A 60,948-nucleotide genomic window follows, 5' to 3' on the forward strand; every position below is an offset into this window, starting at 1 on the left:
AAGTCTGTTAACCAAAATATTAAGTAAATAAATCAATTTTTTGTCTGGATATCAGTGACACTATAGCAGGATTTCGGGACGTCTTCATGATCCATTGCTAACTTTGAGCACTCAGTAGCTGACCTTCCAGTGCTCTGCCACACATCATTCATCTATCTCCTCACTGGTCATCCCCTACTAAGGTAACTTTCTAATGTTCCTTCCACAAGTTTTTCATGATTATTTCCATCTCTATGCCTAAAGTCACCAAAGTACATAAGTTTCCAATAATATTTTCTCCAATAATATTTTGAACATAGGGATTCATCTTTTTTTCCCATCCAGAAGATATGCAAGAGTCTTTGTCAGCACCACATTTCAAAAGCTTCAATTTTCCTCTCGTGAGCAACATTAACTTCCACTGATTCATATCTATGAATCACTATGGAAAAATTAGGCTTTTTACTAGTTGCACCTTTATACATTTTGAGATACCATGCTTTTTTCCACCTTTTTTAAATGTAGGCTTTAGCTGAACGAGCCATCCCTAGTCTTCCTCCAGTTTCTTTGGAACAGTCTTGTTAGTTGGATATATATGATCTCAGATAATTAAATTAATCTGCTGCTTGTTTAATCTATAGCTTGTCCATTAATTGTGCTGGCCACTTGCATCCTCTTTTTGTTAGTCATGTCAATGTGTTTTTTCATTTTTGTCACATTCAGGATTAGTCCATACTCCTCACTAACTGTTTTACAGATTCCAACATATTAGCTACAAGGAAAAAGAAAATTGCTGTCACAAAGACATTATCTGCTGACTTTTAATGACTCAAGAGGACTATGAACCCACATCGGTTGGTGTATTGAGACACCCTTAGGTAAACTCCCACAGGTTGACTGTTGGTAAAAATATGTTTTTTGAATAACTTTTTGAACTCAAAGTTCTTTTAGTGCTCTTTCTTTGACTATGAGTTACTTGAGCCTTTCCTCTATATATCTCCAATAAAATGAAAAGTTTATCTATATCTATATCTATATTTATATATTTATAGAGATATAGATAGATATAAATATATAATATATAAAATAAATAAATAAATGAAAAGTGTATGTGTGTGTGTGTGTATATATATATATATAAAAATAAATTTCTGGGTATGTTTTAAATTTATGCTTAAGGACAGAATCAGTCAAATTCTTCTCTTTAATGGATTCTAGTGATATATTTTTGGATTTCTTCTTGCAGAATAATTGTAGACTCTAAAGGAAATGGATTAAAATGAATATATGTTTATGTTTCGGATCATATCATATTTTGATCAAGAAAGTACTAAATTTCTGGAAGATATTTAACAAAGACTTGGAGGGCAATGGTAAGAAGGCAAATATATCTAATAATTTGTAATATTATATATATTCAGATGGAGCAACTGCAAAAACTAATTTGTGGTACAGTATGTGACTGAATTGTATTTATATTTGGTTGGCTTTTGTTTGTTTTTAGCATTCGACTGCAGTGTGACTCACTTAACCAAGAATGCAATATAGAGAGAACCTTGTTAAAAACAACAAAAACACCTCTGCCTCATGCCCTTCAAGAGTAATCTGAAGGCTGTTTATTTGGTGAGAAGTTAATCTGTTGTTCCTGTTTTTCTTTTTGTTTCAGTATATTGCCCTTTATCTGTACCTACTGTTATCTTCATATTTTAGTGCAATTTCTTTGTTATCTACTTGAATTATGAAAATTCATTTACAGGCAGAATCTCATATTCCAACCTTTTATCAAGTAAATATATTTAATGTATTGACATCAGATTATTTTAAAGTAAATTATTTGTTGATGAAGGGCTAAAGATGAACCACTGCTAGGATCAAAAGCATTTAAGTATGAACAAGCAAGTTTTTTTCAGTTTTGGATGAAGAGTTCTGAAGGCAGTGTTTATGGGAACAACACAGCAGCAGTGTTGATTAACTGATTGGCTGATGCTGTGAAAACTATTTTTGGAAAACACATCACAGCATGGCAAATAGGCCCGCACTAGGGGTAGACAATAGGCTTCATCCCTTGTGTAACTTAATTTAGGTGACTGGGATGGATTTGATCTAGCATATATATCTGTACTTTATGTGACTCATAACAGTCATGGTCTTGACATAACGATAGCAAGATAAAGAAAATAATGCTTCATCTAGCTAAAGTGTCCAACTCCAACCAAGGGCTTCTTCACTGCCTTGAAATGCTGGTATAGTATTTCTGAGAATGACATCATTTTATGAAGGACATATGAATGCTACAGGGCCATCTCTGGGGTTAAAATTACCTCATATTATAAATGTTTTCTCTTTTATTTGCAAAACCTTCCATCCACCAGTATTTTCTGGTTAGCTGGTATAATTAATCTTATGCATCAAATCATCCACAGATTTGTTATACAGACTACCTTCAAATAATTAAATGCTGTACCATGAATCTTTCTCCATTACACAAGGAGAAAATAAAGATTCCTTTCAAGCAAGTAATATAAAGAAGAATAAACTCTAAGAAACCTTCATTTTTTCTTTTATTATGGGAAATTACACCAGAGTCAGAGACACTTTACATACTGAGTCTGGCTCACTTTTCTGAAGCAACATCCTAATTTTCAGATGTTTATATCTGACACAAAGCTTATGTATTAAAATTGGGACCTTGTGGTACATCACCATTTTCCATAAATGTGAAATGCAATTACAATGCAATTTTATATACTGAAGCTTCCTTCAGTTGGGGCAGCAAAAAGAAAAAAATACTTAGCAGGGAGAGTCAATCATAAACTATAGAGAGAAGGTATATTTTGAAATACTCACTTGAAAAAGTCATGGTGGCTCAGAGGGAGAGGAAAGGAGTTATAGATCATTGTGACTGCACAAATGAGAGACACTCACTGTGAGTGAGCATGGGAAGAGGAAATCAAGAATGGAGGAGCAGAAAGGAAGGGGGAAGTTGACTAGATTTTGTTTAGGGGGAGTTTTGAAACTTGGGAAGAGGACAGTTTTGAATTAAATCAGGAGATGGATAGAAATGTAGTGACAGTGATGGAGGGATGAGGTGAATATGTTCTCAATTTTTTGCACAGAGATTGGTTTCAGCATGATATTCTTATGCTCCTTCAGTTAACAGTGGGAGGCATTTAGGAAATACATAAGAAAACAAGCAAAAGTTGAGAAGATATTTGAATAATACAGCCCCCACTTTCAGTCTCCCTACATCCCTGACAGTGGAAGTGGGGAGTTCTATTTCAGGGGTTACCCAGTGGTTATGAAGTACCTATACAGAGGGCAGCACATGTCGATGGGGCCTCTCTGTTGCAGAGTACAGAATAGGCTGGGAGATAGGTGGGAGCAGAGGAGTTGCTGCTGCACGGACTGTCTTATTCTTTTTCTGAGCACTGAAGCAGGACCAGGTGAAATCATGGAAGCTACTATGGCCATTGCCTGACATAGCCGCTATGGAGGCTTCAATGTACTCTTTAACAATAAGTAATCTGTGTTCAGTTTCAATTCTTTTAATTGGTAAATGAGATTGAAAACAGACTGACTTTAAGGAGCACTGTCTGAGGCCACAGAGGGGAAACGCTCTTTTGTGCAAAGCAGTTATCACAAAGACAAACACAGATGAGAGATTCAATATGAACACATAGACAAGCTCAATCTCTAGCTGTCAGTCCAGTTTTTACATCCTCCACTCCTCTTCTTACTTGTTGGGCATCTATCTGGGCAGCAGCTCTCCCAAGAGTTGTTGACAGAACTGGAAAGTCATGTCAGCTCTTTAGTTTTGTTGACATCCATCCGTTCTTTGTACAGGACATGAAAGATTTTCAAAATGCAAGGGCATGCTACACACATGTCCTTTGTGTCCAGGTCAGCTCCAGGAGCCCCAGCACCATTGCAGGCACTCTCACAACACAGCTCAAATGGAGTCACAGTATAAGGACTTCCCCTAGGTGAGTATAACATGGGGGCCTTCTTTTAGAAGCTTCGCTTGCCAAGAGAGGCCAAAGAAAATATAACACATCTCTAGGCACAATATTGTTCCATTATCCATTTTTGTATCAAGCAAGAACATTTGAAATTAGGATCTTGCTTTCAGAAGAGTAAATGAGCCTCAATGTAGCACACACCTTGCTCTGGTGTAATTTCTCATGCTAAAGGAAAATTGGGAGTGTTAGTTTTAGATGTTTATGCTACTTTATAGTACAGTACTTCCATGAAGTTATGTTTATATTCCTCTGTGTGTACTGGAGAAAGCTTTGTGTTCCAGCTTTTGAACACAGTCTCCATAAAATGCTGTGTATGTTTTGGTGTATAAGATTACTGACATTGATTTTAATGACCCAGAAAATACTGATGGATGGAAGGTTTGAATGTAAATGGAAGAACGTTTATGAAATGAGGCAATTTTAAAGTAAAAATTATTAAATATTATCTTAACTTTTTTCTGAGCAATCTCCATAAGACTAATGGAGGATGATGTGCCTTCCCTAGCTCCATACTTTGAGCTCCCAAGAAGTCTCATCCTTGCCCAGTCCATTCTCTTACTCTCTCCCTCTTTGACCTGTTGGGGGCACAAGGTAAGGATGTGCAATGCTATGGAGATGACTGCCTTCCTTTTGTCAAGGGAAGGGGAAGGCTGGGATACTCTGGGCTTTCCTTTCTGGAATACAAATTCTTGTGTCCATAATATTATCCAAGCCTCCTTTTAAAATTCAATCACAGGATTTCACCCAATCTTTCCATTAATTGTCATTTCTACAAGCCAGTTATTTTCACCTCGGTATCATCTGTGCCACCTCTGTTAGTTCAGTGTCTAAATGAGAGGAGAATTTTCACAATATCTCTGGCAATGTTATTAATGTTTCTCACAAATGTGCCTCACTCCAGATTCAAGCATAGATTATGTTCCAGCTACTCTGGTGCAACTGAGATCAGAATTTAGCCCGGAGACTTTAGGCCTAGTCTTATATATGTTGTTTTACTATGTTAAAAAAAAAAGATGGTAAAAGCACTTTGTTTGCATAGTTGTCCTTTCACCGGTACCTGAATAGCAACCTCTTGCTCTTTGCTAAATGGGAAGAGGATGCTGGCTAATAGAAGCCAGGATCCAGGAGCTAGGCAGTGGCACTCCTGGTATGGAATAGGTTGAGAATCACTGACCTAATATATAGGAAGAGGTTCATGATTTGTTTGCCAGGAATCATGCAAATTCCACTGCTTCACAGCTCTGTCAGAGTTCCTCATTTTCATTCTCCCTGCCACTAAATCATTCACTCTCATTTATTTATTTGCTACTATATACTTTCACAAAATGGTCCCTATGGTAACACTTTTTACTGATCTCTCTGTATGCCTTATTGTCCATTATCACATTAATCTTTGTAATATCTACATTTAAATTCAGTTTCCTAGTATCTCATAGTACTCATCTCAGTACTGAATTCTGTCCCCAATCTATTCACTTTTTTCAATGAATTTACTGTCTATGATTTTCCATGCAGACTGACACCTACTTTTCCACAGGAAAAGTACATCACAGGCAGCAAAAGCACAAGCTTGCTTTACACTGCCTGCTAATACACTTTACGTCTAAACTGGAGAGAATCCATCTAGTGATTCTCTCTCATCTGTCTGATCTAATTGATTTTTGTACCCCCAACAGTGCAGTAACTCATTTCTCCCAAGTAATTAGCAATAGAATGTTGCATTTAATGGTGAACTCCAGCATCATTCTTATCTTTTGAAGGAGTGAGTTCCATTGTCAAGGTCTCCTGAATTCACAAAGCTTATCTAGTTGGTTGACAGTTGCATTGTTTCAGTGGAATGTAACTGTTTTGGGAAATCTTGCTTATGGAAGGAAAAACAATGCCTCAGATAGTTGTGCCGGTCCAATGAAAGGCTTTGAGTATCTGGACAGGGACCTTGAATTTAACTCTGTGTTCAATATTGAGCCAGTGCAGAGGACAGAGCACCAGGATAATGTGCTCTTGGCAATTTGTGATGCTAAACAAAAACTGCTGCATTTTGTACAAGCTGGAGCTTTTTCAGGGCTTAATTGTTATATGTGTTGCAATAATCAAGCCTGGAGTTCACGAATGGGATAGGATAGTGCACAGTCTTTTGGTCAGTCACAGATAGTTTGGGTTTTTTAAATTTTGTGTTGTGTGTGTGTGTTTTTTTTTTTACTGCAGTGGCTATTAGGCATCCAATAACTTTGAGAAGTCCAGTTGATCCCAAAGTTGTAGACCAACTGATCAGTTTGTGGGGAGATGCTGTCATTAGTGATGGATGGTAGAGGTGGTGCTGTTTCTTCAGTGGACTTCCTTCTTTCTTCTAGCTACACCTGTGTTCGGCTTTAGCCAGCCGCTCTTAGCCCACTGTAGATTTTTGCCTAGGTGTTGAGAAAGCAAGGTGCTGTTTACATTCAATATAAAGGAGATTTAGAATTGGGCATCATTTCTGCACTGCTGGCATTTGGGCTGTCTTGCCAGATCTCCCAGCAGCTTTATATTGACATGTTATATTATGAGGAGGAAAGGATTCAGCCTTGTGGGACATTGTATGTGAGGACTTTGGAGGTCTAGGCACAGTTTCTGTAACAAGTCTCTGGTTTTGCTCTGAAAGGAGGCTCCTAAGGCATTATGGGGCATTTCTACAACTTCTTGGAAGTGAGACAGGCGCACCTGATGATCCATGGCCTCTAATGGGGTAAGAGGACTGTTTATGTTCCTTGGCTATTCAATTCTTACTGCCCCTGATAAAAATGCCAACCAAGGAACCGGTTAACTGTAGTGAGTTGTTCTGATGACTACACTGACCATTTGGAAATGATACTAAAAACTCATTCCATGTAGGCCAATAATTAGCTGTCAGATGTTAACAACTTTGAGTTATTAGAAAGGCAGTACTGTCTGCAAAAATGAGCAAGGGGATTGAGAGTCAGGAGATCGTAAATGCTAATCTGGTTCTAACACTGACTCCCTGTATGGAAAATCATCACCTGTCTTCATCTTTAAAATATGGATGATAGTATTGACTTCCCCCCTTACACAATGGAGTGTTGGGAAGGTTAACTTCTGCACAGTGTTTTGAATATATGAGGTGGTATAGAAATAGGAAGGATATTACGTCATCCCTAGTGATCTGATCTGGAGGTGAATCAAGACCTAGAGTGGAAATAATCTGCATCTGTATATCAGGGTTCTATCCCTTTGTCTTTTTTTACACACATTATGTATCTTGTTTCGGTTTAATTAAGGTCACTGACATTATTTCATTTAATAAAACTTTGTAAATCATCACCAGTCTATGTCCATTTGCTGCTGTGCTTTTCCTGCACTCTTCTGTACGTTTCTATGACATTATTGTTTTTGAATCTGTGTATAATGTAATGTAATAATTGTGTCTTGTCTCCTCACTTATTAACCCCTCCAAAATTCTTTCATGAATAACAACAGCTACAAGATGTTCCTACTCATGGATTTTGGAGTATATTTGAAGGTCTGTTATAAACTGATAAAAAGTTTCATCTGTTTTTTGTTGAACATATGGTGTGCAAGTGTGATATTTTTCTTAGGATGTCAATCTTCCTACAGTCTGATCAAAACATTGATTTTGTTCACATGCTCATTTTCAAATGTGAATGTGTTGTAAATCTCCTGGGCCTGTTTTCCCTGCACAGTGCAGTAGTACTCAGCATTACAGTTTGGTTATTTTTCTGATTTTAAGCCTTTCACTGTTGTTTTTGTATGTAGTTTGAATTGTTGTATCCATCCTTTCCAATTGTCTGATCTATTCCCTTCAAGGCTCTATTGCTTATGTGTATGAAATTCATTTGTCCTTTGGCAAAATCCTCAGTTTCGCCTCTGACACTTTATTCCATATTTGTATTATCCTTTGTGGAATGATTCTGCTCCAGTTACTTCTGAAAATATCTTTACTTTCCTATTTTAGATTATATTGTAGTTTTTGAATCACTTCCTAGTGTTTAAATTAAAATAATTTTCAAAGATGCTAAAGTCCATGTGTCCCTGAGCTGTACAAGCATTCCCTGCAGTATTCAGCCCCTTATCCATTTTATGCTTATATACCAGGCTGCTGTTTCCAAAGGAACAGAACACACCAGATTCATAGACTATCAGGGTTGGAAGGGACCTCAGAAGGTCATCTAGTCTAACCCCCTGCTTAAAGCAGGCCCAATCCCCAGACAGATTTTTGCCCCAACTCCCTAAATGGCTCCCTCAAGCATTGAGCTCATAAGCCTGGGTTTAGCAGGCCAATGCTCAAACCACTGAGCACTTTGCTTAGCACAAGCACTTACATGTATTTATAGTGAAAACAAGAATAAGTTTATTATCAAAGACCAGACATTCAAATGATAGTGAGTAAGAATATTGGAAAAAAATAGTTACATATAAAACAAAATCACTATACACTTTCTAGAGACTAAAACTGACTACACGTTAACCTCCTGTCTAAAAGAGCTTATCTCACCTGAAGTTCTCTCCACTGTTTTCAATTAAGCCTGGTTGAGATCCCACTTTCATGTAGCAAGTTCACTGTTCATTTTCTTCCTAAGTTAGGGATGCCAGAGTGTCTCCCCAGATACATTCGAACTAATCTTTAAACAGCACCTCTTGGTAAGGTTTTGTTGACAGCAACAAAAAACGTTAAGGGAAAGTTAAAATTTTCCATAGACATTGGAAAGCTGTGGTTTAACAGCAGATGACTCGTGCTGAAGATAAGGCCAATCCCAAAGAAATGTCTCATAGTATGATCAGGCCCAAAAATGTTAGTTTATTGGGTGAAAATATGAAATATTATTGTATAAAATGTATACAAATCACACAATATTTAATTGTATTTGTAATTTTTGTCCCACAAAGCACAATTAATACTATATGGCTACTTTAGAGTGAGACATAAGGCGCATACAGAAGTTATGGACCAGCTTCTATTGAATTTCAAAGATTGGGTGGCTAATTCCCTTAAGCATGTATGAATTCCCCTCATACTTTAATTTTTTAAATAATCTTTCGGACTATAATGACATTCTCAATACATCGCTAGATTTAGAGATTAAGGATAACTTTGATTTCTGATGAAAAATTATTTCTTTCCTGCTCATTATCACATTCATTTTCTGCCTTAGAGGGGTGCATTTGGATGACATACTTACCCTAAAGAAAGCTGCAGGACTCCATAAGGTCTGTACAGAGACTCATTCCTTCATCTCTAGCTCAGTTCTAACTATTGGTTACATCACAAATGTGGCAGATTGAATTTATCTCTAGGTTAATAGGGTAATCTAAAATGGCTCATTACTGAGTTTCACAAGAACTGTTGGGTTGTGCCATTATTTGAAAATATAAAGAGAGAAACCACGTTCCAATTTTTCTAATAAATTATCTGTACATTGTATGCATACAACATGAAAAATACCCACTATTCAAAGTGCAACTACTTTGGAAAAGCTGGCATTGACCATTGATAGATCATGAAAGCATCAGCATCACTTCCCAGAAAGGTTAATAGCAATGTTTGAACAACACTTTAAACAGGTATGGTCCTGACCAGTACCTATTTCAAAAGACTTGCATGAAGGAATTGGAAAGTATCATGGATTCTGGATGGCATGGTAGGACAAATAGCACTCCAAAACAAACAATGTTATTAGACTAGAGTTAAAGTTGCTAAGTAAACTTGATGAGAAGAACCACCATAAAATATATCTGTGAAAACATCCACAAATACACATAGTGTAAAATCATAAATTAATAATAGGAAAAAATCTGAGAAACACTCAATACCCAATTCATATCCACAAGCTATTAGACAGAAATATTCTCAGTAACAATTTTTCCCTTTCTCTTTCTTGCTTCCATCCCAGTCTGAAGTTGAAATAGTGGGCATTAGCTTTAAAGAAAGGTTTTTTTTCCTTTTTGTTTAAATTTCTCTATGTATATGTATGAATCATATGCTCAGGTGTGAAGAACCTATCTAATGGTATGAATATTGACCTAAATCAAATAAAGGAATTATGCATTTAGTTTGGCAAATGGTGAAATCCGTGAGTCTTATCTTTTGCAGATTCCATTATCCAAGTCCAATGAACATACATGGGCAGATTCTCAGCTTGTGTAAAATAGTCAAATTTCCATTTACTTCAATGGAGCTATGGCTGTTTACATCAGTTAATGATCTGGCACTCTTCTGTCTCTCATAGTCATGAACCTCCCTCTACTGACCAACAATTTCCCTGCTCCAGTGGAACGTAGATGTCATGTAAAAAGAACAGGAGTACTTGTGGCACCTTAAAGACTAACAAATTTATTTTAGCATGAGCTTTCGTGAGCTACAGCTCACTTCTTCGGATGCATAGAATGGAACACACAGACACAAGATATTTATACATACAGAGAACATGAAAAGGTGGAAGTATGCATAACAACAGGAAAAGTCTAATAAATTGAGATGATGGTAGATGTCATGGTCACTAAGGCAGAGGCAATTGCTTTGCTATCTTGGGCCAGTCCAATGTAAGGCTTTGAATATCAGGACAGAGAGCTTCAATTGGCCTCTATTAAATGAGAAGCCAACACATAAAGCAGATAATCTATGTGATGTATTAACTGTGACCTTTGCTGTGTAGCAGATGGACTACTGTGTTTTGTCCCTGTTGACGTTTTTTTCTCAAGGAGAGTGGCTTTATTCCTAGATATCTTGGAGTGAAAGATAGTTTAAGGTATATGCTAGCTTTCAGCATATGGATCAAGAATCTAGATATATGGAGATAGCTGCCTGACTGTGCTGAGATACTAAATATCTTTCAGGAATGGTCTAGCAGGCGGAAGACAGAACTGTGATTCCCATCTTCACCCTCCACCATTCCTCAGCATTAGTAAATGACATAATGTTACTTAGCTATCCAGAATGTAGACTTACAGTGGCTGAATTCTGTCTTGGGCTACACCAGTTTCTGCTGGTGTAACCCAGAGAGCAATGCCTCTGGTAGCAGAAAGTCCTGTGGGGGCAACAGCAGCACAAAATGCATACAATCACTAACCTGCAGCCAGTGAAGTCTAAAAATGGTAACCAGGCCAATGGATGTGCTGATTCAACAACTCTGCTTATACTCACTTGGCATTTAAAACATACAGCTTACTAACAAAAGTACAATTTGCATTAAGCACTAACAGAGGTGAATACACCCCATCTGCCTTTAATGTATTATTCTTGCCTGTTTGAAAGCTCTTGTTGCAATCACCATGAAAGGTATTGTGGAAACACATTAAATCACTCTTCAACAAAACCTATGGATATACTTATGGGTAGATGCTAGGGGACCAGGACTAAACAAGTAATACTTAACCTCTCTTTACTATTTTCCTTTCTGTGGATGTTAATACAGCATCTGCCTTTATCCATATGGCAATGTTGTTTTTACACAAAAATGACTGATCAGCTTCTCATCTATTGTTATTTATCACATGCAATTTGGCCAGAGTTATGACAATGATGAATATCCCAAACTATAAAGCAGACATATTGAATGGAATTAGAATATGGGCAAAGAGCTCCTCTGCTGTGTAGTGAAAAGGAGTAGAGAAGCCCAAACACAGTGCAAAGTGAACAGGTGCCTATGCCCCTTTTCTCTGAAAGTCCTTCTGTGTGAACATCACATAGTGGAGTTCTGTACATTGCAGAGATTGTTGGCTTGAAGTGGGGGTGGACTGAAGAGCAACCACTCCTATTCCTGGGAAGTGAGAAGAATTTCTACAAGAAAATCAACCAGAAACAATAGCGGGAGCAGCATTATCTTCAATTCTGTGTCTTTTAGCTGCCATGGAATGGAGAGGAAAATAGATGTATCACAGGGAGAGGGAATAGATATATCACTGACAGTACAGATCCTCAAAGGTATTTCATTGGTAGTTAGGAGCCTAAATACCTTTTGAGATCTGGACCTGACAGCCCAGCTCCTGAGTGAGGAATACTGACAGGTAGAACATGAGTAGCAGTGAATAAAGGCAGTCTTGTCCATGAAGATGGCCTGGGACCTATGAGATTGGAACTCAATACCTCTGTGGATCTTTGTGCTGTTCCCTCAGTGGTAGGGCAATTTACCTCTTCCCATATTTTTTTCATAGGGTGTTGGGATAGTTTGGGCCTAGATCTAGAGAAAGTGACCCCTTTAATTATATTATTGAGTCCATGTCAACATTATTCATAAACTCAATATAAATATCCTTCACTTACACATGCAGTCATTAAAGGGGTGTCAATTACTGCTTATGTAACCTTTGGGTGGGCTAGAGTTTACTTCATCACCTCTCTTCTAGTGCTTCAACACAATTCATACAGAAAAGCACACGCAGACCCAGAATTCAATCACTGAGGACTTTCAGCAAGAATTGCACAGGGTCAAACTCCCCACACTTAGGTCCAAAAAGAACAAAAAGATTGAACTTAATTCTCAAGTACCAACTTGATAAAATCTTATAATGATAAAGAAACATAATAGCTTACTATCTACTACAATAATAAGACTACATCATAATCCACATATATTATCTTCACGGATATACATAAATATAGATAAAAAATTTAAATATAAGTAGCTCAGTCCCCCAGAAATGTAGAGAATTAACTCTAAGTACCAAAAGCTTAGGTTGAGTTCAGCTGAGTTTGAGGGGGAGGAGTAGTTCAGTGGTTTGAGCACTGGCTTGCTAAACCCAGGGTTGTGAGTACAATCCTTGAAGGAGCCATCTGGGGCAAAATCTTCACTTGGTCCTGCTAGTGAAGGCAGGGGGCTGGACTCAATGACCTTTCAGGATCCCTTCCAGTTCTATAAGATAGGTATATCTCCATTTATTACTATTATTATCTTTGTTCCTCAACACTATACAATCTGCTGAGTCAAAAACACCATAGTAATATCATCCCTCCTTTTACTTACAGAAATCTCCAGCTGGAACCCCCACAGACTCTCTTTCCTCTTCTGCTGGACTGTGGAACCACTCAGCTAATTAACCAACCAATCAGTATTAAGTACATAAGTACATTAAGTACATAAATAAAAAATCCTGTCACAAGAAAAATAGAGAACTAAGAATAGCAAAATATAGATGACTTTTTCCCTATCATCACTTTTAAATAAGAAGAGCATTGGTGAACCAGACTGGTTAAGACAATTTGACAAAAATCAAGTAACATTCAAGGTACACAATTCAAACAAAAGAAGGTAGCTTTCCTCCCAATTCCACCTTTCTGTAACGAACGCTGCCAAATGCTTCAGAGTTAGGGGAAATCAGCCTGTTTTCTCCTCCTGTGGCTAAGCTTCTTCCAACCCACTCATGTCACATGTCTTTTTGTAAAGCAGCTACCCTGACTATTTGCCCTCAAGAAAGTCTGAGTCCAGCTACAGGGGGCCTATTGAGCATACACAAAATTACTGCACCAAATTCCAGAAACTTCTGGGCACATGTATCTGCACATGTATCTGCCTATCAAAATGAGCAGACTCATTCCTCTGCCCCTTCTTCTCTCTAGATCTCTTAAAGAGATAATCCTGTTAAGTATGTGGGTTACACATATATTGCTATATTGGATACTCCTAAAGATGAACTCAGATTTGGTTCTACATTACAAATAATTGTTTCACAGGTCACTGTGTGTGTAATTTCAAAATAAACAAAGCAATTGCATTTTTGTTCCCAGACAGAAGTAATTAGCTACCCTTTTCAGGGTGCTTCCATAGCACCCTGCTATGTATCTGCCAGTGACTGAGGTTGTTTGTATAGTCATGCTACAACATGCAAGAGGGAAGGGAAAAGCCATCTGTCATTTAATTTATTTCTCACTGCATTATGTATATAAAGTGAAGATTGGTTATGCATTAACATTAGCCAGATAAAACATTTCTTTGCATAATTTTTTCTGCTTCTAAACTTCTATCATTTTTATAGCTTTATGTTTGGAAGATAGATAAATGCATTCTATTGCTTATGATTTCCATAGATATATGTTAGTGGAAGAATTCGAACAAGCTAATAGAGCCATGTACAACATGCCCTCTGAAGGACAGATTTTTCTAATTTGTAATTATATCGCAAAAGTCTTCCTAGATTTTCTTGTCATAGGTGGGTAGTCCCATATGTGATCTTGACCTGAGTGGTTTTGTTTATGCTTTCCAAAATTTCTCCTTTTAATTGCTCTAAAAAAATAATCAGTGATTTTTTTTTGTGCTACAGGATTATATGCAGCATTTAATTCTATTTACAGGATTTTATTTCTTGTAATCTGAACACATGTATTATTTTATTTGTAGTACAGTAGACCCTGAAGGTCTCAGTTAGGATCAGTGGGGCCCCATGTGTGCTAGGTGTTATACAAACATATAGAAAGACCTGGTCCATTCCCTGAACAGCTTACAAACCTAATTAGCAAATTACACAAGTGAGTTGAACAATTGAGAGAAACAGATACAACAAAGACAATGCAGTAACATTTGTCATTCCCCCACATGAGTCTTGTGATATTAATGTTGGATTTTTTTTCCAAGTCACAACTCCTGGAGCCAAGTGACTGAGCTGGGAATGTCTACCTTTTTTAAAAAAAGAAAATTTCTACATATTATGATTGTGGAGACCATCTTGAAAATGTGAGTTCTAAAGGCACAAAAAGGATCATATGGTCACTAAAAAGACATACAACCTTACTATTTTTAATATCATGATTTTAAGCCTATTTTGTGACTTTGTGCATTTTACTTATGATTTTGGAGTGTATGTAATTGCCAATAGTCATTTCAGTAAAAAATCATAGTTGAGATTTCCAAAGACAGCCAAGGGAATTAGCTGTGCAACCACTATTGAAATGAATGGAATTTGTGACTCTAAAAATAAGCTTCAAAAATCTGAGTCTATGTGTTTAGTCAGGTAAATTATGTGCTGTGCACGCACACATCCAAGGAGTGGTGACCACACTGCCTTTCTTTATAAGTAAATAAGAAGAGGTTCCCAAACTTTGTAACATGGAGTCACAGAATGGAAAAAGGCAGGAATAACTGGTATAGAGGGGTTTACATTGACATACCTTAGATTTTAGAGACATTATTTAATATTCTTTACACAACTTTTGCATTCAAATGCTAACATAAGTAAATACAGTTATTTTGATCTACTAGTACCCCGGGTTTTAATTTTGCTGCCCTTTAATTTATCTTCCTTTTTTCCCCCTAGAAATGTTCTAACTCTCCTTTATCAAGTGACTCAACTACATTCCATATTGGAATAGATTTGATAGACAATAGAAAAGTTGTGTAAAAAATATATACAATTTTTCCTTCCTTTTGCTGTTTAGCAGCCTAGCATTTTCTTACCACTGGATGGACTCCTGCTTTCAGTTTCTGTATCCCATTCCTCTGTATTAAAAATATTATAGAACTGGGGAGCTGAGGGCAAAGAGCCTGAGCTTAGGCTTGTCAAAACACCTTACAGTACCTATACAAATCTCTTGGGCCAAGAAAGCCGCACTTTGTAGGCATCTGATTTTATGACAGAAAACATTTTGGAACATACAGTCACAGTTCTGGTATCTATCAGCTACAGGATATGATGCTGCACACAGAAACTGAGCAGAAAATCCACAATCAGCTATATAGCAAGCATTCCCTTTAAACCAGCATATTAGAATTTATACTGTTGGTAATTAGCTGATGAGTCTCATGTTATATTTTTGATGAAAGACATGCAGTTTTCATGTGCTTTAATGATTTTTTCTTTTATTTTCTACTAATAATTTTTTATTTTTTGCACCATGATATATCTTAGGCCATCTATTATTGTTAGAATGCAACAAAATCTCTAACAATTTCCCATAAAGTCATCTTAGAGAAAACTGATTGGCACCAACCTAGTAAGCATAAAATGCTGCTATTGGTGAAAAATGTCATTTATTGCACAATCTATTTTGACCTCACATAGACCCTTATTGCATTATAAAACATACAGTACTTTCGGGAACTACATCAGCATTTAACATTTTTAAATAACCCTTTTTCTCTTCCTTCTTAATATATTGATGAAAGATCATTAAGAAAGTGTGTGTGTATGTGTGTGTGTGAGAGAGAGAGTGCTGAAATGCTAAATATTTTATTTACTGTGAAGACTATAATTTTGCATTGCACTGACAGTGAAATCTGGCATGGGTGGGCATAACAGGAGAATGGGTGGGCATAACAGGAGAATAACCCCAGTGCAAGGAGTATCCTCCATTGACAAAGAACCAGAGTAGAGATTCCTGTGCAACCCACTACCTCTGCTGCAGGGGTAAGGAGTATGTCCTCTGTTCTGCTGCAGTTCCATGATTTAAACTATTTATGTCCACTCTCTGAGTATTAGAGCATTATTTAGGCTACAGTAATTTATGTGTAGGGACTGGCCCCATGCAAAGCACTGCAAAGTTTGGGGAAGCACAGAGAAACTTTATGCCAGTTTTTCACAAGCCTAGGGTGACCAACTTTTCAAAATGCAAAAATGGGACACATGAGGAGCCCCACTTTTTCTCTGTGCCCCCCTCTGCTCCTCCTCTTTCCCCCTCCAGGCCCCACCCCCTGGCCAGGGTTGTAGCTGGAACCAGGAAGTAGTAAGAGTCACCCAGGGAGCCTGAGCCACTCTGGGCAGACCCAGACCCTCCACCTGCCCTGGGCAGGAGGCTGGATTGCCCAAGAGCAGCAGGTGGAGGGTCTGGGACTCCAGGGCTCCCCATAGTATCATGGGTTCCCTGGGTGTCTCTTACTATTGCCTGGCTCTGGCTTCTGGCCTGGCCGGGGGCAGGGTCTCTAGAGAATAGGAGGGGCAGGGGGGTTGGGCTCATGGTGAAGGGGGCTAAGGCTTCCCTCAGCCCTCCCCCCCACCAGGAAGAGGCTGGTGCCACCCATAAGCCTCCGGCAGGCACGGAGTGGTGCCACAGGGAATCTGGGACAAATGCTGTCCTGGAGTCATTCAGCCCGGGGCCAGCACTTGAAATGTACATTTTGGGACTGTTCCAACCCAATTGCGGATGGGTAGTCACCCTAAGCTGAAGTCTCCCAATTTGTGACCTGCTTTTTGGTAAAGTCATTTCAAAATCATGAGATTTTAAAATAAAAGTTATTTCAACGGAGGAGGAAACAACTTGGTACCATCCAAAATGCACGTTAGATGCAAGACTTTTAAATGCTATATTGTACAGGGATACCAAAACTACCACCTATAGTTTCCTTTTCTGGATGTTACTGATTACACAATTAACAGCAGGAAAAGTCAAAAGGAAGTAGACAATGGAAATTATCTTACTAGATTGGTATTTTAAATATAGGAAAGTATAATGGTATCTTGAATGCCATTATATGGTTACTATTGGTTATGGTGACTCTTAACAGTGACCATTACCGCTAGCTGTTTCCCACTGCGGTTATACAAACTTTGTCTCCTTGTCTGTGTATGGTCTGAATTCTGACAAGGAAAGTATCACATTTCAAGTAATGTAGTCAAGGGTAAATTTCGCTCAACTGAGTTTACCCACTTCTTTCTTGGGGTATATGGTATTTACTTTAGGTTAGATTACTCACTTTTTTTTACTACTACATAACTGTGTATTTCCTAAATTTGTGGGCTTCTGCTCATAAACAGTGTGATGGGTTAGATCACATAACCCCCACTTGGGAGCTGCCACCTGATGTGTCAAGACTACTTCTCCCCCGCTTTCCCCACCAGCTCAGGACTCCAGCACCCTGTCTTGCTGAGCCGGACACGCCCATCTGTTTTACCTGCAAGTCTTCCTGTATATGTGTTTTCTGGCAAGTGGGTAATGAAGTCTTACAGTGACATGTGATCATGTCACCTGAACTGGAATCCCAGTGGGGGTGGTTCTGTGATCTAACCGTCACAAACAGTTTTGTCGATTCACATGGAGGAAAATAATACAATAACATAAATTAATAACAAAACCTCCTAAAACACAAATAATGATTGCTTTTGGGAAATAACACCCAGATATTCAGCTATGTTGATGGGCAATCAGTAGTGGGCAAACTTTTTAGTCTGAGGGCCACATCAGGGAACAGAAATTGCATGGCGGGCCATGAATGCTCACAAAATTGAGGTTGGGGTGTGCAGGACGGAGTGAGAGCCCTGGTTGGGGCTGCGGGCTCTGGGGTAGGACTAGGGACGAGAGGTTTGGGGTGCAAGACGGTGCTCCAGGCTGCGATCAAGGAGTTTGGAGAGCAGGAGGGGGATCAGGGCTGGGGCAGGGGTTGGGGCGTGGGGAGAGGCTCAGGGGTGCAGGCTCTGAACTGTACTTACCTCAAGCAGCTTCCGGAAGCAGTGACATGTCCCTTCTCCGGCTCCTATGCAGAGGCTTTGCATGCTGTCCCATCGGCAGGCACCACCCCGACAGCTCCCATTCAAGTGCGTAGGAGCCAGAACGGGGTCATGCGGCTGCTTCCGGGAGCCGCGTGCTGTGGCCCCCGACCCAGCGTCCCAGCTGGAGTGCCAGAGCGGGGCAAGCCCCTGATCCCGCTCCCCAGCAGGAACTCATGGGCTGGCTTAAAATTGCCTGTATGCCATAGTTTGCACGACGCTAAATAATCATAGCAATCACTTCTGAACTTCAAGTCTGAGCCTATAAAACTATAATTAACACACTAATTATGGCCTTAGTGTGTGGGTGTTTTTGTTTTTGTTTTTATTAATTGGCTGACTCTTATTTTCAGTGAATTTCATTCAGAGTGATGTGTATGAATACTGAAGAACAACCGTGCCGGATTCCACAATCTATCTAGTTACTAGTCAGTTACTGTGACACTACCTAGCATAGTGGTCTCCAACCTTTTTATGGCCAAGCTCACTTTTTGAATTTAAGGGCAACCCGGGATCTGCCCCGCCCCTTCCCCAAAGCCCTGCCCCACTCACTCCATCCCCCCACCCCGTCTCTCCATCACTCGCTCTCCCCCACCCTCACTCACTTTCACTGGGCTGGGGTAGGGGGTTGGGATTTGGGAGGAGGTGTGGACTCTGGGCTGGAGCTGAGGGGTTTGCAGTGTGGGAGGAGGCTCTGGGCTGAGCCTGGGGAAGGGGGTTGGGTACAGGAGGGGGTGAGGGGTGTAAACTCTGGGAGGGAGTTTGGGTGCAGGAGGGGGCTCTGGGCTGGAGCAGAGTGTTGGGGTGCAGGAGTGGGTGCAGGCTCTGGGAGGAGTTCAGGGCTGGAGCAGAGTGTTGGGGTGCAGGAGATGGTACAGGGTACTGGCTCTGGGGGTGCTGGCCCTGGGAGGGGGGGTCAGGGCTGAGACTTGGGATACAGGAAGGGGTTCAGAGTGCTCCCTGCCTACCTTGGCCAACGCTCCCCTGTGGCCTTTGGGGGGGTGGGGTGCTGCACATGGCTCCATGCACTGCCCCTTTCTGCAAGCACCACCCCCATTGGCCACAGCTCCCTGTTCCCAGGCAATGGGAGTTGTGGGGGTGGTGTTTGCAGGCAGGCGCAACACACGGAGGGAGACCCCTGCCCCCTGGGGCCACGCTGGCTGCTTCCGGGAGCAGCATGGGGCTGGGGAAGGCAGGGAGCCTGTCTTAGCGGCAGCCCCGCTGTGCCAATGAAGATCGCAATTGACTGGGATATCCTCTAGGCTTGACCAGTCGATCGCAATTGACCAGTTGGTGATCACTGATCTAGCACATGGATATGACACCATGATTAATAATAACCATACACTACACTTATGAGCACAGACTTGGGCACTATTGCTCTGATACTGCAAAGATTTAGGCACATGCATATCTTTGAAATGTAAATACTACCACTGAAAACAAATTCTATTCAAGTTAAGTACACGCCTAAGTCTGTGCAGGATCATATCCATAATTGCCACAATAATTGGGGGTAAATAATATATGAGAGACCTATAATTAAACAGTTGTACAAATAACTTATTGCAAATTACTTATTAAACATTGTATTCTCAGAGTTGAAGATCCCAAGGTGTATTCTCATGTTGATACACAGGGAGATATTCACATAAGGATAAACTTATTAATATTATCTTCAAGTATCTACATAAGTATTGATGCTGCATCAGCTTTTAAAACTCTAGTCATAAGAGGAAATTTCATTTCCTTTTCTTAATAAGAGGAAGCAAAGGTATTATATAACTACAGTTTTCAGGTTTTACGGAAAAGAAAGAGGCTGCATAAGTCAATTCTCCTTCCATTGGGACTGTAGGAGGCTAGGGAACCACGGAAGATTCTGTTACGGCTTAGCTTAGGCAGTTCCGCTTTCTCAGCCTCCGGTTATTGTAGGACACGGCATGCTAGTTTTAACCTGCCGTGACCGGCTGGGACTGCTGCATGGCAAGCCCCTGGCTGTTGGCCAGGGGGGCAGCCCCGGAGGGTGGAGAGTTTCTATTGCATTATGTATGAGCTGGTTTGCCGCTGTTTGTATAAAATGAGCATGCTTTGTGTTTGTTTTCGGACTTCACCCCAGGCCGAGCTACAGGGCGCTGGGTCCCCGTCTCAGTGACAGCAATGCTTGGGGTCCCCGTTGCAGATGTGTCACTTTACCTTCATTAAAGCCAATAACTCACAGTGTGTGTCGGCCTCGTTCTTACAGAGCACCTTGGGAGGGCCCCCCGGCCTCCCTGGTACATAACAGGGACTAAAGGTAAAAAACATCTTTTAATTATTGCTCACATTTTCATCCTTTTTTAATGAGAAAGGGGAAAGTCCTAAAAATACATTTCTCCCCTCAGTGTTAAAAAGGCATCTCTATTACAGCTCAGCTTCTTCTTCAGCTAATAGAAAAATGTTATATATAATGTAGGATTCAAGGAAAGTTAAATATCCAGTGAGATCAGCAAAGAAAGGCACAGTATTCTATCTTTGAATAAATTTTGGAAATCTCCATTATTTTTGTGAAAGCATTTTCTTCCTAAACAGAATATCTTACTTTGTACTTTTAGTAATATTTTAAAATTAATAAATTGTGTCATGCTGGGTAGATTGTCAAACATAATTATTGTAATGTATCAAATTGCTGGACTGCAGATCAAACATTTCTAGACATTTCTAACTGTATACAATAGTCCCCATTTAAAAATCAGCATTACTAACTGTTATTTATTCTTATTTGTTAAGCACCATCCAGTTACCACAGAGTGCCATCTCAAATACCATAGTTTCCTCCTAAACTTAGAATAGGAAATAATTTTGTGCTAGATGTTGGACAATGTTGGCTTTTAATAGTAACCTCTGTGCTTGGTGTTACATTGTTAGTGCGGGGAAAGAAATGTGAAAGGCAGAGTGAATGTAGGAAATGCACATACAACTTTATAGGATATGAAATGAAATGTCTACTTTCAATGTAGGATAGCAAAACAAAAATGGCATTTTCTTCCATCCATGCAGACGGGATATATAATTTTTATCTAGTTCACAAAGCACACTATCAAGTAATTTCTGACTTGTATACATGTGACTAGCATAGTAAATCATAAATGAAATTTCTTATGGTTTCCTGCACTAAAACATCATAAAATTGCTTTAAAAAAATCAAAATTGTTGTGGATAATCAACATGCAAACTATTAAATATTGTAATCTGGATTTTTAGTAACCCAAGCCCAAAGTTTACAATACTCTTAGTTCCTCAAAACTTTCCCTTCCATCTGTTCTCTCATTAGTGTTCTCACTGATAATCTCCCTCACCTCACAAATAGAAATAAATAAAAGATTGAGTCTACTCTTCTCACTTCCAATAAATAGAGGTATCATCAATGTTTCAAGTGAACTTTTACACTGAAGTTAGATGTCAGTGATTTTTTTTTCTTTTCTTTTCTTTTTGAAGAAACTTGGAAAGCCTTTCAAAAGGATTAGCTTAATCTAAAACAAGTTAAGCTCTGACTTCTGCAATATTTTTCAGAGTTGTTTAATACTTTTCATCTCATTTACTTTTGGGCTCCTGTTCATATACTGATTGTATTGTTGATATGCTTCACTTTTGCTGGGAGTGGGCTTCGTTATAGATTATACGTGCTCAGCAGACATTTAAGTTCTTTACCTATAATTGGAAATTCCTCACCCAGTCAGTTGTGGTAGCAGAAAAGATAAGTAATCTCAGTTGAAACCTTTTTTATTAGATCTATCTTGTATCCAGTTGTAGTATTTAATTATATCAATTCAGGATTAAATTTAGAAAGGGATAATTTAATGCAGTTGAATTACTGCAGGAGCTAAGAAAGTAAACTCATGTGTGGTTTCATTTGAATATTTCTGAGCAGGTTATCATTTCAGCACTGACTTCTGAATAATGCACTACAGTTTTAAGATATCAGGAATATTTCTCTTAGAAATAAAGAAGTTTAGTACATATTAAAATACAATTACCTGGGTCCATCACATGCAAGTTCTTTAACCCTATATTTAGTTCCCCAAGACTCATCAATACAATAAAATTTCACTGCCACAAAAGAAGAAATGACATTTTCTGGTCCCCATAAGAGCTCTCTGGGCACTGGCATGTCTGGGTGTTAGAAGATATTATGTTAATATACTAATGTCCTATGAAAACTTTGATGAACATTCTATTTACTGTAGATCAAAATTAAAAATGATTTTTGGTCTCATCAGAGTTCCTAACTGATTCATGTCCAAATTGCAGAATCACCACTATACAAATGGGCATAATTACTAATCTTCTTTTTTTTTTAAAGAGACATACTTTGGCTAGATTTTAAGGGGTTTCTATAACTTAACAATCACTAATGATATTAGCTGTATAAGGAGAAGGTAGCTATGTGTGTGATCAAATATCCTGTTTCAGGGTGTATGACATTTGCTTGCAACTGTCAGGGGGGAACTTTCCCTCATTATACAAAATTTCACAGTTGCTTCAGGCCACTAGGGATAATGGTAGTGTCCTCCTTTGTAAAATACTTTGAGATCTAAAGCTTTGATCTAGCAGAGGTGAATAACCCATAACATTCTATTAGAAGAAGAGAACTACCATTTTGGGGGTATGTTCTCATTCAGTTAGAGCGTAAGAATTCAGTGAACTCAAGTACATGCATAAATACTTTCCTGAGTTGGGGCCTTAATGTTTCATTAAGCTGTTATTTGTGAAAAAATATTTACGTAAAAGAGATTTAAAATATTTATGGACTATTTTAGCCTTTGACATTCAAAATATGGCAAGTTGTGAGGAAGATCATTCTGCTGGAATTTTCTGCACAGACCAGCATTTTGATTGCGTCAAATTTGAAACCCTGTCTGAGAAAGCATTGCTTCCACTACGTAAGTACTTCGCATGAATAGAATGATTCCCTGCTAATTCCTACATGATCAGAGAATTACACTTATTATTTAAAAGATTTCAATAGAAAATGATACACTTCTTCCTAGATGATTTTCCTATGTTACTCACTTAGGATGAAATTCATCTTCACCTTTTAAGTCCTATATGAACATTTAGTCATCTGCCTATTGTGGCTGTGTGGAGATGCTCTTACATATCCAACGGCTAAATGGTATGGAGGGATTGAAATCTTTATTTCAGCCCCAAAGCTTCCAGGAGTCAATCTGGCTCATGGCACAACTTAGATCAGCCCTTTCCTTGAGGGTATTCTGTATAATGCCCCTTCTCAATGGCCCCACAGGGTCTGTTCCATACCCTGGGAATGTATTGGCCACGCCTCCTCCCCCCATCATTCTCGCTCTATTGGAGCCAGGAATAGATGACTCAGCTCTAAGTCAGCCATGTAATTTTCCATGATGGGGGAATTCTCAGTTGCTCACTTAACAAGACTTTATGGCCTGTTTGGACAGTCAGCAAAGCCAGAATCTGAAATCTGGTCCTGTGTATCAAAATATTTGCCCTTTAAAAAAGGCAATTATATTTAGATACTAAAACATTGGAGGTACCCGAAATTCCTGCAATCTAGTTTGGTATGTGTCTGCTACCCCAATTCCTAAAATTAGAGAAACATATTATTTTCTTTCAAAAAGCAACAATTATTCCAAAAGGCTTTTTCAATGCAATATCCAACTGTAAAATAACAAAAAACTGAAACCAAAACCCTGTTATCTTGCCTCTTGTAATTTAGTCGTTGTAATATAAATTATAAATACAAATATCCTTGAGGGATTTCATGAAGAGAACTATAACACCAGATATTTGATATGGGAGAGTTGAAAAAAATGAAAGCAAAGTTTAAACTTGATAACCAGACATACATTTACTTTTAGTCTCTCTCTTACCTCTAATACTACCTTATTTCTTGAATCCATTGCAATAGCATTCAATAGTTAGTGTAGTTTAAAATTGAGAAATAAGTGAGGGCTATTCACTTATCTTTCCTTTATATACTTCTGTTTAAAAAGAAATCCTGTTTCAGCTAACAGTGTCACACAATGTTACCAGCTTTCATAGGATAATTTCAGCATCCCAGATTTTGCCTATGCCCCCAAGAAAAACTCATAAAGAGGAGCTTTTTCTGAGGAAAGTATCTAATGATCCCCTCACTAACTTCCTCTCAATTCTTCCATTAGGGCCTGGAGTTTATTTCTCTGTGGAATACATCAGCCCCTCAAACCAGGCAGATCTGGAGGGTGGATATCTGCACGAGTCCCAGCTTATCCACCTGGGGGCCATTTGCCTCTGTACCGGACAGGCCTCTAGTGCCATCCCTTGTTCCTCCTACCAGAATGTGCCCCGGATGTAGCTTCTTTCTCGGCCCTTTTTCCCGCAGAGAGGAAAGATAATACAGCACCAGGATGTATTATATGTTCTTCCTTAGGTCAATTAAGGGGGGAACAATGATGGCACTTTAACATCAAGAACTGAGGGTGGGGGAGGAGGAAGGTGAGTACGGGAAGGAGAAATCTCAGAAGAAAACGGGAGTCAGAAGAGTGCTTGATCTAGTAGCGAGAACCAGAGGACAAATCTACCTTTCTTAGTGATCTTGGTGACCACTAGTCCTACTGTGAGAATTGGCATTATTTTTTATTATTCAAATCACTGGTGCTTATCGACTGTAAAACATGTTTCCTGAAGTATTTTTATTATTTAATTAATAGCCCATGATTATTTTAAAGTTTTTTTAGGGGGTTCAAAATTTCTTAATATCAAGAAAAATTACAGTGTAATATTATATATTCGGGCTCCTTCTGTAGTCTTTTCAGGCAAAATTCCCATTATTTTCAATGGGAATCTTGCCTGAGTAGGGGCTATGTGGTTGAACCCTCTATGTCTAATTCTTTGCAGGTCCAAAAAAGGTCCCAGATATTCAAGGAAAACAGAAATGTTTTATGTTTGCCCTCAGTGTTCTCTATCTCCTTCTGTTTGCCATTGTCTTCGTAATCATCAGACTAGCAGGTAAACATTTCTATTTATTATACCAAAGGAAACAAACAGGAATGGGTCATCTTAAACAAGAGATTTAGTAAAGCATGATTATGCCTGGAATGATTTTTACATCAGTGAAGAGCTAAAGTATGACTTAGGATTTGAATGTGCAGGGTATACTAGGGTCAAATTTAATGCAGTGATGGTTAATGCTCCTGGATCAACTAAGCCCCAGCAGTTGTGTCCATCCACCCATATTTGTCACTGCTCCAGAAAAACAATGCTGCCTTCTTTGTGCACTAGACTAGATATATTGGTTGTCATGTTTGCCTTTCTCTGCCTCCCTTGAGAACCAACCTTCATTTCCTCTGGGAGCACCATTGAGTAATTCCTTCAGTAAATCCAAAGCTAATTCAAACTGGAAATAAGACACAAAGTTAACCATTGACACTGCCTACTGAAGGAAGCTGTAAATTCATCATAACTTGGAGATTTGAAATGGAGTCTAGATGTCTGTCTAAAAGACATGCTCTAGTTCCATCACAAATTATTGGGCTTGATAGTTTTCACATATGTAGCGAAATAAATAAATAAATTCCCTCCACTGAAGAAATTGTTGGGCAGTAAATTCTATGATCTGTCCTATGTAGCAAGTCTGACTAGATGATCAATGTGGCTCTTCAGGCCTTAAAATGTACTAATCACATCTAACAGAAAGCTGTCAGTTATGAGCCCTCTGATGGTTCATGAACATTGTTTCAAAGTACAATAGTAACACTCTGCTGTTGCATGGAGTTCCATGCTGCTTACGGGTGGTCATTTGTGCTGACACAGAGCAATTGACTTCCATGGAGGCACCACATGAGTGAAGAATCCACCAACATAGAGCTCCTTACAGGACTGGGGCATTTTTTCTGTACATAAAAACCACTCCCCCATGTAAGGTTAAAGATCATTAAAATTCTTTCCTTGCTGGAGCTGTCTTATGTTAAAATAATGTCTGTTTCGTAGTACATGCTTCCCAAATTTTACAGTGATATTTTACTCTCTCTCTTTCAGAAAGGTTCTTTACTGCTGAATAAACATATCCCTTGTATATGTTTCAATTAACTGGCTTTTTATATCGCTAATAAGGCAAAGCTACATCTTCCTGAAAACATTCCATTAATATGTAAATAACTGAACTCCTTTGTGTAATGATTGGGGGCCTGATCCGAAGACCATTGAAGTTAATGGAAATAAACCATTGACTTTGGATAAAGCCCTGAAAAGAAACAGTCAAAGTAAATATATCCTTTAGGAATCACAAATAAAGATACTGAAAGATTAAAAGTGTGTGGGTTGGACAGAACTGTGAAAAGCACAAGACAATATAAATGGAACACCAAAATTGTCATTTATTGAGTTTTGTGGCAAAAAATCTGTGCAAATCTTTAATCGATATTGACAGATTAAATAAAGTAGCCTACAGTACATCTTAATTAAATCCTGAGTACAGAAAGGCATTCAAATGTTCTTTGCTACAAAAAATACTCTTTTATTATACTCATTTCTTTTTATGATACACTTAATAGATTTTTACCATTATGACTATTGTAATTTTCTTTTTACCAATTAAAATGGGACTTTCTAAGAACTGACAAGAAAATAAAAATTATCTAGCATCCAGATCTGCATTGCATTTTGTTCCCCATATACAGTATATCATGATGCAACACAGAGACAGTGGGAAAGTTCACATCAAAGTGCTTTGCTCTCCCTGTCCCATGAGAAGTCCAAAGAAGCATATTGGCAGATCAGCCACAGATAGACTGGCCTGTATCAGGAGTAATGTAGTCCCATCAGGAAGTGTGCCCCAAAGGGGAGCATGCGAGGTGGAGGGACCCAGAACAACAGCTACCATGAGGCACCACAGTGGCTCAGGTGGATACAGAAGTAAATGTCAACCTGACTCTAAAAAAAAATAAATGATTTTCCCAGTGGAATATTTTGCCAAAATCAGTCTTTTCCCACAGAAAATTTAAATGTGGACGAAATCTATTTTTTCCAATGGGAAAATAGTTAGTTCTAAATTTTTCAACAAGCCCCAATTGTCATGATGAAACATTATGATTCAGTGTCACCAAAAGATGACTGAAAAAATCATTTAAAAATCCAAAAATTAGGCGACCAGAAGGAAGAACTGGTGTCTTGAATTTTCTCCAGAAAAACTTGTTAAAAAATCAAAATTTGAAAAATGTCAAACAGCTGTAGTCATGTAGTGATGCAATCCACAATGAAACTATTGCCAAATCGGGTCAGGATGCTGCACTATGTTTACTTTGAGGCTCTCTGGAACTCCATTTTATACAATATCTCCTCTCTTTTTTCCTCCCTCCCCCACTTCTCCCATCACCCCAGATACTGAGAGAAATACAGCAATATCCCACTAACATCAGACCAGTTACTCAGTATCCTTCTGAAACCTCATGTGTATCATGGGAAGAGCTTTAGCCTTTCTGTCTGGGACCATGAAGAGTGAGGGGAGCCCTGGTCAGGCTCTTGCTCTCCACAAGTATCACATTTGGTATTATAAGTGCTGGTCTAGGACTGCAAGCTGAATATCTTCACTGCAACACCTCCCCTCCCCAATAGCCTGAAGCATGAGAGAGAAAGAATCAAACCCAGTTTGCTGGATGGCAGCACAGGCACTAACCACTTACCTGGGGCACTTTTCTCATATTGCTTGGAAATATACAATACATGTTTCCATATAGATTTGGGAGAAATCACTTTAGCAACTGCTACAACCTGCAATAACAGTTTTCATACATATGTTTACAGTCAAGTTTCTTTCTCAGTTGGGCAAATGTGCCTGGGGAGAGAGTCACAAGAGTGGAACTGAGAAAATATAGTTCACAAAAAATATTTAAATCCCCCCACAGTCAGTTAGTGTAGGCGCTATTTACTTTCTCTCCAATGAGGCTGTTATTTCCTGATTCATGTATGGTCACCCAGAGCCATTAGACTAGATTAACCACTGGTGTAACTCCACTAAGGTCAATGAAGTGACATCAGGGATACATTTGGCTGAACATGTTTACAGTGCTTGGATGCAGGGCCTTGAACCAACCACTGAAAATCTGGAATCTCTCTGCAGTCCAATTCAACGAAATCAAAGCTACATTTCCAGTAAAAAGCTTTTAAAGGAAACACAAAGGAAATAGTTACAAACAAGCTACTTTTAATGTTGACATTGATTGATCGGAAAATGTTTCATTTCATGTAAACTACAATCACTGATTATTATGCAGACAAAATTTCTAAAAATGGGAGTATTTTTTTCAGTTTGCATTAGCACCCATTTCACCAACAATACAGAACCCACTGTGTCTGCCTGGCATGAATAATAAGCACGTGTCAGTTTATCTGCATCTAGAATTAAGTTGTGGAACTTGTCTCCAATGAAATAGATGCTGAAAAATCAGCCTGCCCCTTTATATCTCTTCAGAATTGTTCTGAGAAGTAGAGAGATGACACAATACATAGAGGATTTAACTCTGCCCCATCGTGTATCACATAAGGCACTTAACACTTGTGGCCATTAATTTACTCACCCACAAGTTTACCAGTGGGGGTAAAAATAAAAAAGATCCTAGAAGTGTGCAGTACTGAGCAGCTGTGAATGTCTCAGAAACATCTCATCACAACAAACATTAATTGGCTCCCCTGTTGGCCATCCTATCGAGAGACTGAATGAATTTAAAGATTAACGTAGTCTTTCCTTGATAGAAGTGGTCTTTCTAGACCATCACAGAGAAAACGGGTGTGCAGTACTGGCAAATTTGTATGCAACTGCCTAGGCTGTATATATTCTTTGAATAAATAAAAGACTTCAAATCGCTAGCGGTTAATCCAGCACCTTTCAAAAACACTAACTTCACCAAAAGAGTCATTATCAGTGGCTGCTTTAAAATATATGTCAGTTTTGAAAAGCAAAATCTATATTCAGAAGAGAAGAGCTCCATTTAAGGACTAAGACAAGCTCTATGTGTTAATTACGTCTATTCTTGTTTTTTTCAAGCATCCAAATTATGCAAGCCACTTCACCGAAACAAGTAGAGATGTGGAGGAAATCCCGGCCCCATTGAAATCAGTGGGGGTTTTGTCATATTTTTATCCATGGTCTCTACCCCCAAGGCTCAAGGACAAACTTTTAAAATGTAGGTGGTTAACGTTAGCCACTTAAATAAATTTCACTGATTTTTTTCCAGTCAGGGCCAGCTCCAAGCACCAGCCGACCAAGCATGTGCTTGGGGCAGCACCTTGGGGCAGGGCGGCGCTCAGTTTTTTGTTTTTTTTTGGTTCGTCGGGCCAGTGCTGCAGATTTTTTTTTTGTTTTGGCGGTGTGGCACTTGAGGGGGCGGGAACTGGCGTGGCGCTCAGAGGGGGGTGGGGGCTTGGCGCAGCACGGGGCTCTGAGGGGGGCAGGACTTAGGGTGGTGTGGCGCTCAGGACGGGGGCTGGCACGGCGCTCGGAGGCGGTGCGGGAGGGCGCAGCGGGAGGGTGGGGACTTGACACTCGCGGAGGGGGTACGGCAGGGCGGCGCTCTTCTTTTTTGCTTGGGGTGGCAAAAAAGTTAGAGCCAGCCCTGTTTCCAGTGAGCAGTTCCCATAATTTCATAGATTTTAAGACCAGAAGGGATCATTAGATCATCAAGGCTGACCCCTGTGTGCATGTCATTGAATTTCATACAGTTACTCTTGTATTGAATCCAATAAGTTGTGTTTGACTAAAGCATATCTTCCAGAAAAGCATCCAGTCTTGGTTTCTCCATTGTTTGATGTGTTCAAATCACCACTTTCCTTGGTAGTTTCTTTCAGTGGCCCTGTGTGGAGGTCCTTGCAGGATAGAGGTTTAAGAACAAGTACAAAACTATAAATTAGGTCACTGATGGGCAAAAATAGATAGAGGGAAAGGACCAGGGTAACAATAAGATCACACTCAGAAAGGTCCGTGTGGTTTTCTTACAATACAGTTTATTTAAATTTTTTATCATCTCACATGCCATGCCAATTCTTGGGAACAAAGTAATTTTAACCCATAATACGCGGAATGCTAAGGTCCTGGATAACTTCTTTAAGAACAAATTATACAGTCTTGATACTTAATCTATTGATTTCATTATCTCAGAACCCTGTGTGATTAAATAATTGAAGAACCTAGCAATAACAGTTGTATTTTCACTTGGAACTTTATTCAGTTCACGTATCCGAGATGGAAAAGAACCTGAAGAATGACACTAACCTAGTTAGTGAGAATAACATACAACGGTGCTTCAATGGAGATTCTCCTGGCAAAGCAAGAGAAGGAAGAGAAGAGCAGAGAAAAATCATCATCGCTCACACTGAAGCTTTACATCAAATTGCCAAAGAGATTTCAGAGCTGAAAACTAACCTTCACCAAAAGTCAGAGCATTTCCGAAATCTAAGCACAGCAACTGAACAAAAGCTCTGGGAGGCTGGCCTTCAGATTAACACCTCAGCCTTAGCAATGCAAGTTTTTCAGAGGCTGATAGAAGATATTCAGAACTCATTTAGGTTTCTGAATTTGACATTAGCTGATGTTCAGTCTGCTGCAGAAGACAGGAACAATAAATACACAGGAGTGTTTCTTAAACAGCAAGAGGTAGGAAGCTACACTGATTTTGTCACAAGATTTAAGGCATTGATAGGATCCCCCATCCACCAGCAAAGAAAAGGTAATAGCTTTGCCTTGTAGATGGTCAGATTGTTGTTCTTATGACTTATTTTGAAATACATTTTCAGAAGGGCAGAGGGAACAGCTTTTCTTTCTGCAAGTGCAATTTATACCTACAAAATTCATTCTCATATTTTTGCACCAGGAAAATGAACTACATATGCAAATCAGACAACCTAGACCTCTTTCTACTTACCTGATTTGCACCTGACCATGAGATAATTAGTGCAATTATCCTAATTTTCATCCACAAAAGGAAGGATGCCCTTTTGAAAAATTGCCCTGTCCCAAAAAGATCATGTTGGTGGGTTAACATTTTGTTCATTTACTTACATCCCAATGGGATTTAGGCTTTAAAAATCCTGCTAGGCATCTATCTGCATCTTTAGGTGGATAAATAAGTACCTCTGAAAATCTGTCCCTTAGGAGAGTAAGTCTCATTGAAAGTCAATGGGACATAGCTTTCTAAATGCCTAAATCACTTTTGTAAATGAGACTTAGGTTGTGAAGTAGAGCTTTGCAAATAACTGATGGAAAATTAAAAAAAAATACATTTCGGGTTCAACCAAAATGAAACTGTTTTAAAATTTTTGGCAAACTGAAAATTTGAAATAATATATATTTGGGGGCAAACAAAACATATTATTTGACCTGAAAGGAAGAATCTCGCTTCATTTTCAAGCTTTTAAAAAGTTTTTAAAAATAAAAGTGAATTAAATTTCAAAGTGAAAAGTCATTTCAAATAAAAAAAATAAACATTTTGTTTAAAAAATGTCAGAACAAGATTTTTTTTTCAGAACTTTTGTTTGTTTTTTCAGCTGAGATAATTCAGTGAAATGGACTTGAATTCACTAAATGTTTCAGTCAATCCAAATCTGCATGTTTCAGAGGAAAAAAAGTATTGGCCAAAAAATTTCACCCAATTCTACTTCCAAGTTACTTAGGCAGTTTGGAAAAAATGTACCCAGAGACTCTTACTAGTGACTATAGTCCTGTACACTAGTCAATATAATAAATAATCAGACATTGACTATTTCTTTTAGACAAATATAATGTACCCTTCTTTCTGCAGCAAGTTTTCAAGCATAACCATGCAGGTACTGTACTTAACTAAATGTTAAAAACCAAGGACCACATTCTAAACTAGTCATTCACACATGTGCAAAATGAATGCAAAATTATAATTGTTACACTTCACAATCACTTTCCGCTTCCTGGGCAAAAACCTCAGCTGGCCAAGATACATTCAGTGCAACTAAACAGTGGGTGGGGCTTTAAGGCAGCTTTTCATTCCTTCTGTTCGAGAGCCTCCCAGGAGAATGAGCTGATCCCTAGCATAACTTAAAGCAGCTGAGGATCACAAGGACATAGAGGGTATGTCTATGCTGCCTTTAAAAAACACAGCTGGCCTGTGCCAACTGACTTAGGTTCATGAGACTTGGGCTAAGAGGCTGTTTAACTGTGGTGTAGACATTCAGATTCGGGCTTGAGATGAATCTCTAGGACCTTATGAGGTGGGAGGGTCCCAAAGCTTGGAGCCCAAACATCTACACCACAATTAAATAGTCCCTTAGCCTGAGCCCCTTAACCTGAGTCAGCTGGCTCAGGCCAGCTGCAAGTGTTTAATTGCAGTGTAGACATACTCAAAGACTCCCCTTTCCCCAAAAGAGTAGGGATGGCATAGAGCTGCTCTGCTTAAAAAAAAAAAAAAGTACTACTCTACATGAGTGAGGCTGGAAGAACTGAGCCCTAGTTTTATATGGCATTTTGCGAGCTAGACAGACCTCAATGGGAGCAGAGTAAGGCCAATACTGAGCACTTCTGAATCCCATCCACCTTGCATTGTGTATCGTGGCCACCTCCGTCAAGTTGAAAAGAATCTGACACAGTCTACTAAGAGTTTGAAATAATTTGGTAATGTTCTAGGGAAGACTAACCTGATTTCTAGTAACTGAACAACACTGTATTTACACAAGAAATCCTGAACTGCCAGAAAGTATTATTTGAGTTTTAATGCATTTTAATATCTTAATATCAATAAGGGGCACAAACTTGTGAAACCTTGCTCAGGGGAGTGGTCTTTTCTCACTGGCATAATTGATTTACTCCCAGTCAGATTCTTTTCTCACTTTTCTTTATTTGCCATGTCTATCCCAAACAATATAAAAAAAAATTAAAAGGGATTACTCAAATGAGTAAAGTCTTGGACCATCAGTGTTAGAATGAAATACCTAATGATGCTAATATATTTTTACAGGCTATCACAAACCTGTGGGATCATTGGTACAACACATCAGCAACCATTGTTACCATAAAACAACAACAAAGCAATCTGGAGCAGGACATTAAAGGTGAAGTGAAACTTTTGAATAATATCACAAATGACCTCAGATTAAAAGACTGGGAGCACTCAGTAGCATTAAGGAATATTACATTAGTGCAAGGTAATTTCTGGTGGTTCTTGTAATGAGACTAGGTTAAAAATATTTAAAAGTTATCATAAGCGTCAAGAAAGGACAGGGTTTAAACAGATAAGGGAAGCTGTCACTGTAACTGCTGATCCTGTACGTGCTGTGGTGGTAAATAGAGGACATATTTCTCAAGCAATGTCAATTCCCATAGATTCCAATCCTGCAAACACTTATTCATGAATTTAGGGTTATGCTCATTCGTGTTTACAGGCTCAAGTAGGTAATAATTATTAGCAAGATTAGAATTACTGTAGCAAAACAGAACAATGGTCCATCTAATCCAGTCTCCTGATTCCAGCAGTGGCTTCACATTTGCCGAATGAGGCAATACTACTTTATAGGGGTAAATTCATTCCTCACCCTTGCTGATGAACCCTGAAGCATGGGCATTGCTAAGCCTTAAGCTGATTCATGAGATGCTATTATTTATATAAATGTCTATTCTTTTTGAGAAGCTCACTGATTTGCCATTGTGTTACTCCAGTTTTACATATGTGTAAGTCCTTTGATTTCAATGGTGTTACAACAAGAAAAAGCTGGAACATCACTGTGATGAGTTAGGCTCATAGATTGCTGAAGGCCAGATTCTGCACTGAGAACTTCATGCACTAACTCCTGAAACTTGGCAGAAACCCTTTGACTTCAATGGAGATCCACCCACATGATCTTCAATGCAGGATAATGACCTAAATGTCATTCTTTCTGACTATTTGCCAAAGGAATTAAATGTCCAGGACTGTCTGGATTTTTTTCTCAATTTTATACTTAATTATCTTTCAGAGAGCATTAGTCTAGAAAAAATGGAAAGTTATACAATTAAATTGGTAGATTAAAAATGCAATTATAGGCACACATTGGACTGCACATTCCTTTAACTTTACTTCCCATAACTCCAAATGAAGATGGTGAGGATAATTGTCACATCAGGTCTATAGGCTGATTGTTCTTCAGAGAGACAATTAATGTGAAAAAGCTAGAAAATTATCAAGAAGTAAATGAAAGCATGATCAGACAACAAGCAGAAAAAATAAACATTTTTCCAGACTATTTTCTCATGAGATGCAGGGCCGGCTCCAGACCCCAGCACACCAAGCGCACGCTTGGGGCGGCATTTTGCCGGGAGGGCAGCAGACGGCTCCAGCGGACGTCCCGTAGGCATGACTGAGGAGGGTCCGCTGGTCCCGCAGCTCCAGTGGACCTCCCGCAGAAATGCCTGCGGAGGGTCCGCTGGTCCCGCGGCTCCGGTGGAGCATCCGCAGGCATGCCTGCAGGAGGTCCACCAGAGCCGCGGGACCAGCGGACCCTCCGCAGACACGTCTGCAGGAGGTCCCCTGGAGCCGTGGGAGCGGCGACCGCCAGAGCACGCCCCGCGGCGTGCCGCCCTGCTTGGGGCGGCAGAATTCCTAGAACCACCCCTGATGAGATGAAACTTTATTTTCAAATTCTCACTGAAACAAAAGGAAAATACTTTAAATTTTTCAGTTTAAAAAAAAATCCAAATCTCTATTTCATGTTTCTTGTTGTAACAAAACCACCTATTATGGTGTAACACTCACATGAATAATATACAATGTACCCATCTAATGGTAATGTTTAGAATTGCAGATGTTTTGCATTGCTGTGGTTGGTTATGTCAAATGACATAACAAGGTCCTGCAATGATGTTGACACTGTTAGAGAATTAAAGAAATTAGACTGGTTCTTATTGGAACCAGTGTGAGAATGTGCGTTTGACATTGCAAGCTGCAGGTTCACAATAGCAAATGCAGGGTTGATTTAGTCTTCAAAAACAGAGAAAATAAACCTAAACAGAAGTAAAGGTATGTGTATATTATGGAGCAACATATATATATTATTGCAGTTGATTTACACAAAGTATCAGATTTTACGCTGAAAACATATGATAAAAAATAATTATCTTCCCCATTCTTTGACAGCTGAGCAGTTTATACTTTTAGAAAGAAACCTGACCATTTACAGTGGAGTAAAATGTGTTTCAAAGATCGTGTAGTTGTTTTCCTCGTTTTTATTATATCCTTTCTGTTGAATTCTTTAGGCATTATTCTAATAAATACATTCTTATATGTTGCTTTGAATATTGCTATGACAGTGCACTTTTTCACTCAATTGCATAAAGTAGCTATGCTGTTTCATTTTCATCCTCTTCCCTCACCTTTAGTTCCTTTCCTGTGCATTCCACCCAAACATGACCACCTGTGTTTCAGGAATTAAGGTTTAAAAACTCCAACCTCTAGGTCTTTGGTTAAGCATCCTAAATGGGGGCTATACTTAGTTTTCTATCACTTGCATGCAGTAGTATCCCTATCAATATTATGGTGTTTGAACCACCACAATGACAGATTGATCTTTTTCTGAATACTGCTAATGAAAAATGATAAGCCTATCCTTTCACATATGTAAGAAATTCATGATTTACAGTAACAGTGTATCATGTCCAATTCTTTTAAAGGTGGCATGCGAGCTGATTTTCAGTGGCACTCACACTGCCTGGGTCCTGGCCACTTGTCTGGGGGGCTCTGCATTTTAATTTAATTTTAAATTAAGCTTCTTAAACATTTTAAAAACCTTATTTACTTTACATACAACAATAGTTTAGTTATATATTATAGAAATAGAAAGAGACCTTCTGAAAACATTAAAATGTATTACTGGCACATGAAACCTTAAATTAGAATGAATAAATGAAGACTCGGCACACCACTTCTGAAAAGTTGCTAACCCCTGGTGTAGAAGGAGCTCATGGGCTAAGAGGTACGTTGGCTGTCATATAATGAATAATACTGGGAACAAGGTACACGTAATGGATACTCAGAAAGTCACGTTTACGATCATGTGCAGAGCCAGGTAAAAGGTTATTTGATCGAATCTAAACCCTACTGTACAGAAAAGATTTGCTTTAAATTCAGAAAATATGAACCATTCTATATGGATCTAGTTCATATTAGCTTGCTGAACAATCTTCCCAGCTGCCTAATAACTGGTGCAACCAGGCTGATAACTGTATGTTGGTGGTATCGATGGCATACTGAACACTTGACTTTGCTTATTTTTTTGTTTTAGATGAAGACAAATCATTTCATTTTAAAAACACAAAAACAAACAAAAATTGCCAATAGGCTACGGTGTGTGTGTGTGTGTGTGTGTGTGTGTGTGTCTAAAAGAAAACCCAACAGATTCTGAGAAATATACTAAATAAATATCAGATAGACTCTAGTTGGATTCTATTTCTCTAGTAATATGGTGTACTGGAATAGATCTGTTTCAGCTCACTGAATGTGAATTTAAATGCTGAGTAGAATACAAATTCACTTTAACCTTTGCTGTCAGCAACTCTATGTAGTTTATTTGTAGGTTGTCTTAGTTTTTACCATTTTTCTATATGCTTTATTTGCTAAAATCTATAGCATAATTAATACACTTTAGAAATTAAAGAAGATAAAGGGAAAGATTATTCCCTTCTAAAAGAATAAGAGAGGACAGTGAATAAAATAATTGACTATTAATTCCTCATAAGTACAGGGCCGCCCAGAGGATTCCGGGGGCCCAGGGTCTTCGGCAGTAGAATGCATCACTAGAGAGAAATAATGCAGAATGCTTTGATTGGACAAAAGGGTAAAAGATGCTGAATGTGGAAAGAGAGAAAAATTAGACATCAGAAACTTTGGGTAAGCATCTGAACTACTCAAAACAGAAAGGAAACAAGCAAGATCTTTGGAGGTCCACCTGTCATGTCTGCATTTTAGAAGGAGATAAAATGTAAATGTGTTCAAGGTCTGAAGCAATACCTATAACTCAAAATGTTGCATCTACAACAGTCTTCAGCTGCATCTGAGCGCTGTATGTGTGGAAAGGAGCAGAGTGGGGACATTAATGGATATATTCCACTCTATAACTAGGGCCAGTTGAGAGCTGGTTCTGACCTTAGTACAATTTAGAGTGGTCTCAGGGATGCTCTAAGGGCTTGTCTACATGATGTGTTAATCTGCACCAGTGGGGTATAAATTCTAGTACACACCAATGTGTAGCATACTCACTGCCCTAGGTGGACCCTTCTGACACACACTAAAAGTTCCCTAGTGCAGGTTAACACAGTACTGTTTGTAAAAAACGACTACTTTAATGTGTACATGGGAACTTTTAGTGCATGCCAGCAGGGTCCACATGGGTCAGTTAGTGCATGACATGATTGCATGGACTAGAATTTACACATCACTGGTGAGGACTAACACACTGTATTGACAAGCCCTAAGTGGCACCTAGCTCTAGTGCACTCCAAGGAATGTTCCAGCAGTTTGGAACGACTGAAACACACAGTAGTTATAGCCACAACTGTTTTCCATAGTCACATCGCTGATATGCCCCTTACACAAAAGTCAAACAGTTCTGCTGGGATCATTTCAAAATCAGGCAGGACAAATTTCTCAACTTGAATGTCTTGTCTATAGTGTTATTAATTGCTTGCTATGGTCACTATACCTGGAATTCCCTTTGATCCTTTTTGTTCAGGATTTCCAGGCTGACCTTGTCGTCCAACCTCCTCTTTGCCTCTAGGAAAACCTAGCAAAACCAGAGAAATGAATTAGTGCAAGTCTGAATATTACAGGCCAAATTCACTGTTGTGTACTCTCTATTATCTAAATCACTGATGAAGATATTGAGTGGAACCAGACCCAGAACTGATCCCTATGGGCCCCCCCGCCGCCAAATTACCACCGAAGCAGGACCCGCTGCCGAAGCGCAGCCCGGTCTTCGGTGGTAATTCGGCGGTGGGGGGCCCCCCCGCCGCAGGTCTTCAGGGCACTTCGGCGGCGGGTCCTGGAACGGAAGGGCCCCCCCGCCGCCGAATTACCGCCGAAGACCGAGCTGAACTTCGGCGGCGGGTCCCACTCCATCTTCAGCGGTAATTCGCCATCAGGGGGTCCTTCCGCCCCGGAGCGGAAGGACCCCCCTGCTGGTGAAGACCGGGAGCGAAGAAGCTTTGTGCTTCCAGAGTGGTGTAAATCAGATGGCTCAGGACTGGAGTATGCCCCCTGATCTTTCTTTTTATAGTACTTTATAGTTTATAGCTGACTAGAGGAGGGGAAAACATTGTGCAATTAAGGGCCTTAGTTATTTGAGCATTGCCATCCATCCTGAGAAGAGAAAGATTTTTGAGATGAATGATTAGGTCTGATCTTATCAATAGCTGTCCCTGTTCCTGAGAAGTTTTACATGTAAATTAACTCATTGTAAACACTTCAGGAAAATCAGGCCCACAAGAAACCAAATCACTATTGTACACTAAGGATAACCCCAAAAACTGAAATTGCTCTGTCTGTGGTACGATTTGGGTGCTCAGCCTGAGAGCTTTGAATATGTAGTTGAGTTTCGTTGCTCTTGTTCCCTATATCTCTATTTTTTTCTTCAAGATAGCCACTGTCAGACTCTGTTGTTGCATTTTCTAGATATGTAACTTTCCATCATTTTTATTTATGATGTCATTCCAACAATTTGATGCAGTTTAATGATACAACTACTTGACAGCAGCATTGTACCAATATATTTTACAGTAATGCACTCTTCTTGTACCTGAAATATGTTTTTGTTGGATGAAAATAAGATACATAGCAAACAGGAGCAGCCTCCCTGGAAATATGAGCTACACTAGTCCCTGGTAGGGAAGGGAACACAAATGTGATATCTTGAATCTCGGGACAAGTCTAGGAGGTAGATTGTTGCTGTTAAGCCAACATGGATGGGGCTGGTTAAAAAGGCATACCTCTTAGTGGGTGCTCCCAAAGGTATTGCGCCTGAGGCAGGCCCAATGTCCTCAAAAGAATGCACCAGAGCAGTGTCTGCTACATCCTTAGAAAATAGGTGGCATGCACTCCCCACCTCTACATGGGCCTATCTCCATTAGATGGTGCTTCATGTGGACCAGGACCACAGCTCTGCCTTCAACTTGCTTTTCCCCCTTTTGGAGGCTCAGGGAACACAAGGGTTGAGATTGTGCATTTCCTGTATGTGGACACAAGAGGAAGAGGGCTTCTTGCACTCTGTTACCAACCCCTTACACTCCTGCTTAGAACCAGCCAGAGTCTAGCTTCATTTAGTGAAAGAAGCATTTGTAATCATATTTTAATGATGGCCCTTTACCTCCAAATAGAGGAAAATAGATAGCAAGTGTATTGTAGTATGTGCTACATGATTGTATTCTTGGATTTCTGACATATTTCAGTTAATTTTGGGGGTCAGCTTATTTTTTTTTATTTTAGGCTACATCTACACAATGAGCTGGGATGTGATTTCCCCTGCTTGGGTGCACATCTCATTGAGTATAACTAGTAGCGTAGCCACAGTAGCATGGGCAGCAGAGGCACGGCTTAGCCATGTTGAATACAAACCAGTGGCTACGTACTCAGCATGGCTAACCCTAACCATCCCCTGCTGCTACCTGTGTTACTGTGACTACACTGCTATTTATGCTTGCACCAGCTCAATGAGAGATCTGATATGTATGTATTCTAACTGAATGATGAAACAAAGGCATTACCTGAAACCACTGCAAGTTGTTTTTTCAGAACAGAGCTGTGGTACAAGTAGACATCTTCTGGCACCTATGTAATTTATGTGAAAATGCTAGTGGTTCATAAAGCTTTGCTAATCCTTGTCTTCATGTTGCTGCAAATTGCTAAAAAATCAAATCTAGCAAAAAAAGCAGTTTTTGCATGCAAAAACTATTTCCTTTTCTCTTAAAACCCCCTTCTAAACACCATGTGGAAATTACCCAAGGCCTAAGAAGGTCTGAAAGGGCTGGATTACAGCACAGGCACTACAAGCATGTCCTTGGGGCTTCTGGAGTCATGTGATGACATCAGTATCTAAACTTTCTTTTAAAAATGTTATACTTCTAACCCTTATCTAGTGGTGTAACTCCACTGCTGCAAACACTCCCCAACCCCAGTACTGACAAGCCTTCAGGGAGACATCACTGCATTGCACCCCCGGGGGGGTCAGGGAAGGCTTGCAGCAGTGTAGTCCAACCCCCTAATGTAGACATGCTGCACTGGTGTAAAATATGGTTGTGACATTACCCAGGGTGTAATCTCGACTGATGAACAGCAGTGTCCCCTCAATTCTCCATCATGGGGACATTTACCCTGCTTTTACAGAGCTACCACTTCTGATCTGCTCACACACAACCTGCAGCATGTAAGTTACTCCTAGTTGTATCCTATGAATGCTATAGCCAGCCACTCTTGAATTACACTTCAGAGCAATACCAGTAAATTTCCAGTCAGACTTTCCACAGAAATGTATGTCTTGTACTGCCCTTTCACTCCTGGACAATACATGTTCATGTAGAGTCTGTTACTTTATTAATAGAAAATGATATGCACAGATCCTATTATCCCAAATGGAGTTTCTCAAACATTTCAGTCCAAACACCGATTTAAATAAATCAGTAAAACAAATGTATTAACTACAGAAAGATAGGTTTTAAGTGATTGACTTTTATGCCTCATTACTGGTAAAGTTTAGTTACAAAAAAAGTGAAACACAACTAATGGCTAACTTAACAAGCTAAGTGAATTCAAAGCAAAGGACTCTCTCTCGCCACATGTTTCAGCAGTTTTACTAGCTGAATTTCTTTCAGACAGGATCCCTCCCCCAGTTCTTTTTCCGCCTTAGATATTGTGGATGCCAAAGGTAGAGAGAAAAGGAGAGATCATCTGGTGTGTCTCTTCTCCCTTCTTATAGTTCTTTGTCTTCTTTGAGAATCATCCCAGCTGAAGTTCAGGAGACAGAAACTCTTTGTGGATGGGAACTCCCAGCTGTTCCTTTGTCAAGATGTAGATTTTTGCTCACCTCCTCTTTCCTGCCAAAGAATGGCCAGTTTGCCAGGTGATGGTCCATTTGATTTTGTTGACACCTGGCTGAAGCATTGGCTGGCCTTTTGTCTCTGGGGAACTGGTTTGTGGCTGCTTTCCCAGATGAGGAACATGTCTTAGTAATACCATGCAGAGGAATCTTATAACTTTACAGTCAATGTTACCATACATATTTTAGCAGGATAATAATGATCAGCAAATTATGAATTTTCAAATGATTTCCCACAAGGCATACTTTGTACTACATTTATCATAGTCCTGGAAAGGAGGTGAACCTAGAGGTACAGACTATTACAATGGTTCATACTAATATAGATTTACTCCAATGTGGCTTTACCTGGGTTGCAAACCAAAGTTATCTCCATCCGTGTAAATCACTATTGTCGTGGAAAAAATTGACCACACCGTTGATTTTGGGTCAGACACACAAGGCACCTTTATTAAAATACCGATATGCATAAAGGGAAGGTTAGCGTAGCCCCACGCAAAGAAGGGGGGGTAGCTGCCTTGTCTTTAACAGATTTTCACCAAGCTTATAAAGGCTAAAACCACAAAGCATAATTACACATCACACACATTATACGTTATTAACTCCTTATTTGGCATACTTTCTTACTTTTAGCGAGCCTGTCACCGCCCCTCACCATCTAGGATTTTTCCTGTTATTGTGCCAAATGTGGTTTTCATTGGTAGTCTGCCTGCCTTAAGACCCCTCCTTTGCGGTTGCATTGGATAAGGCTCTTGTCGCATTCTAGCTGAGCTTCCCTCAGTTCCCCTTTCTCTGGTTTCTTCATCACCACCACCCCTCATGCCCCTGATATAGACAAACAAGAAGTTTGCAGAAGTTAACCTTTGTCCTATATAGCAATTGGGTTTTGCTAACAGGCCTGGGCCTGAAAGGCAGGGGTTAGGATGCAGTTTGCTTCTGACCCTATGGGTGGGGGTCTGGCAGCTAACTCAGCTTGGGGCAAGCGGGACACAGTCTGGGGCACGCGGGACCCCTTAAAATCCCTATCACTATTTTACATCAGTACATCATGTCTAGTTTTTCACTGGTCTAGAAAAGTCTTAGTCTACAAACACCCAGAAAAAAATATCTGTGAGGTATGAACCATCCATTCAGCCTAATGAGTTGTTAGCACAGAAACTAAGGGCTAGTCAATGCTGCTGTGGCAGGCTTTAACGTGCCTTGTGTGGTCTCTCAGCACTCTAAAGAAACCACCTCCATAAGGGGGCATAGCTCCCAGCACTAGGGCACTGTTTACACTGGTGCTTTACAGCGCTGCAACTTGCTGTGCTGAGGGGGGTGTTTTTTCACACCCTTACCGCCATGCCAAGCTCCTCCTCCACCATGTGAGCAGAAGAATCAATTGTGCGGAGCTGTGGGAGAGCTTTTGATGCCACCAAACAGTGTGACTCTGCTGTGGTGGTATTGTCTTGGTCCTCACCCCCAGAGTCTTTTGCATAGATGGGTGACAGCTAAGTCATCCTTCTCTGGGAATGACTGGAACCTGTCTAAAAAGAAGGAATGGTGTTCTGGGAAGGGAGGGAGCTCCAGTCTCCTCTAAGAGGATTGGTGGTACCATCCTGATAGCTGTGCAGACAGCTTTTCCTGGTGGGATGAGGGCCATAGGGACAGGACGACAGTGAGTGCTATGTGGGGGTGTACCTTGGGCACTAGATTGCCTTACTCAAGCCCTCAGAGCTAGTAAAAATGTTCCTTTCAGAAGCGTCCCTTGTTTGACCTTCTCAATGGATTTTGCACATAAATATTATTACTAATAAAGGTCTTTTTATCTTCTACACACACATACAACTGATTTAGGGCCAAAAGGGGAGAAAGGAAATAAAGGAGGAAGTAGCAGCACTATTGCAATATGTAAGTAACAATTAAACAGTTATTTGATTTAAAGAGCATGATTTTTTCTGGTTTTTCTATTTACTTAACTTGGTAAGCATTCTTGTAAGAAAAATGTGCAGCTGGGCTTAATGTGGCAGGAAATATGCAGACTTCTACATGCAAAGCTATGGCTGTGTGTCTTAGTCGTGACCTACAGTGACTCCATTAACCCAGTACTGACCCTTTCTGGAACAAAAAAATATCAAGAAGTGTGTCAAACTGTGTTGTGGATTTAGTCACGTGGATATCCACCAATATCCACACTCAGAACACTGAACTCCATTCAGTTGGAGCCTACGTGGCAGATCTCAATGAAGCCGAACAGAATAGTTTAGTAATTTAGTGTTCTGTATGAAAAACACCTTTGAGTGTTGACAGAAAGGTCAAACACAAATAACCAAAAAAAAATAAAATGTTATTAAGTTACAGTAACAGAAAAGCATAGAATTTTAGTCATTAGCTGGTTTGGCAACTGCTGCTAAAGAGTAGGTAAGAGTGAGGACTGATTATATTGTTTCATACTAAAATCATTGATCTATTTCTGTAATATTCACACATTATCCAAACTGAAAACCTGCAATTTTTTTTCACCTGATGTTTGTGAAACCCTATGTCATTTCTCTGTGTGGGAAATCATTGTATTTTATTACCAGGCTTACATTACTTTGAACAAAGGCTCAGACTAGTATTCTGTTGGCTCTAAATAAAGCTGGTCAAATATCAAGTACAAATAATATGCCACATCCCAGGCCATGACAGAAATGCTTTTAAATCACCTTTATAAAGTGATCTGTCCCTGTACCATGTTGGCCCCATAGTGCCATTTAGAGCAATCTGAAGATTAGGAGCACATGGTTATAAGGGTTTATTGAAATGATACTATGAAATACTGAAATGAAATTACTCAAATAGAATTTTATTTAAATGCAGAAGCTTGTTTTACCCTTAAAATCAAACACCAATTTCTGTGTCCTTGTAGAAAACAAGCAGAACTACAGGCACTTTCCTTGCCTTTTTAAACAAAGATAAAATGAGATTCAGTGGTAGGATATTTTTTTTTTAAAACCTGCAAAACAGTTTAAAATAACAAGAGAATAAGAGAAATACAGAATATACATTGTGGTTAGTCAAATAAGACCACACATTCCACTCATAAGCATAAAGTTAAAGTGATTAAGAGCAATCTGTACTTCTGTTCCTATTTCAGCAACTGAGAATCAAGTGTTGGAATACAATCTGTTTTGAAATATAACTGCACTCTTCCACTGTAGTGCAAACATCAGATATAAGCTTGTAATATTGCAAAATACCTCTCTCATCCCCAACTGTTTCTACAAGGATTTCATTTCAAGCAGAAAGGCAATTTTAAACCTTGCTTTATTTACTCAGATTGATTACCTTTGTAAAGAATATACCCACTCAGTTAATAACAAACCTCCACAACTAGCTCCTTTGACTGATTTACTGTACAAAGGATAATTCCCTTATGCCATCTAGCTGGAACCTCTCAGTAATGGGTCTTGCTCAATTTATTTTTAGGGTCAGTATTTTCATGATGTAGATTCAGCAACGATAGCCTTTGTTTCTCCTTGGGCTGAGTGACAAGCTTCTGCACAAGAAGTCTGGAACCTCTTACCCAACTAGAAATGAACCCTTTACAGCTAGTTGAACCAATCCATGTGTCCAGCCAAGCTGTGCAGGATGAGGTTGGGGGCAGGACAAAAGTATGTCAGTTTTGTGCTCCTCGAATCCTTGTGTTTGCAGGAAGTTAGATTGTCTGTTGGCAAAATTAGAGGAATCTTAGTACTTAATACTGTTTTAATTGACTGCTTACTCTAACATCAGCAGGGGCGATTGTGTCAGCCAGGGATCACCAGAACCCAGCTCCTCCCCCCCACATGTCATCTATACTGACAGGGATCAGGAGCAGGGGGCAACAAATAGTTACACTAGCTCCATTGTAGACAGGGATTCCACTGCTGGGATCCTGTTTGTGCCACTCCGATGGTACAAAATGTCATGGTTACAGAGTAACCTGTCCCCTTCCTGGTCTCTCTGAGTACATCCTTCACGCGACAGGCCTCAGGCCTTTACCTGTCCTAGGGTGGAATCACACAATTCTACTCTGAGATCAGGCCCTGGGCTACAGTTCCTTGTGTATCCACAGTTCTTACCCTAGAGGTCCAACTGAGTTCGGACACCTGCAGTTCTTTCTTTAAGAACCAGTGAGCAGTAGCATCCAGTGACAAAACAGCCTTCTTAAAACAAATTATTGTTTGTTTTCACAGTAGGAACAAAGTATTGACGGTTTTAAAAACAGTCTACAGTCTTACCCAATGGCTTACCATCCTCTCTCGGTAACCTAGGCAGGCCTAACTTCTTCAGACACTCCCAGTGGGTTCTGGTGTCTCTCTGGCTCCCCTGAACAACTACCCCGCTCTTTCTTCAGAGTTCCTTTTTAAACTCCCCCATGGTATTTCTGGGCCATTTCCTATCTGGGCACTTTCTCTTTACAGCTCTCAAGTGTTTGCAGTGAAGTGTCTTATCTTGTTTCTCCAGTTCCCTCCTGCTTGGTATTTTTTTTTCCAGATAGCCCCCCAATATATTCATACTTAACCCAATAACCAGGCCAATATACAGTACTCAAATTATTACAGAGCAGCTCTAAATCCATCTCACAAAGTTCACATAATGTGGTGCATGATCTTGTCCTCAGTTTGGTTTTGGCATGCATAAAGTTCTGCACTCAGAACTATATGAGATTCTTGGATCTGCAAAACTGGGCGGCAATCTCATGTGAGCAGCTTTTGTCATAGACCAATCAGAAACAATCCATAAAGACTGGAAATCTCGGGGGGGAGGGAGCCTGTTCTTATGCAAATCCAGCCAAAGTTGATCTGGAGACTGAGAGAGATCAGCCTTTGCCCATGGTATTTTGTTGCTTCCATTCTGATCTCAGCCAAAACCCATAAGTACAAAGCTAAAATAAATATAAAAAAGTTAACCAACATATCTGGAACTTCCAAAAAAAGTTCAATTCAGATTTGGAGGAAAGGTACCTGGGGAAGGGACAGGAAAGTCTTTTAGCCAGTTTTGTTTGCCCATCCTTAATGTAGGCTAATGTGTCATAAGGCTAAGAGGTGACTGTTCAATATGACATGGACCTTTAAACAATAAACCAGAACTGGGAAGCAAGAACACTGAATATGTAGGTGTCTAACCAAGGTCATTTGAGAAAAAAAATCTAAGAGAGAGGTGACATTAACAGTACACCTCTTATCAGATCACAAATCCAGTGTCACAATGTGAGTTGAGCATTAGAGTAGACCTTATAAATAAAGGGGTGGGGGAATGTTGTGTGAGCAAAAGAGACTTCATAGCAGAGGGCGGAAACCATCAACAGAGAACAGGACAAAAATGTCAGACTAATAAAAAAAACCACTCTTGTAAACAAAGGATAAAACATGATACCCCAAAACTGCCAATGAGAAGTTTTATAGATCATGGGATCAGAATAAGCGCCTAAAGAGAATAGAAAAAGAAAACACATATTGAAGATGTCACACTACAAGGAGATTTAGGGACCTCCAATATCAGTGTGTTTGTCAGAATTTAAGTGGTTTGTAATCCTGGAATCTGATCAACAAAAGGGATTCTTCTAGCCTTTTAAAGGAAAGCTTTAGTGATCACTAATTAGTTTTAATACTTAAGATAAATAATTACTAAAAGCTAGATCATAGGTAGGGAAGGGAGTGTGGAGCTTCCCTCCCTGCTTGCATGGCCTATAAAAAGGCTAGGTAGAAGCCCAGTCCCTCCTCTCAGGAGAGCACAAGGATTTCTCTTTAATGTGTGGAGCTGAACAGGGGAGATAGGAGGGAGGGAGAACAGGCAGACTTCAACTGGGCTCCTCATGGGTGCAGGGAGCTAGCTGCACAAATCTGATTGCAGGACTGGGGCCTTAGTTAGCAACAAACAGCTCACACTTCAAAAAACACAATCTATGTTTGTTTTTTAATCTCTGGATTTACACACACACACTGGGGAGGCACAAGGTGTGGATCATCAAGTCACAGCATTTTTGTTATTTAAGCACCTGATCCTAGAATTGATCCAAATTCAAACCTCCCATAGACTGCTCTGGAAGTTCTGTGCAAAATCTGATTTCAGATTTGGCTGTGTGTATTTCCTTTATTTTTTATTTGTAGTTCAATACTAAAATATTAATAATCAAATAAATGAAAGTATGTAATTAAAATATGGTCTAAAATATGGTCTAAATATGGTCTAAAATCAATTTGTTTGCAATGTGAAATACGTTATCATGAAAAATGTAATTTCAACTCTGTTTACAAGTCACTAGTAACCTTTTTATTAAAATCTTTAAGGGTATGGTAATTGGATGACTTTCTTTCACAATATGATAGTGGGAAAAGTGACTAATTCATATCCTGCAGTTTAATGTCTGACTTGTGTCACCTCTCTGGAACATGCAATTAGAAAAATCTCAAAGTATCTAATTATAGCACCTGCCTTGTTCAGTGTTTTGTGATCCATATACAAATGTCTCGACTTGCTGCGTAAAGAAATCTTCAAAAGAAAAAGGGTTTAGGGAAAGCTTAAATCAGCATCCTTTCGTTTCTTCCATGCTGTGACATTTATCTATGGAGTTAAGTCATCACATAGTAATAGCTTGGCATACAGTGTGGGCTAATTCTATATTTAGTGATGCCATGAACTAGTAGAGAGAGATTCAAATACTTGGAAAAAGTTGTTGACTGACTGAATGACTAAAGCTTATGTTTTTACAAAAGTGAACAGAAAGGTCTGTGCTGTGACAGAGTTTCTTTTAAGTTTTAATGGGGTAAAAGGAGTAGATCCTGCCTGCAGAGGGGAGCCAATTTTGGATGAGTCACCCAATTTTTCTGAGACCAGTTTTAATGTCACCTTCAACTTATTTCTAGCATCAGAGGGGTAGCCATGTTAGTCTGGGTCTGTAAAAAGTTACAAGGAGTCCTGTGGCACCTTATAGACTAACAGATGTACTGGAGCATAAGCTTTCGTGGGTGAATACCCACTTCATCAGATGCATGTCCAAAGTGGGTATTCACCCACAAAAGCTTATGCTCCAATACGTCTGTTAGTCTATAAGGTGCCACAGGACTCCTTGTAACTTTATTCTAGTTCATCTAGTCCACTTAGTACGACATAATCGTGGACAGATTCCAGAATGAGCCTAAAGGAAGTGGAATAGCAGACCTGTTCCCCTCCAACTTCATGTGCCTCACTCTAGAAACAAAAATCAATATGATTTGTGGAACCAAAAATAAAACCTAAGACTTCTAGTGATTTACAGATGTCCAAATAAATAACTTGCTTATTTGTTGGAAGTTCTAATGGACCTTCAGGTCAGCATAATTCTGGAATTGCTCAGGTTCATTTTCCTTTGAGTTCTAAACTTCCACATAGACAATGCCATGGATACACTAGTATCCAATCTCTTCTGACCACATGGAAACCGTGGGTTTCACCTGGACTATCTCTGACCCCCATGTTCAGCTGGACATACATTTGATGTCTCACAGCATTCTGGATGGTTTGCAGTCTTGCATGAAGACTACAATAAAAAAAAAGATGCCTGCTATATACAAATATAGTGGCCACAAGACAGATTCTCCACTGCCTTGCACCTTGTGTTGGCATTTATATTCAAGTTCAAAACAATCCAATGTGATGCAATAGCCAGGAAAAGCCTTACTAAGAAGGATCCAGTTACATGAATGCAAGCAAAAGCCTTGAGCCAAGTCATCAGTTAGTTACAATTGAACTGTACTAGATAATATCTAAAAAGAGAAACTGGAGCAAGTGTAAGAGAATTAGATATGCAATGGCTTGCTAAGCATGTTTGTAAGAATGGGGACATAGGGTTGAGTTCAGCAGCCAGAGACGGTGTTACTTTAAGATTGAAATAGGAACTGATCACAGGCAACAACTCAGTGGGCCTGATTCTCCTGATTCTCCTGTCTTATAAAGCATTGGGTACAAAGGGAACAACTGTTACTGGAGATTTAACAGTGTAAGTGAGGGGAGAATCAGGCTCTGTGACTGAACTCTGGGAGCTGATAGGTTGCACATTTGGGGTTAAATAAAACAGTTGTATTTGAGAAGCATTGCATGAGATTCCTTTTATAACATTTACATGGGATATCACACATAGCAGGGCTGCTGCTAAGACAGGCTCCCTGCCTGCCCCAGCCCCACACTGTTCCCAGATATAGCCAGCGTGGCCCCAGGGGGCAGGGGTTGCCCTCTGCATGCTGCTCCTGCCTGCAAGCACCGTCCCTGCGGCTCCCAGTGACCAGGAAAGGGGAGCTGTCACCAATGGAAGCTGCAGTGGTGGTGCTTCCAGAGAGGGACAGCCCACAGAGCCAGGTGCCGCCACCTCTCCCCCCGCCCCCCGCAGGGGCATGTTGGCCCCTTCCAGGAGCAGTATGGGGACAGGGTACGTAGGGAACCTGTCTTAATGGAAGCCATGCTGCACTGCCTATTGGGAGCTGCAGGAGGTAAGTGCTACCTGGTGGGAGCCTGCACCCCAGCCCTGAGCACCCTCCCAGAGCCAGCACCTTATACCCCCTCCTGCATCCCAGCACCCTGAACCCCTTCCTACACCCCCAAACTCTTCCCCAGCCTGGAGCCCCCTCCTGCACCCCAACCCCCCAAACTCCCTCCCAGAGCTTGCACCCCTCACCCCCTCCTGCATCCCAACCCCGTTCCCCAGGCTCAGCCCAGAGTCCCCTCCCACACTGTGAACCCCTCGGCTCCAACCCAGAGCCCACACCCTCTCCCGAACCCCTACCCGAGCCTGGTGAAAGTGAGGGAGGGTGGGGGAGAGTGTGTGATGGAGGGTATGTGTGTGGAGTGAATGGGGTGGGGCTTTGGGGAAGAGAAGGGGCCTTGAGGAAGGGGCAGGGTAGAGCCTTAGTTGCCCTTAAATTCAAAAAGTGATCTTGGGCTTGAAAAGGTTGGAGACCTCTGGTTTACAGTATGTCTACCTTTAAGCAGTATTATCAGTCTCACTTTTTATGAGCTGAACTGATTTACGGAGCATATGCATCTATCTTTTATGAGTAGATTGGAATATGAGATGAACCATGCTGCAAATACCCCTCCTTAATGGCATGCTAAAGATGGATGAATAGGCATACAATGCTTCATAGTAAAATAATAATTCATTTTGGTTGAGTTAATGAGGTGGTTTCATGAAACAGATGAATTGTCCTGAAGAGGCTGTTGAGATTCCAAAGAAGTCATCTCAGGCAAAACCATTTTTTTATAGTGTTTCTAAAAAAAAATGTGGCTCAGAAAAATACAGAACAGATTGTAAATAGAAGGTCCCCGGTACTCTTCACTATTACCTGAAAATATTAAACCTAACATTAAAGAACAAGCACTTCATGTTAAATAAACAATAAAAAATACCTCCTAGCATTAATGCTCATTGTGAATTCCACCTATAAGCCAGATAGAAGCCAATGCAGATCTGTGACATGAAATGTGGGAAGCACTGCTTAACACAGCTGCATCCTGATTCAGTTTCCAGCTGGATTGAAGGTGTCGGTCTGGGTAGAATACAGTGCAGTAACCTATCTTTGTGAGAAAGAAGCATAGATAATGGTAATAAGGTCTACATGCAAAAGAGAGAGTTGCAATAATGTTGGAAAAAATAGATGTGTTACTCTTTGCTGTTACCTGATCTAACAGAAGTTGGGAATCTAATCAAACCTCCAAATAGTGAACACAAACAACAGACACATACTCTTCATGAGTGGGGCAGAAATAATCCTTAGCAAATCTTCTGGGTGTTTTCTCTGACCTATCAATTTCACGTCTGTCTTATCTGGATTAAGCCTTTACCAGTTAGCATTGTCATCTGTGCCTCAGTCTCTACAAGACACTGGATGAGAGGCTAGGCTGCACCTATAGATGAAATGGAGACCAGGAGCTGGGTACCAACAGCATACTGAAAATACCATAGTCCTTCTCTCCTCACACACCCTTTTAACAGCCTATTGCACAAGATGAGTGGCAAAATGGAACCCGAGGAAAGCCCACATGAGAGCACCCTGAGAGGAAAAAAAAGTCATTGCACAAGCCTGATCTGTGGGTCTACTCAGACAGGAAGGAACAGAGCAACAATGTCTACTGGTGAATTGACGAAGCCTCATAGGTCAGCAGCATTAAAGGCAGTTGACAGATTTAATAGCCTGGATACTTGAACTACACCAATTGCAAGTAGCTCAACCACACATATACTGTAGTACTGTACCCAAATTAACAATGATCCTGGAGATCCATGGTAAGAAGATTAGCAAGAATCATTTGCAATTCTACATTTTCATCAGCAAATGGTCATGTCATTCTTTACACTTCTAAGATTCCATCCAAGGACTGCAAAGGCATCAGTAACTCAAATTACCCAGCAACTCATTGAATTTGGCAAATATTATCCTTCATTTTACAGATTTGGAAACTGAGACATAGAATCATAGAATCTCAGGGTTGGAAGGGACCTCAGGAGATCATCTAGTCCAACCCCCTGCTCAAAGCAGGACCAAACCCAACTAAATCATCCCAGCCAGGCTTTGTCAAGCCTGACCTTAAAAACCTCTAAGGAAGGAGATTCCACCACCTCCCTAGGTAACCCATTCCAGTGCTTCACCACCCTACTAGTGAAAAAGTTTTTCCTAATGTCCAACCTAAACCTCCCCCTCTGCAACTTGAGACCATTACTCCTTGTTCTGTCATCTTCTACCACTGAGAACAGTCTAGATCCATCGTCTTTGGAACCCCCTTTCAGGTAGTTGAAAGCAGCTATCAAATCCCCCCTCAATCTTCTCTTCTGCAGGCTAAACAATCTCAGTTCCCTCAGCCTCTCCTCGTAAGTCATGTGCTCCAGCCCCCTAATCATTTTTGTTGCCCTCCGCTGGACTCTCTCCAATTTATCCACATCCTTCTTGTAGTGTGGGGCCCAAAACTGGACACAGTACTCCAAATGAGACCTCACCAGTGCTGAATAGAGGGGAATGATCACATCCCTCGATCTGCTGGAAATGCCGCTACTTATACAACCCATCCTAACAAACAAAACTGGCTAAGTGCAGGATTCTGCACTTGTCCTTGTTGAACCTCATCATATTTCTTTTGGCCCAATCCTCTAATTTGTCTAGGTCCCTCTGTATCCTATCCCTACCCTCCAGCGTATCAACCACTCCTCCCAGTTTAGTGTCATCTGCAAACTTGCTAAGGGTGCAGTCCACACCATCCTCCAGATCGTTAATGAAGATATTGAACAAAACCGGCCCCAGCACCGACCCTTGGGGCACTCCACTTGATACTGGCTGCCAACTAGACATGGAACCATTGATCACTACCCGTTGAGCTCGACCATCTAGCCAGTTTTCTATGCACCTTACCGTCCATTCATCCAGCCCATACTTCTTTAACTTGCTGGCAAGAATACTGTGGGAGACTGTATCAAAGGCTTTGCTAAAGTCCAGAAATAGCACATCCACTGCTTTCCCCTCATCCACAGAGCCGGTTATCTCATCATAGAAGGCAATTAGGTTAGTCAGGCATGACTTGCCCTTGGTGAATCTATGCTGACTGTTCCTTATCACTTTCCCCTCCTTTAAGTGGTTCAGAATTGATTCCTTGAGGACCTGTTCCATGATTTTTCCAGGGACTGAGGTGAGTGGCTAAGTGATTCCCCAGAGTCACACAGTGAATTTCAGAAGCAGTGACAGAACCCCCAACTCCTGACTTCCATGCCTGCATTCTAACAACTATCACTCTTTATTACATATGATTGAAACCCACTGAACTATTCCCTGTATGAATCACGGTATCACGTTTGTATCTAATCAGACCTACCTTTATTTTCTCAGCTCCAGCTTCCAGGATTCAACTTGTAGGAGGACAGGTTCCTAATGAGGGTAGAGTGGAGATTTTTCATGCTGGAGAATGGGGTACTATCTGTGATGACCACTGGGATATTCATGATGGAGCAGTGGTCTGTAAGAGTCTGGGGTATGCAGCAGCATCTGGAATTCACAGTGGTGCCTATTTTGGACAAGGTACGCTATATGAATTTAAAAATTCATTTTTTTAGGTGTCCTTCATATCTCCCAACCCCCCAACACACCCCCTCTCCCCGAATCACAGTGGTGGCTAAATAACTGTTTATGGAACAGTAGCAAGATAAGATGCATACAATTAATTGGATTTTCAAAGCCATGCTACTGATTTTTAGCAAAGTAAGTTAAAGGGCATATTTAAAAATAATTATAAAATAATTGTTTTACTAAGAAAAAAGGACAGACAAATAGAAATTAACCATCGATTTTATCTACTCTAGGCTGAGTAGTCAGTCCAACCCACAAGGAGTATTCTCCAAAATATGGCATTTTACTCAATATTTTGACTATATAATTATAATAAAAACTTTAAATATAAGTTATAATTATAAAGTCTATTTATATAATGTATATTGATTTGATCAGTTATATAGATAAGGTTATAATGTAATTATTGTCACAGTATCTGAGAGCCTTCCAAAGAAATCACAGCCAAAATGGACCAGATATTAAATTCATTTCCTCTCTACTGTCCCCTCCACTGCCCAGGACTACTACTATTTCTCTCTCCCACTACCCACACACATATATGTATGTGATAGATATAATTTGTAACAAATCCTTGTATGCCTAGAAATCTGTTTTTTTTTCTGTGCTCTTCATGATCATCACTCATGATAGCCACAGAGAGAGTTCAAATCCTCAAGCTCCAAAACCCAAGCACACCACCACTTAAAATGAAGAAAATTTTCCATAGTATAGGGTCTATGACAGATTCTCTCAAATCCTGACATCACTGGTGAAAGGAAAAATGTATATTTCCAATAGTGAAGTCAAGCTTCATAGTGGGTACCAGATGGGTCAGTCATTTCACAACCAAGGTAGTGTGCTCTGTATAAGGATACCTAAATTAATTGCAATGGTACCCAAAATTTTAGAACTATCTCCCAATCAAAGAATATTTTTCAAGTTTCTGGATTTTGGATGTCAACTTAGTTTGGTTATATGGAACAATAGGTGCCTTTAAATACTTTAACACACCACATTTCACCAATTTTACTGGGATATTTATTTAATCTGTGGCATTTTAAATTAAGTCAAGTGTTATATTAAACTATATTATATCCCACCGTCCTGGTTATTATATATAAGATGTTCAAATATTTATTTTAATGTGAGAATTATCCTTCTGAAATATATATGAGATAAATTATTCTTAACATTGCAGGTACTGGTCGAATATGGATGGATGAGGTTCTTTGTTTTGGCTATGAAACCTCTATTGAAAATTGTATGTTTAAAGGCTGGGGTGTGACAGATTGTAAACATAATGAAGATGCTGGTGTCACTTGTAAAGTTTAATTCGGTCTGGATTTAAACTGAAAGTTATTCATAAACAGTTTCATAAATAGTTTTGATTTTTTTATTTGGCAAGAAAATTTCAGATAGAAATATATTGAATATTATCAGGAGAGCTGAGCATTTTGGGGGAAATAATCAGCATTCTAATCACTTTAATACACCAAGTTGGTACAATGAATGTAAACCAATATCATATAACAGCTGTTCAGTATTGAGTAGTGGTCTCAGTGTATTTCTGACTGTCCAGACATGGAAGCATCCATATTACAAAAATCACCATCAGAATTGATGTCCTTGTTGACAGTCTCGGCTTAAAAATTCTATAATTCAGTTGATTGAGGTGACTGACTAAAGTCAGAAATGTGTCACTCAAAAACAGATTGGGGTAAATATGCTCTCAATGCAATTCCATTGACTTCTGGAGATTTTCACCTGGGATGAGTTTTGATGATAGAGTTCAAGTATATACAAAAAATATGACCCTTACACAATTAAATAAAATGCCTTCTCTATTGAAAAAAAGAGAAAAAAGCTGATCCACCTGGCTCCATAGTTTCATTCCAATCTGTAAATATCAAATTTTACCTTCAGAGATGCAATACTCCCACTGAAGTTAATGAGAGTAATATGCATATGTAACAGGTATGTAAGGATAATAACAGATCTTAAATGTCGATAGTCACCTACTGCAAGCTCTCAGAGTTAGAGAGGTATGAATCTAAAAGGATTTTGAAGAAACTAAGGTTCTGATTTTGTAGGCACAGAGGTTTAATGTTAAGCTTGAAAGTAATCCTGCTGAAGTATTTAGGATTCCTCACATGCTTAAAGTTAGGCACATATATGTGTGTTTGCAGGATCAGGGCATAATTTACAGTAGTATAGGCCCAAAGAATACATACTAGTGGATCAGGACCATGATGAGATGTTAAGCAGGCATTTAATATTTATATAAATAAAAGCATAACTAAATGACAAGGACACGTCATTTAAGGCCTTGATTCACGGAAGTACAGATACTTAACTTTAAGCATATAAGTTCCATTGTTTTAATGAGATAAGAACATGCTTATGTAATGTCCTAAATAGAGATGCTTTCCTTAATTGAAGCCTTACGTATTATTCTATTTGTATGTATTTGACTAATAAAATTAACCTGAAGTCTTTTTACAATACTGTGGAATGTGCATGTTTTTTCCCCTCAGTGAAATTAATATATTTAAAGAGAAATCTCTGGTACAGAAATAAATGCAGGAGATGCAAACAACTGGAAGACACAAAGGAGAATTAAACTGAAAGAAATCAGGATGAATTAAGCAATTGGAAGCATGCTCTGGGGCCAGACTAATGGGTGCTAATTCAACCTGGGTACAGACATTTGTAGTGAACAGACCACATTCAGAAGTGGGAAGTAAGGTGATGTACATTGTAATGTCCTTTCACTTATTTAGCCTCCCTTATATTTCCTTATCTGTTCTACTGATGCATAAGTAAGTCTAAAAGGGTGTAATTTATGCCTTGAGGGGACTTTACCCTTCCCATATATTCAGATGATCATCTCCTTTCCTATTCCCAGTTTTGCACCAGTGACCCAAAAGTTTTGATCTGCTGCTGCTGCTGAACTGCCACTTTATGTTATTCTGGAGCTTGGGATGCTCTCGTTGTACCCTACTGTAAGAGTAAATCTCCATTCTGACATTCTAGATTTCCACTGCCTTTTTACAGTGCAGTATCTCCACTGATTTCTGTGGAATTATGTCTGATTTACACTGAAGTGAGATCAGAATCAGGGCTCACATAACGATCTATTTTCATGTTGAATCATTTTAGTGTTGGGAAGGTAAACTATTGTGGAGATTCTCAGTTAACAGCAATGCACTGAGTGAAATCTAGACCCCAAAATAAGGTTAAAGTGAAGAAGTCAGTAGCTGTTGGAACCAGTGACATGTTCTGGGTCATTTTACTTTGAAAGTGGGGTGGACAAGTCCCCCACTTAGCATAAGATTGTTCCTAAGAACCTGGGGTTGTGGGGTAGGGTTTTGGGTTCCTAAGGACTGAGCATGGCAAAATAAGAGGTGAGTGACTAGGGCCTGAGTTTAGAGTTCATAATAAAACAAAATCCATTCATCTCATTTCAAGATTAATTATAAAGTTTTTGCACAATGTTAATGCTAATGTGCCTATGATGGGATATATTAGGTCCTCCAAATTGCCTAGAGCAGCTGCATGGGAAACAGCCGATCAGAAAGAGCCTGCAGGAAAACAGCCAATCAGGGCCCAGAAGGCTTGTATAAAAGTGCCTGCTTGGACTAGCAAGCAATCTACTGGCAAGGCTGGACAGAGCAGTTGCTGGCTGTAGCCATATGAGTAAGGACAGTGCTCCTGGCTGGTTGTAGTACCTGGACAGACCGGTTCCTGGCAGGGATGGGGTGGGAGGAGAGAGCAAGGAAGCTCCTCCTGGCAGGCTGTCGGAATGCAAGAAAGACGTCAGCCCTGAGATAAGGGTGAAGGTAAAGGTGAAGGAGCTGCAGGGAAATTGCCCAGGGAACAGTAGCATAGAGTTAAAAGGGACCAGCATGTGGCTGCTATTTATAGGGTCCCTGGGTTGGGACTCAGAGTGGTGGGCAGGCCTGAGTCCCCCCTCCCACCAGCCATTAGGGAAGTGGCCAAAGCCCTGAAGAAGGGGAGTTTCCACAGGCTCCAGTGAGTGGGCTGAAGACCCCAAAGAGGGTCAGCATTTATAGACTTTGATATCCTCCCCAGAAAGGGAATGAACCCGACAGCTGGGGCCAGTAAGACTTGCTACCAAGCGAAGAGTCTCCAGGAAGGAAGCCCTGGGGGCACTGCTCCGTTCCAGAGCAGGGACCATTTGAGAGAGAGCCCAGAAGGGGCTGGACGGTGGGTTGAACCAGACTGGCCCTATGGACTAGAACTGAGCCCAGGGATAGGGCTTCAGACAAAAGCAATACTGAGTGCACTGAGATAGGCCCTACTGGACTTGTACCCCGGAAGGGGTCTGTTTTGTTTCACACATACAGACTGTGTGTGACTTGGCCAGAGGGCGGAGTCACTGAAAACCTGTTTAAGACATTAACTGTCAACGGGGACCACCGCAAGCAGCACAAAGCAAAGAGTGTAGGCATGCACGCAGCCAGCAGGGGCACTCATGAGAGATTAGTGGGTCCAGTCGCAGAGCCAAATACTCTCCTGTTGCAAATAGGAATTCATTTGAAAGAATTTGGAAAGTATTTTCCTCAACTGCTGCAGGAATTAGAGGCTTTGGCCAAAGGAGTTATACAGACAAATAGTGTGCTTGAAATGCAAGTAGTTAAAATAAGCAGGATACTATATTATAACCCATGCTGGATTTCAGTCCCCTGGGCTGGCAGTTAAGCAATTTCACAGCCATTAAACTGACTTCTTATTCCCCCTCCAAATAGCCTGAAACATAATGCCAAAGCTATGGCGATGTATGATCATAGTGTTTTATTATGTACAGCATTGACTGACCACTGAATATGTCCTTGGTGTTATATACAGAGCTTACCCAAGGAGCTTACCCAAGGTCAGACACAAGCAAAGCAGCTCAGACACAGAAAAAACTGAGTGACAGTACAATGTAGGGGAAAAAAATCTTGGAATCTTTACAGAGGTTAAACTTGAAAGGCTTTATAGAAAAAATGTATTTTAAGGAAGGATTTGAAGGAGAATGAGATTGGTGAATTAGAAAATGTGCAGAGAAGAAGAGGCATGGTAGACAGCAGTAACCTCATCCAACACCAATTGACTGTAGCGGACAATGGATTGGACCTTTAAAGAAATAGGTTTTTCAATTAGGGGCAGCATAGAAGGCAGCACAATATAAAAACTCTTTCAAGGACAATGACATAAAGATCAGGATTAAAATCTGGGATGGAGGAAAATGTTTCTGCTTACTGTAATAATCATCCACTAGCAGTGGTAAGGGGGCGATGAGGCAATTACAAAGAGCAGGATAAATAAGAATATTCTAGGTGTCCAAAAAAGCAATTACATGTGGTCTCTATACGCAGTATAACTTCTTGGCTCCTGGGTTTACTTTCTATGTATAGGAAAAACAACAAACAGAGAGAAAATTGACATACCAGGTAGTATTTCGATGGAAGAGGAAATTCCCTTCAGCAATCTTTTATCTGTCTCTTTTCCTTATACTTTGCAAGCTACCAAGCCTGAATGGAACTCTAAGGTTTCATCATATTATACATTTTTAATCTCTTTTCTGTGCTGTTAGTATAAAGTTGTTCCAAATCCATTTTTTAATCATCCATTAATAACCTCCCTGACATCAATTAAGTCAAACCTTTTCAGAAACACTTTTTTTTGCCTCAAAAGAGATATCTTTGGTGGCTTACATTTAAATAGTATCCTGTTTTAAAACTATTTAAATTTAATCAGATAAATTACTGATTCCCATTTTATTGTGAGGGTGCAAAAAATCACTATTAGTAAAAGATTTGGTAACAAAGGCTAAAGCATAGCTATCATTATCTATTATTCAGAATAATACTGGTTCATGTAAGGAAGCAAGACCTATTGGTTCTCAGAGAATGAGCATACACCATAATCACAGCATCTTTCTGGGCCAAATTCAGAACCAAACTAAAATGAATCTAAGGGAGAATACGCTGGTGAAATTGACACCTTCTTCCAGACTCATTCAGCTTTAAATTACATTACCTTCCACTTCACTAGGGACATTTCACTTATGCCCCCAGCACATCACTCAAGCTCTCATGAAATGATCTGCCCTGTCCAACTGCATTGACTACCTTGAGAACAGCATATATTCCTGTGGTGGATTCCAGCCTAATTTACAGCTGTTGGGAGCAAAGCTGCTGATAGTAGAAAGGATGTTCACAGTCCCTAAAATACTTTATACACCATTATCCACAACTCAGAACACTCATTACCCTTTTCTTAAAACCTTTGAGACAGCTTTTTGCTTCTACTTTTAATTATTATTTAAATAAAGAAAATACAGAATAATAAAATTACACCCTTAGTTATCAATGGGGAAAATGGTATTGATAAGACTAATAGTCTATTAGCTGTAGCATATATAGCTATAATATTTCCATTGTTTGTCACTGTTCTGAGTATGCTACTGTACAGACATACTGTCATATTCATATTTGGTACAGGTCAGGGTGACGTGGGTGTCTTGCATAGTCTGTATTTGAAAAATGAGACATTTTGATACTGTTGTAAAATACCATGTCAAACTCACAATCCAGTGTATCTGCTTCACTGCCAAGAGCATTAGCCCTGCTGTTGCTGCATGGGGTTTTTTTCTCCCTGAAGACTCCAAGTTCTTGAAGAACTTGATCACACTAAGTATGCAAAGATATTTTATACAGCTTCTGCAGGTGCTGCTGATTTCAGATTTATTAGCCCAGCTGTTGTCTCTCTTTATGCAATTACAAAGTCAGAGGAAACTACAAAGGGGCAGGAGAACACCCATGGTAAGCAATGGTGCATGCACTGCTTTGTCATTACAGGGCGAGGGAAGGAATGCTGTTACAGCTTTAAAAGTGCTCCCTGCATCAACTCTGTCCCCAAAGTTATTGCAGACTAGAAGGCAAAAAAACTGCACTTGCGATGACATGTTTTCAGAGCTCATGCAGTCCTCCTGCACTGATAGGGCACAGCTGAATGTATGCAGGTATTTGGTGGCAGAGGCCAGGAAAGCACACAGTGAGCGTGTTCAGAACACTCATGAGGAAATGCTGAGGCTAATGGGGGCGGCTGACACAGAAAGATAGAGACTGAATGTTGCATGAATGCGATCAAAACCCAGGACAATTTGCTGCCATGCTTTGTGCTGTCATGCTTTGTGCTGCAAGTGCTACTTGCTACTGGCTTGGCATGGTAAAGTGTCCTACCGTGGAGGATGAAATAAGTCAGCCCTCCCCAGAAACCTTCTGAAAAGGCTTTCAGAGTACCTCCAGGAGAGCTTTGACAGAACAATGAGTTTCAGCAAATCATGACCTTTCATATGATACCTTGCAAGAAATGCTTTGAAATATCACAAC

General features: G+C 39.9%; 1 protein-coding gene across 9 annotated transcripts; it reads left to right on the forward strand.

Annotated features, from left to right (window-relative positions):
- Positions 1–5,992: 5,992 nt before the first annotated feature.
- On the forward strand, positions 5,993–56,027 carry MSR1 (macrophage scavenger receptor 1). 9 transcript variants are annotated; one of them, XM_039539421.1, is made up of 12 exons: positions 5,993–6,135; positions 6,637–6,720; positions 7,470–7,512; positions 12,973–13,062; positions 14,576–14,674; positions 23,213–23,335; positions 25,305–25,415; positions 30,629–31,053; positions 33,383–33,476; positions 43,314–43,367; positions 53,330–53,518; positions 54,747–56,027. In XM_039539421.1, exons 6-12 carry the CDS (start codon positions 23,230–23,232, stop codon positions 54,878–54,880), a joined length of 1,113 nt encoding a protein of 370 aa, XP_039395355.1. In that variant the 5' UTR covers positions 5,993–6,135; positions 6,637–6,720; positions 7,470–7,512; positions 12,973–13,062; positions 14,576–14,674; positions 23,213–23,229; the 3' UTR covers positions 54,881–56,027. The 9 variants fall into 9 exon arrangements, with proteins under 9 accessions (XP_039395355.1, XP_039395354.1, XP_039395357.1 ...); XM_039539420.1 differs by lacking the exon at positions 7,470–7,512 and having other exon boundaries at positions 5,993–6,720; XM_039539423.1 differs by lacking the exons at positions 6,637–6,720; positions 7,470–7,512.
- The last annotated feature ends 4,921 nt before the right edge of the window (positions 56,028–60,948 follow it).

Source organism: Mauremys reevesii, linkage group 5 (genome assembly GCF_016161935.1).
Source record: "Mauremys reevesii isolate NIE-2019 linkage group 5, ASM1616193v1, whole genome shotgun sequence".
Lineage (NCBI taxonomy): Eukaryota > Metazoa > Chordata > Testudines > Geoemydidae > Mauremys > Mauremys reevesii.

Excerpts from the sequence above, each read along its gene's own strand:
- MSR1 (XM_039539420.1), top strand. The coding sequence starts at position 23,230 with ATGGCAAGTTGTGAGGAAGATCATTCTGCTGGAATTTTCTGCACAGAC. Across the intron at positions 43,368-53,329 it reads TAGCAGCACTATTGCAATAT|CTCCAGCTTCCAGGATTCAA; the intron begins GTAAGTAACAAT and ends TTATTTTCTCAG. Across the intron at positions 53,519-54,746 it reads TGGTGCCTATTTTGGACAAG|GTACTGGTCGAATATGGATG; the intron begins GTACGCTATATG and ends TTAACATTGCAG.